Source organism: Callorhinus ursinus, unplaced genomic scaffold (genome assembly GCF_003265705.2).
Source record: "Callorhinus ursinus isolate GAN/ISIS: 27379988/994484 unplaced genomic scaffold, GSC_fseal_2.0 scaffold1, whole genome shotgun sequence".
NCBI classification, from domain to species: domain Eukaryota; kingdom Metazoa; phylum Chordata; class Mammalia; order Carnivora; family Otariidae; genus Callorhinus; species Callorhinus ursinus.
The window spans coordinates 97,535,258-97,607,346 of NW_027397063.1; the positions used below are offsets into that span (position 1 = coordinate 97,535,258).

Here is a 72,089-nt window from a genome sequence, read left to right on the forward strand (position 1 = left end):
TTTTCTGATGACAAGTAGCTGATTCTAGTGACCTAGAAGATACTTTGGGAAAAAAAACACACACACACAAACCAAAAACCTCCACACATTTCAACCGTATTTTCAAGTGAAAATTTCACTTTTAAAGAGAGAGAAATACTTGTGCATTTCACAAGAAACCTGTGAGAGAGCATTTTGAAAAAGAATATTTTGAAGTGTTTCCATTTTATGTTATTCTGCTTCTTTAAAAAAGGGTAAAGGTATCACATAAAAATTTTCACCTATGCATTCTCAGAAACAGAAGTAGAATTTTCTTGTTTAAACACCATCTAAATGAAGTTTCAATGGAATTTGAAGCTGTATGGTAAAAATATAGTTTATATAATATGTACAATATAAATAAAAATGTGGTATTTTTACATTAGTTTGCAAGAATAACTGATTGACATCTGGAAATAGGAATATTTACTAGCTGAAGTATAGTCAGTGATGGACTTCTATTAGCTATAAGTACCTTTGTGATACACTTTTTTCAGCTATTATTAGTAGTACTTTTTTAGTGAGAACAAAAACATTTGTGTACATTTAATAAATATAAAAACATTACATTTCTTGTTTTTAAATTTTTTATCTTTTGTTTTACATTATTTACTTCATCTTTTTATTGTTTTATTTCTATTTTCATGTCTATCTTGCAATATATATAATCTATTAGTGGAAAAGAAGATGTATATAATTTATGAATAAATAAATATACGTACAATAGGGTATGCTTCCCCCCAAGTTTTTAATGATAGGAATGTATCATCACAATGTTTGGAGACCACTGATTTTGACTGTAAATTTGGAATTTAGCAGACAGATTTAAATAAAGCTCCACCACTCACTGGCTACATTCTCTTGATCAAACTAATTTGTTATAGGCTTTATTTTCTCAATTGTAAATTGAGAGAAGGCCCATCAGGCACTTAAACACAGAGCCTAACATACAGCAAATGTTTAATAATTATCAAGTGTTCAATAAACCTGAGTAAATACATACTGTAACCTAAATATCTCCAAGTTCTCCAGCCTTCTTTAATATCCAAAAAAATTACTCAGTTCCTCCCACCGCACTTATTTATGGGAAGGCCAGTATATGCCCCTGAATTTCTACAGAGGGGACTTACATTTTTTTGGTAGTGCCAACCAGTAGTGGTTGCCCAGTGTCTCTCTCCAGGCTCAGTTGTCTGTCACCTGGAGGCTTCTGTCCTATTTACATGACTCCAAGAGCAGCTTCTTCTGAGCATTCCTTAAGACTCAGGGCTGTTGGAAGACTTTACTCACGGCTCGGAGAGAACACAAGGTAAATATAGTTCAGAACAGGAAACAACTCCGAATGTAGGTGTCACACTACACCCTTCCTAAGTTCATGGACTTCTGCCCACTGCTGGGAATGTCCTACTGATTCTGTCCAGGCTAAGGCCTGGCCTACCTCTCTGTTGTTGGCCCTATTTTTTTCTTTTTGAGAACGTTCTGCCTTCTTAGCTCTTCCTTCAGGGTGTAGCCCCAGTTCCTCGGCTCTCTGTTAGGCCAAGGCCTTAAGCATGGCTGCACTCTGGGCATTAAAGTCCTCCAGGAGTACGGGTCACACTGATGAGTGGATGCTCCCTGGAGTTGTACAGTAAGGCAGCCCTGATGCTTTCCATCAGCAGTGGAGGTGGATAAAAAAAAAAACACTTCATTTTCAAAATCAAGAAGCCCATTGAAATAGAAAACCATTCACCACAGGTCTCTATCTTTTGCTAAACAATCAACAGAAGCTTGTGAGTTTGCTGCTTTTCTTTCCTAACTCCAAAGTTATCAGACTGAGTTCTGAGGCAGGGATCAAGGTCAAAATTTGTGTACTTCCCTCTAGGAGTTTTTACAGTGGAGTTAGGCAATAAAAATATATTACCCCTACTTTCTTTTTTAGCTCAGGTCCTAGAGTTCTTGATTTCTCTCCCTTTCCACCACCACCAGGACAAAGAGCAACAATACTATCATCACCACCACCACCATCATGACCTACATGAGCACCTTGACCATGAACATCACCTTCACCATTACTACCATAACCATCACCACATTCCTTCTGTATCACCACTGTGTCACCATTGCTACCATCACCAGCATCACAGTCACCAACAGCATGAAGGACTGCCATCATTATCCCAATGATCATGATCACCACCACTGTAGCCATCACTATTTCCTTATTGGCTTTCATGAGGCCCTATGGTAATTCTGTGAAAAGTTGCCACAGCTTTCTAGAGTTCCTTTTTTTGGAAAGCCTATAGTCATGTCTGCCAGCTATCTTTTACCACTTTTTTTTGCTGATCAAATATGCCCCCGTTTCTGGGAAGGAGAGAACAAAACTCACGTCCCAGTCCTGATTTCTTGCTTCCATACAGCCCAACTGCAGGCTCTGATGTTGGCCTCTTCAGACTTGGGGCTGATCCTGAGTCTTGTCACACATATGGTTGCAGTTGAGTAATATTGTTTCTATCCTTTCCATCCTGTTGTGTCCCTGTGTCTCCAGAAAAACTCCCTGCTATATTTCCTGGCCCTGGGGGTGAGGGGTGGGGTGGGGTTCCACGATCCTGACAACACTAATTTGAAAAAGAGGGATGGGAATTACAAATGACCCCCTTGCCTTTAGGGGCTTCTTTATGCCCTTGGTCATCCTATGACAGAAAACCCCGAAGTCAGAAAAGTTTTCCAACCACTTGGCATCCCAATAAGAGACTGACTATCTGCTACTCTTGGAGCCAGTTGGTCTCTTGTCTACTCTGCCCTCTGATGGGAGGTTTCTATTAAACCAGAACAGCAAGGAGAAGATTGCCTTTCAACTGGTGGGTGTATCAGTGCAATGGTGGAACCCTTTGCCTAATGGCCTCATGATCTACCACTGCCCTCAGAGAAAATAGAAGCATTGTAGCATGCCTTCACAAATAATATCAGTACAAAGGCATAGCCTTCCTAAAGGCTCTCAGTTTTCTTTTTGAGTTGAATATGGCCTCATATAGGACAGGGAGGGAAAGGAAATCAGATTTTAGAAAGTAATAATAGACTTTAGGAGCACAATTACAGTAGGGACTAGAAGCAAATATTTGATAGAGTACCTGGACATCCCAAGTAACAAATCAAATAAACTAACTTTGGTTCAATTATTTAGATGGAATGAAAATGGTATATAGCACAGGTGGCCGCAGGCTAGAAGTAAGGTTCTACTGGAACAACTATGTCATTCACTTACACAGAGTCTATGGCTGCTTTTGTGCTATAGGGGCAGAGTTGAGTAGCTATGAGATTTTGTATGACCCACCAAGTCTATAATACTTATTGTCAACCTCTTTATACAAAAAGTTCATCAACCCTTGCTTTAAGTAAAGAATAATTTTCTTTTCCAGGAGCTGGCAGGAAAGTGAGTTGAACTGGTCTTTCTTTGTGTCATAGAAGTAAAGCCTGATACCCCAGTTAGAGCATCAGAAGTAGGGAAGAGTGGAGGCAAGTTTCCTACATAGCCTGCTGGATCTGAGGGCATTTAGTTCTGATTAATAGACAAAGTAGCCTTCCAACCTTCAGTCTAGTTTACTGTATTAGAGATTGGAGACAAGACCCCAACTAATAATAGTTTATTGGCTTTGCTTCCTTTGGACAAATACCTCCTCAAAGATATTGTGAGAAGGTGAAGTGACTGATCCAAGGCAGAACCAGGCATGCCCAGAATTGGGTTTTCCTGGGTTTCTATCAGAATACTGCCTGGTAAGGCCTTAATTCCATCAGATGTTTGCCTGCATTAATGGAGAAAGTTAGTTGAGTGTGCTTGCTGGTAATGATTTAAATTTCTCCTCTCCGAGTAGGCTTATCTCAACATCCATCACAAGCTCAAGCCTGTAATATCCCAGCAAAACTGAAGGATGAGTCCTTTTCTGATGCTGCCCATTGCCAATCCCCCTTCCCCTCCCAAATTCTGAGTGAGAACCCGACTTTCATAGGAGTTCCATAAAGCTAGGGGTTTGGCTTTGATGCTAAGAGGTAAAGTGGACAGTTAATTTATTGTTTTCATTATATTCTGCTTACCTGTATTTTATCTTTGTAGTTTACACTTTTAAAATTTTTTACTAGGGTTGTAATGAACACTGGGTATTATATAAGACTCATGAATCACAGACTTGTACCCCTGAAACAAATAATACATTATATATTAATTAATTGAATTTAATTATAAATAAATAAATAAAATGTGGAGAATTAAGAAAATTAAGAGAGAGGGGCAGGTGCCTGACCGCGTCAGTAGAGCATACGACACTTGATCTCGTGTTGTGAGCTCAAGCCCCACATTGGAAGCAGAGTTTACTTTAAAAAAAAGAAGAAAGAAAATTAAGAGAGTAATGTGAGATAACCTTGGAAAAAAGACAGGCCACACATGAAAAAAGAAAAAAGAAAAAGAAGAAAAAAAAAGTAAAACATACATCAGATTTTGAAGACTAATTTAAAAAAAAGAATGTAAATTATCTCAATAATTTTTATATTTATTACATATGTCAAATAAAATATATATTAAAATAAAAAACATTTTTTACTAAGAACTAGGAGTTTATGAGTCTAAAACCAAAGAAAATGTATGCTTTAACTTTGTAGGGTTTATCCCTACTCCCAAATATAGATCTTCAATTTGGCCTCATTTGAGTCCTTAACGCAAGTAAAAAGAAGTCAGTATTATTATCGTGGTATGTACTCTACATGAATTCTCCTTTAATCCTTATACAGACCATGAGGTTATTTATTATAAGGAAATGGAATCTTAAGAGATGCTAACCTGCTCAAGTTACCCCACATGGAGATAATGATGCTAGGATTCCAACCTAAGTAACATAATGGTTTTTGTTCCTGCCCCCCATGCTGCGTAGGCCTTCTTGTCAGTCCATTAGGAAGACCAAAGTTTCACATTAAAAATAGCTCCATTTAGAATCTGGAAGTTTCAAAGACCAGACAGTAGTAAATCCAGCTTTATGTCAGTTTGTAAGCTTTCTGAAACAATGGTTTTCCTTCGATAACCACTTGGTCTTTAAGGAAATGGATACCTAGGGTCTTTGTGAAATAGATCGGAAAACTTCCTAAGGAGTGCCCTTTAATGCAATCCCTCAACTTAACCTTGAAAATCAGTATGTGTGACAGATAATTACTGTTTTTTCTCCCCAATAGCCACCTTTCTTCTTCCTAACAAAATCCCAGTCTTGTTCAGGTATGGGTGACAGCTTGCTTAATGGATCACTCACTTGCCCTACCGTGTGAACATTGATTAGTTCTAATCATTAATAGTGATTCTGTCTTTTTTGCTAGGGAATGGTTTAGGCATGGACACATGATAAAACCTGGGACAATAATACAAAAATGGCAGACCACTGGGGTGCTTTTGTAAGGTTTTTCCAACTTTTGAAATTAAAAAAAAAAAAGGCCCTAGATGAAGCTCATCCTTTCCTATTTTTGGATGTTGCAAATGAAATATAGTGTTTGAGGCTAGAGCAATAACAGTGAGGGGAGAACCAAGGGAATTACACAGAATCCTTGGAAATGTTGCACTTTTGAAATAATCAGTGTTGAAATAACCTGTTCTGGATTTGTTATGATAAAGAATTCATTATATTCATTATGATGTAAAACACCCTTATGCATTTTTACCAAAACAATCTGATTACCCTGACCCTTTCCACAAGACTCCTCAGAAGAAGGTACAACAGAGAAAAGAAAAGCAAAGCTAAGTGGATGTCCCTTTCTTCAAAGCAAAGCTCAATGCAGTCTTTTTGTAAGAAGTTCCTGAATACAAGAAAATAAGACACTTTGGAGTGGAGTTATTCTTAATAAGATTTGAGACTTCAATGAAATCTTTACAAAGACAAGGGTTTCTGATATTCCTTAGCAAAAAGAGGCTGAAAAAAACAAAACAAAACCCTGTACCTTGCTAAGGCAAAGGAAGCTACTCTAGATCATGGAGCACAGTGCCCTTTCAAGGAGGAATTCCCAGGGTTCTAGAAGCTAGTCAACAAATGTTTTCTAAATAGCTGTGTACTCTTTCCTATATAAGAACAAAAGATCACCCAAAGGGGGCTTGAGTCTGTAAAAAAACCCACTCTTAGACAATCTTGGTACTAAAACTTGCCATCCCTACCTCTTTTTCACCAATTCTCTAAAGCAGTTTGCTTTCTCCCCATCTTTCACAAGGACCGGGCTATCTGACTCACTACAGTGCTATTCAGTAAATACCCCTTAGAAGAAGCCTTAAATGAGGTTTGTCTTTAGCATGGGTATATACCACTCTCAGAAAGCCACTGGTGGTTTACTCTCTTGGAATTTCACACGAACTTTTAAAATTTCCAGCAAGCATGGGAATTTTTATTTGTGGTGCTCTTTTCAGTTGCTAATTTATATGAGGTTCTTGATAATTCTTTAATAGGATTTCTTTTTTTTTTTTTAAAGATTTTATTTATTTATTCATGAGAGACAGAGGGAGAGAGAGAGAGAAGCAGAGGGAGAAGCAGGCTCCCAAGGAGCAGGGAGCCCGATGCGGGGCTCGATCCCAGGACCCTGGGACCATGACCTGAGCCGAAGGCAGACGCTTAACCATCTGAGCCACCCAGGCGCCCTCTTTAATAGGATTTCTATTATATTTACTACTTGTAATACCTTCTTATTGCTATTACAAATTACCACAAACTTGGTGGCTTAAAATTTATTATCTTACAGTTCTGGGGACTAGAAGTCCTAAAATCAAGATGTCAGCAGAGCTGCAGTACTTCTGGAGGCTCCAGGGAAGACAGTTTCCTTACCTTTTCTGGCTTCTAGAGACGACCAGCATTTCTTGGCTTATGGCCTCATCCTCCATCTTCAAAGTGAGCAGCATAGCATCTTCCAATCTCTGATCTTCTGCTTCCCTCTTATAAGAACCCTTGTGATTATATTGGGCTCCCTACGATAATCTCCCCATCTTAAAACCCTTAATTGAATCACAACTGCAAAGGCTTTTCTGCTATATAATGTAACATATTCACAGGTTCCTAGGGGGCCATTATTTAGCCTACCATACTACTACCACTGGCTAAAATTTTATTGTATACCATGAGCTAGGCACTGGGCTAACTGCTTTACATTTTTTAATCTCAATTAGTCCACAAGCCACATACTAAGATTGTGTAACTTTCTCAGGCTTGTGACTAAACCATTTCTTTCTGATAAATGACAGTAACTCATCACAAAATTGAGTAACAGTGATTCAGAAAATCTGCATTCCCACTCCTATCTAGCACTGACTTGTATATGTCTACAAAGTTAACTATAAAAATAAGATTACGAACTTGTATTTTTAGAAAAAAAAATGTAAGTCACGTGCGTAGAAACTTGCATTTAGAAATAAGGTACATTGGGGCGCCTGGGTGGCTCAGCCAGTTAAGCGTCTGCCTTTGGTTAAGCATCTACCTTCAGCTCAGGTCATGATCCCATCCCAGGGTCCTGGGATCGAGCTCTGTGGCAGGCTCCCTGCTCAGTGGGGAGCCTGCCTCTCCCTCTCCCCCTGCCTGCTGCTCTCCCTGCTTGTGCTCGCTCTCTCAAATAAATAAAATCTTGAAAAGAAAGAAAGAAATAAGTTACATTTATGAATGGTTGGAACTAAAGCTGTAGTTACTGGGTTCATTTAGCTTAGATCCTTGAGACCAATGCTAATTAGATTTGTGGTTGCTACTCCTGAGTGGGACATTTCATTCCACTCAGCTTAGAAATTATGACTTAAATTCTTGACGAAGATATTATGAAATACAGACCTTTAAGTAGGGCCTTCATTAGAAAAGGGTGGGTTAATGCCCCAAATCCATCACTGCTGCTCAAAAACCGATTTATAAACTGATGAGCATTGAAGAGTCCTTTATTATCATGAGAAGCATCTGTTTAGTGTATGTTTGCCACTCACATATATTAGATGCAGTCTTTACTGTACTGTGAAATACTATGAAGGGCAGCTGATGCATCTAAACAGAAGGCCTGCCAAATGATAATTTGGCACCTAAAACTTGCCAGGTATTAGAAGGGTTAGAGGCTCTTGAACACTAGTTTGTGCCCCTTAGTGGTCTGATTCAAGGCTTTTTAAAGATTGGATACAATTAAGGAGATATATAGTTATAAAATTTGAATATAGAAATAGTTTAGCCCAGTGGCTTCTAGCCTGTTGGCTATAAACTCTAGCAGCATATGGGAGTTATTGTAAGTAGCCCATTAATCCATTTGAGCACCAAATGTTGTCTGTAGACTAAGTATATCCCACATATCAAACGCAGATATGGCTATGATAAGTAAAACAAATTTTCATTAAAAGACCACTGAATTCATAGAAGTTTTTGATCATTTTTCCTTTTATTAATCATGTGCTTAAGAGCAATTAAGTCCATGAAATTCTGAAATTCTTAGAGTGGTTGGACACTTCTGCTCTAGTTTGGAAAATTTAGCAAAGTGTCCATGGAACACTTCTAACACACAAACACTTCCATTCATGTAAGATTTAAGCTTCAAAAGAGCTCCATCTGACAGGCTCCCAGAAGATAGGCTCAGTGAATTAAAACAATAACATATCAAATAAGACCAACTAATAATGCTGATGAAACCTTTCAATAGCAAATTTTTCTATCACGATAGCTTACGAGAAAAGTTAGCAAAAGGTAAAAAGTACTGTTTCATTTCTTTAACTTGCCTTCAGTAAGAGTCCCTAAATATAGGTCAGGTTTTAAAACCCAACACTATCTTCTCTAAAGAAAATATATCTGGGGTACCTGGATGGCTCAGTCAGTTAAGCATCTGCCTTTGGCTTAGGTCATGATCCCGGGATCCTGGGATTGAGCCCCATGTGGAGCCCTACTTTGGGCTCCCTGCTCAGTGGGGAGTTTGCTTCTCCCTCTCCCTCTGCCCCTCTCCCTGTCCACTCTCCCTCTAACAAAATCTTTTTTTTTTTTTTAAAGCCAAATACATTTTCTTTTATTTTAGAATTATTTGAGAGAGAGCACAAGCTGGGACGGGAGTGAGGAGGGACAGAGGGAAAGGGAGAAGCAGACTCCCCCCTGAGCAGGGAGCCTGACGCAGGGCACAGTCCCAGGACCCCGGGATCACAACCTGAGCCAAAGGCAGACGCTTAACTGACTGAGCCACCCAGGGACCCCCGTATCTGGCTTTTAATTTGTAGATAAACACTACCAGTTTGTACAGGACTTTACAAAACATTTTTGCATTATAGGATCTCAAAGTTGGATCATTCTTATTTGTAGTCTCTCAACAAAAACAAAAACAAAAAAGCCAAAACAAAACTCCACAAAACAAAAAAAAAACTTCTATTTTCAAATAGGAGAAAACTAACCATATGAAAGGTTAAGTGATTTTTCCAAAATTATAGTATAATGGAAGAGCTTACGTTATTTAAACACACACACACACACACACACACACACACACACACACACACACACAAATAGCAACAACATAAGCAATATGGATTAGATTTTAGAAGTGTTATACAGAATTTTCTGAATACATTTTGATTATTTGATCCCAAGTAAGGAAAACTAGGAACATTTTGTGGTCGTATTACCATCCTTAAATGAAGAAAAACCCCTCTGATTTAAACTGACTGTATAGCACTGTTTGGGTGTTGAATACATTCTTTTTCAGTCATTTTCAGACCTAGTATAATAAAAATTCCTCTTTAATGATCAGTATTTCAGGCCCTCATGATTCTCTTTAATATCTAAATAATCATTTACAAAAATAAACAGGTTTGTTGCAAAAAGCACAGAGTTGGGTTTTAGAATTTATAATTACAAAGGATCCAATATTTATAAACTTTGCACATATTAAAAAAGCCTTCCTAGGGCACCTGGGTGGCTCAGTCAGTTAAGCATCTGCCTTCGGCTCAGGTCATGATCCCGGGGTCCTGGGATCGAGTCCCACATCGGGCTCCCTGCTCAGCAGGAGGCCTGCTTCTCCCTCTCCCTCTGCCTGCCTCTCTGCCTACTTGTGCTCTGTCAAATAAATAAATAAAATCTTTAAAAAAAATAAAAAATAAAAAAGTCTTCCTGTCTATAGGACTGTATGACACTGTAATATCTTGAGTTTGCAGCCTCTCCCTGGAAATCTTAACCATAGTTTAAATTAAGAGTAAGTTCCAGCTTTCTGAAATGGTGTAAATTATAGTTGTGTCAGTAGGGAGAAAGATTTACTGAATGCTTTTCAGTATGTTTTAAAGCCATGGAACCATTACAAAATTTAGACTGACTCCACAGCTCTTGCTTAGTTAAAACAACATACAATACTACACAGGAATTTAAAAATTATTGCACTGGGGGGAAAGTACTGTCAGAGATGCTCACATTTACCAATCAATCACTTTAAGTTGGCTGAAAGCTAAGGTGCTTGACAGCTGACAAGATTTCTACAATTCCTTTTCATATTTCCTTCAGTACCTGTTGATGGGGACAACCTGCTCATATTTTTCACTATAGCTATTTGCTGATATACAATTTGTCCCTTTTCCTCAAATATTTACCTGCAAAATAAAATATTCAGTCTTCTTTTGTCACTTACAGTTGACTGATACCTAATATAGTTTCTGCTGATTCCTGGAGCACAGAAGTTTAAGCAGCAGGCTCTGACTGGGTCTGTTCATTGTCACTCAATCACACATTCATTCAACCAATCAACGAGCATTTACAGATAGATCATCCACTATGTGCTGAACTCAGTTATCTTAAATGGAACTAAAACAACAAAAGCTTTAAAGAATTACCGGAACTTTTATTTTTGCTTAGTTTTATTAAAAAAATAAATATGTCATAAAGCTTTATTTTCCTTTAAGGAGAAAAAAAGGAACAAGTTTCATAAAATCAAATAAGCAATGGTAGGGTGTCTTAACTTGAAAAAGATTGGGAATCACTGGTTTACAAGTTATAATTGAATGAAAGAACAACTGTAACAGCCACAGTTGGCTGTTTCATGCCAATGGCAGCAAACAACAAGATCAACTAGGGCAAAATAAATAATTGTGTGGAAGCCCTGATAAGTGCTTAAACAGACTGATTCACTGAGACATCAGGATAGATATATCTTGCTTTAAACAACACAGGAGTTCCTGAAAAGTTCTGTGTAAATGAAATAGCCACAAACATACTAGGAGAGTTCGGTATCTGAAAGAATTCCACAGTGAAAATTCTTTTGTGAACAACCACTTCCACTTTTGTAAATCCAGGTATTCACTTTGCTTAAGGCAAAGTATACCGAGCTGCTACCTGTCTGAACTGAGGCATTAGCATATACACCGAACATTGCTCCAGCTGGGCCAGTGGCACAATTTCCAAGTTTGTGTTTCTATTAAGTAGTGTAAAATAGAGAGTCAGCCAGGGAACCCAGCTGCATCTGGCAAAGCAGGCATGGGGTGGGATAACCACCTTTAACAATACTTCCACCAATCAACAAATACTTTTGAGAGTCTACTTTGTGCAAAGCACGGTAATAAACCTTATCAATTCAGTTATAGATGTACTTCCTTTCTCTAAAACCTTCAGTCAGGGCCTAGGTCTGGAACTCTAAAATAAAGTAATACTACTAATCCTCAAGACTGGCTTTAACCAAATTAGCTGCCCAACTCCTTCAGATTGGGGTAGACGATAATGGAAGAGACTGAGTTTTCTAAGGCTGAAGTTTAACAACACAAGAATCATGTTTCATATAACCAGTTAGTGAAAAATTTTGCTGGTGACAAAAATTTTTCAAATGGTTCTTTCTTTTTTTCTTTTCTTTCTTTTTTACTTCCTCTGAATCCTCAGGCAAATTCTGCAGAACACTTAAAGTTATTGATACTCTCTGATTGGGTGATACATTTCAGTTCGGGTGATACATTTCAGTTCTGCCAATAGAAATAAAAATTTCTTTCCACCCACCAGAATTTCATGAACTTATCCTACACCATAAGTGATGCTTTGGACAGGGAATAAGTATGGTAGTACTAGCTCCAGTCAGTTTTATCATTATAAATAAATAGAACCCTCACTTTGCTCACAGCCTCCATTTCATTTGGCCAAACTTCTACCAGGCTTAAGTCACATTTAATTAGTTAGGCTGTTCAGTTTCTTTTTAAAAATGCTTCCAATACCATTGCTGCCTATATGTACAAGTGTGAATAAAGAGTATGCAATCTGTAGTCTTTTCCACACTGACAACAGTTAGTAAATAATTAAAGAATAAGTGGTCATTTTAAAACTTGTATTTTTCTTTCAAAAAATTTCACTTTCTAGCACTTAAAATATGGGTCTTAAAAGTGCCCTATTAATGTCCAATGCTGTTCCTACTCTGTCCCACCCATCCAAAACCTGCTACAAATGCTGGATTGAGTTCATATCAAATAATTCAGCAGTACCAAGATTTTTCAAATGGAAACAGTGTTACTGACTTCTTCATATTGGATAACAAAATAAGGATAACTCTGATCATCATTAAAAATGACAAAAATCTGAGGCTCAAAGAAATTATCCACACAAGAGTCATACAGGTCGCTGGTGACACTGCCCGGATTGACAGGAGGGGGCCTTCTCATGCCATGACTGCCCATCGTGTATCTGCCAGTTAGCACTTTGGCCAGAAACATGAAATGGACTCCTTTGGAGGACTTCTTAGAAAAGTTATGAGAGTAGCTTGCCTTCTTTGCAAAATAACTGCCTTGTCCAAACATTGTAGCATGCTTTCCACAGACTCGAGGGTCAAAGTTGTGCTTGCAGATTCCATCTACCACATCCTGGGATGTTCCATGAAATAAATGTCTCTCATTGATTATCCTGTCACGGCCAAACATTTTCCTGTTCATATATTCCTTTTTCCTAATGCAAAGAGTGGACAGGAAATTCAGAAGAAGGAAGGTATAGATCAATTTAATAGGCAAGATGTGGTCACAATCTTCTCTTTACAGTTTCAATGAAGAGGAAATGTTAAAGTAGCTTTCAAGGGCAAAATGCCATCAAAGATCATATTAAAGTTTAAACTTATCTTTTCCACTGCAGACAAGAAAACCCCCTTTTTTTTTCCACCAACACCTGTTCACTTGCTCCCTCTTCCATTTCAAATCTAGTTCACAAACTTACTTTCTCAGGATAACTTCTTTGTCTAATTCCACCTACCTGAGAGTGTCTCTTCTGAGATTACTCAAACCTGCATGTATTCTTTTTGTACTGCATTTGTTTTTCTGCTGACTTGAGAGGCAGCATAGGAAAGTGATTAAGAGCAAAGCCTCTGGTGCTAGACGGCCAGGGTTCAAACTCCAGCATGTATCTTAGCTGTATGACTGGTGGCAAGTTACTGAACTTACATGGTATGTTTAATAAGAGTATATGGGAGTTAACATATGAAAAAATACAAACATACTAGGTTTTGTCAAAGTCTTTACTATTATGTTCTGCATTTGTCATTAGCTATATTAAGAAAAACTCTTAAACTTTACATACTGCTGACTTACCTTTTATATTTCTCCCAAAGAAACTGGTTTTGGACTCTCAGTATTTGCAAAATTCTATATTTAAACTCAGGCACAGTCTTATGAAAAAGATTATAAATGATTCGATAACTTTTGTCCTCTACAGAAACAGGCACTTGGATGAAGTCCTGAGATGGATGCATATAAACCCAAGTTTCAGGGTAAAAGTTTGCTGAGGTGACCCCATCAGGGCAGATGATTTGTGATGATGAGGTTGCTTCAAGAGGTGGAGGAGCCTGTGTGGGAACACCACCAAGTGTCCTAGAAGGGAGAGGAAGGAATGTCAATGTAAAACATTTAAGTACATCTCACATTATAGTGCTCTATAGCAGTATCTAAAACTATAATTTGTATAGCTTAAGTGCTTGTTTAAAAAACTATATAGAAAATGCTATATATTAAAAAAAAAATCTTAGGGGGGGCCTGGGTGGCTCAGTTGTTAAGCCTCTGCCTTCGGCTTGGGTCATGATCCCGGGGTCCTGGGATTGAGTCCCACATCGGGCTCCCTGCTCAGTGGGAAGCCTGCTTCTCCCTCTCCCACTCCCCTTGCTTGTGTTCCCTCTCTCGCTGTGTCTCTCTGTCAAATAAATAAAATCTTTAAAAAATAAATAAATAAAAATAAATTTTAAAAAATCTTAAAGTAACACTGCCTGTACATAGATAACCTATTATTAGCTTCTTCCTAGCCTCCTCCTTGTGGAGAAAACTCTGGAATGTACAAGGCAAGCACGCAAGCCAAGAGCCAATTTATAAATATCTTTACTTTGAACCCTAGACTCCTCTTTTGCCTATATAGTTAAGGAAACTCTGTTTCTAGAGAGCAATGATAATTTATATGTATTCTTCAAACTTTGCTGTACTAAGCAGAAAATTTACCATTACTAAACACTATGTAGGTGGGGGGAACAGATTGATGGGGAGACAAAGTAAGGTAGGCAGGAAAGAGGGAGCTTACAGAAAGATGACACAAAATATTAAAAATAAGCTTAGGGACGCCTGGGTGGCTCAGGCAGTTAAGTGTCCACCTCTTGGTTTAGGCTCAGATCGTGATCTCATGGGTTGTGGAATCAAGCCCTACATCAGGCTCCATGCTCAGGGGGCGTCTGAATCTGCTTGAAGATTCTCTCCCTCTGCCCTCTGCCCCCTACCCCTGCACATACACATGTGACTCTCTTTCTCTTTAAAATAAATTTTTCAAAAAATTAAAAAGCTTATACTTTTTGTATAAACACAAACAAAAATCACGGGAGTAGGCACTGAAAGCTGACACTTGGTATTTGCTTCATTTTTCAGTATCACAGGTAACAACAAAGTCATCAACTATATTCAAATTTTATAGCTTTAGGTGTGCTTAAGATGGAGCTAATACTTTAAGCTTTAGACACCAGAATGTATATCCTTGAGCCTTTAAATTCAGGTCTGTTACACTTTGACAGGTGAGTTTCTATTAAGTAGTAGCTGAATAGTTATTCCTGCCCAATTAAATGCTTAAATTTAAATTATATTTCTTGGCCATTTTCAAAACAGAACAAAAAGGAAGAATCAGAGAGAGAGGAAATCCTGGCCCTGTGACCCAGACTCAGGGCCAGGGTACTAGAACACTCTTCAGCATACAGCGGTCACAAGGAAGCATTAAGTCTGCCAAATGGATTAGGAAACTAAAATTTTCAAAAGAGCTTTGTGACACAGAGGTTACAACCATGAGTGAACGTGCATCTAATCTCCAAGAGCATATCTTATCATCACCCTCTTCATAATCATAGCCACCTTATAGTAAGCACATACTATGGACAAGCATTTTACATTTATCACTAATTGTCATAACAACCCTGCAAGATGGCTTGGTTATCTGTACTTTTCAAATAAAGAAACTGCTAGCATAGTAGCAAAGAACAGAGACAGGATTTGAACCCAAGCCTATCTACATAGTTTCTAGATGCATATTCTTTCCACTGCTACACACTTCACAATTCATATATATATATATATTTATATATAAATATAGGAGAAATAAATAAATATATATATATATATTCTTTTTTTTCTCAAGGCTTAAAAGTGATGGATGTATATCAGGGTTGCAATGCAGGTTTGCCTGACTCCCACTACCACCACCGCCATGTCACACAGTCTTTTGACTTTTAAGAGATGACTTGATAAGAAGCTAAAAAGCTATAGAAGCACAACTGCCTTCTCTAACACCTGCCCCCTTCAAGTGGTTGTGCCTATGATTTAGCATGCCTCAAGGTCCCTTGGGAGACACAGATAGAGTTCTGGGAGGAGCCAAGGCTTACAGAATCCCCCATGTACTTTTAAGTTCAGGGGTCAATTTAAAGGGGCACTGGCTTCTCTAACCTTCCTGACAGAGGCATAAAAGTTCTTGTCCTCTGGGGCGTTTTCATAAAGCCCTGACAGATTCCTCCAGAGCCTTCATTCACTGGCACATTTTTCTGAAGAGAGGCCCCACTGCTTTAGTAAGATTCTGAAAGGTAACTCCTTCAAAAGCCATCACTATTCTGGAGAAGTGGCAGGAAACACAGAATATAAGCTATTTTTAGCTGTTCCCTCTATTCCTGCTCTGCAAAAAGAGTAAGTTCCAGCCTACCAGATTTTCCAGTATTATTAGGGATTGAAGTACCAAAAGAGGTCTCTCTCTCTTTTTTTTTAAGATTTTATTTATTTATTTGTCAGCGAGAGCAAGAGAGAGAGAGAACACGAGCAGGGAGAGCAGCAGGCAGAGGGAGAAGCAGGCTCCCTGCTGAGCAGGGAGCCCGATATGGGGCTCAATTCCAGGACCCTGGGATCATGACCTGAACCCAAGGCAGACACTTAACCAAGTGAGCTACCCAGGCATTCCCCAAAAGAGGTTTCTGAATTGAGGGAGGAAGGTAAGATTCTCCCAACCACTCTGCCCAAAATAGGTTTTAGGTTGCTGTCACAGCCGTACTGAAATCCTGGCACTGACCAAAGAAGACTCACACATACTTGAAGATGAGCCTGTGTAAGTAAATCCTATCCATCCTAAAACATTAAATTAGATTTTATATTCATAATTATCATCCATTCCTATCTACAGACGCTTACTTTTAGTAAGCCAACATCCTAATTGGGCTAAAACATAAAAATGCACATAGACAGCTGTCTGATGGACTTCTACACTCCAGTTGCCATGAGTTAGAAATAGATATTCCAAGCACAGTTACAAATGTGGCTTTATTTTCTGAGGATGTTGAGTTTGTATTCAGCTCATGGGTATTCCAATGACATACCATGTGCTTCACAGCGCTGTACCAGCCTTCTTCAAAGAGGCAAAGTTGAAGGGTATGGAACTTCTAGTCAAGGACCTCTGAAGAATGGATTTTCAAAATTCAAGGTCATCTTTTACAGTCTCCTTCCCTCCCCTTGCAATTTCAAAAGATGTTTCCTGACTCACTTTCAGTGATGAAGTAAAAACTAATTCATTTTATCCTTTGGGGGAGGAGTCAAACTCTATCAGGCTTTCCCATGACCATAGGGTGACTGTACAGGACAGATGTCCTTTCAGCTAAAATGAACTCCTAAACCTCTAAATCTGAGATTTGTTTGCTTATGCAGCCTCAGCTCAAGTATTCCAAGATTATTAAAGAATAAGCTCCTTTTTATCAGCCTCATTAAAAAGCAGCAAACACAAGGAAAAACTATTTTCTTTGTAACTATGAGTGATGGATGTTAACTAAATTCTACTGTGGTAATCATTTTGCAATATATACGTATGTCAAATCATTATGCTGTATACCTTAAACTTAAACTGACAGAGTTGTATGTGAGTTATAGCTCAATGAAACTGGAAGGAATTAAAAGCACCAGGGAAACTCTCATTTATGAGGAGTCAAATTTGCAGGAAATTCATAGATTAAGTCAGCCAGGCCCTTCTCCTCACCTCCCCTGTTCTGGCATTCCCAATTCCTAGGCATCTCTGATTTCCTGACAACTGTGGCCTTTTTGACACTTATGTTTTAATCTGACCCTATGCATTTACTAACACTTAAAAACAAAACTTTCTTCCTGGCTAAGATTAAAATCATGGTCTTTCTGGAATCAGTTTTTGCTGTCTGCTTTTTGAAACTAATCCCTCTCAACTTTCTTCCAACTAGGCCAGTCTGAGTGCCTCATAGCCCCAGACTCTAGGGCACATAGGAACTGAAGGGCTGCGTTTACCCATTCCACCCTGGTGAACTTGCTGTTTGCTTCTTTGCTCTTTTCTCACTGAAATGTCTGCATGATCTCTTTGATTTGCTAAGCTCTTACTTTATACCTGATTATCACTGTTCCAGACAAGAAAACTAAAATAGGAGATTTAAGAAAGAAAAAGGAAGAGATAATAGAGTGACTTTCTTTGTTCTCTTGTTAAGACTATGTTACAAATGGTAAGGTGCCAAATTTGTGGCATTAATTCTACTACTGCTTATATTATTTTCAGAGTTCATACTTTTACAAAATAAGCCTAAATTTAAAAAGAGGGGGAGGGGTTATTCCATAATTATTTGTCTTAGGATTGAAACAATCAATGTTCACCATTCTGTAAAACTCCCCCAACAATGCAGCACTCGAATGAGCATTCTTACTCTCACTCAGAAGCTACATCTTGCTTGATTGGCTCAGCATGCCAAGCTGCTGGTCTCACTAATGAGTTCTACCATCTCACTAGGAGGACAATATGTTCCTAACTACTGGACGCTGACACTATCTCCAGCTGTGCTAGTGAAATCACAGAAATGGCATTTTTATTAGCTTCTAATAAAAAAAAACCTACAAGGTAAGATTTTTCACACTTGGACTAGGAAGAAAGCACACATTTACCCAAAGCCAACATATATTTCTAAAATCAGCCTTACTAAAAATTGCTTTTGGATACTGAGCATTTCAGGGATTTTTATTCATTTATATTTTGTTTTTAATGTTCCCTTTGCAATCTCATAATTAGAATCATTAAAATTCTGTCATTATGATCTGGGAAAAACACAGTTTGAGACTGAAATTAAAAAAAAAAAAAACTAGTACGAATATAAAAACAGCATCTCTAAGAGAAAAACCAGTATTACTCTAGACCTCCCCAGTCCATAAACCCAAGTAAACCTAGCATTATTTTAAAAATCAGGCTCTAAATATGGTATATCTGATGAAGAGTATATAACAATTTCCCTAGAGTTACTAACTTTCAAAGATGGCCATGCTATTGTTAACATGCTCTACCTTTTTGGCATCTATGGCTATCTGGGGGTGAGGAAGAAGAAATGGCACTTGGGAAAATGGAAGAAGAGCTCACCTACAATTCAGAAGGTTGAATTCAGTCTCAACCTAGAAGTATGACAGGTAATTTTAATGAGTATTACAGGAAGGTGGGCCTTACTTAGGAAATGAGAATGCAAATTCTTTGAAAAGAATCTTTCCCATGAAAATTTACTCAAGGAAGTAGAATTGGAGAATGCCACCTTGAAGGACGCTCTCTACTTGCCCTGGAAGTTTACCTGTACTGGGAAGCAGTCCCATTACATGGACAGTTATCATCAGGAAACTCAATCTTCCACATAGGAAGCAAATGCAAACTGCCTCATTCCAGATATAATTACTTTTTGTTGTACAAAAATGTTACTTCTTGCTTTCCATTCAAAAAAATCAGTTGGATAATCACTCTTTTAGTTAGGTTAATTGTAGCTTATCTGAACTCCACTCTTTGAAGAATTAAACCCATAGAATAACTCAAAATTTCACATTCTAGAAGTAATAACTAAGTTAGTCTCTTAATTTAAAATCTTTTACTCTTTGGTATTCAGTTGTACATTTACATAAAATGTACTCTCATTTTATGAGAGTAAAGATAAGGCTTTCCACTGACACTTACTGTAAATATGGAAGCAGTGTAAAACAGGAGCGGAAGAGGGGTCTCCTTTTTATTTCTCTCCTGAAGAATGAGTTGTGGAGGATGTAGTGGTTGTTCCACATCATAAATCGGACCTCTTTCAGACCTCGAGAGTTGGCTTCTTCAATCAATCGAATAACAGACTGGAGTAGAAAATAGAAGGTAAAGTACAAGAAGTTAGAAAAAAGCAATCACTATGAAATATGAAAAAATGTTACTATAACTAAAGACAAAAATAGTTAACCTTGCTGTTAACATCAGAAAAGTTTCAATAAAGTACACAGAGTCAAATTAATTCCCTTTACACAGGATTTTTGGGGAGGGAGGTATGGGGGCAAAGAAACAGAATAGAAAGATGTTCCTTCTTCAGAAGAGCATGGATTTTTGCCTTATGAAACATGTGAGGCCCCAGGAACTACTCTGTTCTATTTTGAGGCCTTAACAATGTCCTGGAGATTTTTTTGTTTATATTTCTTAAGGAAATTTTCAGAAGAGGATTAAAGATGGTACTATATACAGTTCAAATTAACTAGTTAAGTTCCAAATCCAAGAAGTCTTTCAGAGGAAAAACACAGGGACGTGTATTCTGAGAATACATTTTAAACAGCCTCTTATTCTCCTTGGAAGGTATTAGATACTAGTGATTACTTAAAAGAGTCTCAGAAATCTTAATTTCCTTGTGTATTATTAAGCAATTAACATACTAGGTAGTTTTCTTTTGCTATTGCCTTAAAAGAAAACCTAAGGGTAAATAAGTCAGTTCTCCCTTTTTGTAATGCTAGAAATGAATTTAATCAAATCAAAGAAGTCAAATCTTTGGGAATGTGAAATTAATCTCTAAAGTCCATTTCACTGTTTTTAAACTTGACTCAGAATTCTCATTCAGAGGCAAAGTAAACCCATCATCATTTTAAAATCTTACTTTGTGATTTATGAGCTATTCTTACCATCTCAGACTAAGGATACATGTACACATATGACAGAATTTTAAATGACTGCTTTGCCTGACCACAGCTCAATAAACATCTTCAAGTATTTCTTCCAGGGGCTTAAGAGTACTTGTTTCCCATTAGACTTCGGAAATGCTAAGTGTAACACATGATCCAATGAACATGAGCCCGGGAGCCAGAAATAGCCAGAATTACACCAGTGCTCATCTCATTAAAATTATTCCAAAGGGCCACTGGGTCTGAATACTTGGTTTCTACAGTATAAGATACTGGGGAAAGCATTTTACCTCTCTGATAACAATGGTCTTTATGGATTCCAGATTAATGGAAAGAAATACATCCTCAGAAAAATTGAGAATAATGTTAATTATATCGACACGACTCAATTTTACATTAGTAAGCTCTTTGATTTGTTGTTCTGTCTAGTTACTGTTGTAAAGGATTAGAAGGAAAGGACAGTGAAAGACAAGAAAATTTTAAATGCACTTTTTGGAAAAGAATCTGTAAATACCTCAGGATACTCTCTCCATCCAAAGTGGTCCCTACAGAAGAACTTCCAGATTGTGTGATAAATAGAGTTTACATTGCTAGAGGGTGGTGTGGACAGCCTTCGTAGTTGGTCAAATTCAGTTGTTTCATATACATTCATGGCATTCAAATCTGCCCAAAATTCTTGTCCTCTAAAAAGAACCCCCCAAAAGAACTGTTAATACATTTGCAAAATAGAAATATCTAAATATCTATCAGACATTAAAAATACGTAGTATAGCATGCTATAGAATTTTCAAAACTTATTTGGAATAAAAGGACATTACAGGTTGTTTCCTCATTTCCTACATGCCTTTTCTTAACAAGACCAAAGGTTCCAGGCCACGGAGTCATGATAGGACTGACTGATGCTTTCCCACCGTATCACAGACTTAAACCAATCAACATAATCCAACCCGCCCCCAAACCCTGGTGTTTCAGTCAATCAGGGAGTCAGTTTTAAGATGAAGCTGACATAGCAAGCAGATAGAGAAACAAAAGGAACTTCTCCTGAAGCTTGCCCCTTTTTTCAGAGGTATCAGTTTAACTAAGTCAATAGAGAATACACAGTATTGCCTGATGAAAGGGGGAAAAAAAGAAAAAACAAAAACAAAACACCCAGATGAGACCAGTATTGCTATTTTACCCAATATCAATACTATCTTTTATCCGGGGGGCTGGAGGGGGAGAAGTTGGTAAAACATGAAGAGAAAAATAGTTTGGATTACTATGAAGTTTAGCTATGAGAATATTTTAGTCATTTTGTTATCTGGTCTGCTGCTGCTGAATCAGCACTTCATAAATATCTCCATACTATTGGGGGTAAAATCCCACTATATGAATCAGTATCTTTTAAGATACTGAGGTGGTCCAATTAAAACCTTTGTCTTTCTTTTTTAATGGATCTTCATCTAGTGTTTGAAACATCTGAACCGTTATTTTAAATAACTGGAAAAATGTTCATTGTACTGTTCTTTTTGTGTATGTTTCAAAATGTCCTTAAGAACATATGAAAAATAAAATACATCATGAAGTAACATCATAGGTATCAGCAGAGTGACTAAGTTTCCAAACACATTCCTTCATCTTTCCACCCTTTCCACAATGAATTTCTAAATGGATGTCTATAATACACAGGATACTCCAGATCTAGTGGCACTCACAATGACTGGTTCATGTGAAATCCAGGTGTCTGAACACATTTTCCCAATAATTAACTTATTTCCTTGCTGTAAATTAGGATTTTGAAAAGGGTATTAATTTTGACCTATGGGTTTTGTTGGTTAGTACAACACTTTCCAAATTCTTCTCTTGGAACACTTGTTTCAAGGACTGTTAATAGGTATTCTGTGTAAAAAGCATTCTGTGGTCAAATGTTTGAAAAAAACTTGGTTACACAAAGTTAAACAATTTACTTACTGCAGCCACTCCTCAGTCCCTTTAATATGCTAAGGTAAATACTGAAGTACCATGATGAGGGCTATAAAGTATCCTTCCAAAATTGTGACAATGCTCTCTTCCTTTTTTTCCACGAATACCTATTAACATCTCTCAATAAACACCCTTGGCAAATGTCAGGGAAAGAAAATCTATTTCCCACCCTCTATCCTAATGTTCATAATTTCTGAAACAGATTCTCTTTGGGGAAAAAAAAACAAAAAAACAAACTCAAGTCATATATCCAAATAATGGTGCCATGAAGCACGTAACTTATAAAAAGCAGGATGTTCCTTTAAAAATTCCTAAGGAGCTCCCCCAAACCCTAATTTCCGGCTCAGAAAGAGACTGACAAAGAAAAAGAAAAAAGAAAGAAAGAGTACTGACTAGCAGGACATGATCTTTAAAGGAACATATACTTTAAGTGTGAAATGGAAATAAGACAAAAAATGTAGTTCCAAGTCACATTTGGACACTTGTTTAAAATTTTTATGTTAAATAAGGATATTTAATTCAAAAGGAAAAAAGTGTTTCTGGAAAATTCTTTAAAAAAAGAAGAAAAAAACGCTGAAAACTAGAACTCCTATACCTAAACTAAACTTCACATTAAGTTGCTTAAACAATTTTCACTTAATTTTAGGAGAATCTGATACTGAGCCGAGAGATATTAACCTGTTTCTCCTTCTTAACATAATTTCCAGTTCTAAATAGATTTTCTTGCTTTAAGTTCATTTTCTAGTAACTGTTCCCAACTATGAGTTAAATCCTCAGTATTTTCTTTAAGGAATTCTTAGAACAGCAGTTATTATGTTAATGTGCATTATAAACAACCAATGCTTTTTGCTGTTAAAGTACCAGATTTTATTCTGGACATCACTCTAGCAATTTCTGTTTAAGCCTGTATTATTAAGACTTCATAGATAATGATTTGCATGAGAAAGACATCTAAAACTGCAGCTTTTGCCACATCCTCTGTGCATTTCAGTCCATTGGGCATTATGAAATTTCTATGACAAATCCTAATTTACTACAATCAACTGTTCTTTGGATTGATGTATCAAAGTACTGTTTTAGCTCTATTTGATTTTCAATATGCTTTTCTAGACTTTGCAGAGACAAAACAACAAATTTGAAAAACATTAAATTATCTTTTTATAAGATTAATTTTACCACCTGCTCTCCCTTAAACAGGGAATGCTTAAAAAATCCAAAGCCAAGAGTTTCTTTTCTCCTCCATCTGCATCAGTAAAAAATGCATGCGATACCGATGCCAAATGTTCAACATACACCACTCTTCTTTATCAAACCATTGTTTCCTATTATGAGAAGGCAGTTATAAGTCATGTATGTGTGGTAATGGTGATGGTGGGCTGTATTAGGCAATACACAAAGAATTAAACAGATGTAGTTCCTGGCTTCCAGGGGCTTCAAGAGAGAAATAACTAACAAAACATAAAACCAGAGTCCACACATCTGCCTATCTAAACTCATCAGTGGCAAGTACATCCTGGGAATGAGAGGATAAAGAGTAGGCAAGCAGCATTATGGGACAGGAGGTGGTTAGAGGTGTCCAGGAATGCATAAAGATCAGGAAAAGTTAAGAGGCTTTATTTTATCAATCCAAGAGAGCTTTCTCTAAGAGAAAGAATTTTATGAACCGTTTAAATAATAGGAAATAATGCCAGTAAAGAAAGAAAGTAAAAATAGTACCAGGGTCGTATAGAAGAACAAGAAAAAAATAATTCTTCAAGAGTTTCACTTCTTGGAAGAAGGGTAGGGACAGGGAGGGACAGGAGCAGTGCAAATAGCTGGAAAAGGAAATCTTTTAAATAGGGGTACAAAACAGATAAGGAAATGTGAACCAGGGTAAAATAGGCAACATGAGAGATGTCAGTCAGGCCATGAACTGAGGAAGTAAGCCCAGGGTCTCAGACCCTCAAATTTAAGAGTATGAATTTAGAGTACTGAGCAGACGGTGATAAAGGGTTGAAGCAATAAATATAGGATGTGTGAAGACTGAGCAAGACAGACAATGCCAGAGATTCAGAGGTAGAGGGAGCCTCTATAAAAGCAGGGTGCAATAATCCTGGTAGATGAGAACCCAATCTGGCCTAAGGATGTACCCACAAGGGATGGCCAGAAAAGAGAGAGTATGGGAGATAGCCACTGTACAGGATTTAGATTTGACTAATATATCATGTGGCTAAATCAATCAGTACTGACTTACCCAAGATATAATCCTATCATGATGAATCAGGGAAAAAAATCTTGTAAAAAGATTGATGATTTTTGCTACAAAAGAATGAACTAGAATTGCTAAAATATGAACAATTCTGTTTCCACGTTTCACCAACAAACACACCACCACACATACCAATATAAGAATCCAGATACAAAACGAATTTAAAATTCTGAAAAGAACACCCATTCTCATAATTTAGATGCTTTATAACAATGATTCTCCTCCTATTCAACAAATATCTTGACATACCAAGTAAGACATTTCCCAATATTTATTATCTATGCATAGAGCATCAACACCAACATTAAGTCAGAAAGAATGTCCCACAACCATTTCTTCTATGTATATTTCAAATACAAAAGAACGTAAACAAGGCCCATGATGTAAATAATAAACAGAGCTATAATGAAAACCAAAACTATTTAAAAAAAGTTGGGGCGCCTGGGTGGCTCAGTTGTTAAGCGTCTGCCTTCGGCTCAGGTCATGATCCCAGGATCCTGGGATCAAGCCCCGCATCAAGCTCCCTGCTCAGTGGGAAACCTGCTTCTCCCTCTCCCACTGCCCCTGCTTGTGTTCCCTCTCTCGCTGTGTCTCTCTCTGTCAAATAAATAAAATCTTAAAAAAAAAAAAGAAAGTTGAATGAAACAGAAATTAGTAAGAACATGATCTCTTTGTTAGATAAATGGTTCTTGGAATTATGCATTTGGGAGCTCAGTAAGGAATGTAACCATTTTAGACAATTTCTCTGTATTTATAAGTTGTTTGAAACCAAGAAAGAAATGTGAAAAACAAAAAAATCTTAGGTAGACACATTGATTAAGCACTGGGCTATGTGCTGGGGATAAGATGAAAAGGGCCAGAGTCAGTAAGGAGAGAAAAGAGATACAAGCAAACCCAGTGGTATGGTGTGAAATGTGGCACAAAGGTGCTCTGGGAACAATTCAGAGGCAGAGGGCCTACCTCTGCTGGAAAAGGGGTCAGGAAAGGTATTCATTGGAGGTATCCTAGAGTAGATGAATGAGAGCCAAGTATGGCTGGCCACCAAGCAGACAATGGGAGGTAGGACATCACATGCAGAGTGACTGACATGTGAAGAAGCCAACCAAAGAAGGCAGGAGAGAGCCAAGAGCATGCAGTACATATAGTTCATGTGGGAGGTCAGGGTGTATGTGTGTGTGAAGGGGATGATAAGAGATAAGACTGGACTGGATAGGTTGGGCTGGGGCCAGATAATGAAAAGCTTTGTATGCTGGGTTAAGAGGTCAGGACTTGATTCTGTGGGCAGTAAGAATCACTGGTGTATTTTCAACAAACTTGAAACTTCAGACTTGCCTTTTAAAAAACAACTCCAACAGTGGTGGCATGGAGGACTGATTTCTTTATCTTTAGTAGGAGAGGGTGGGGAATGGGGGGGGAAGGGTGGAGACAGGCACTTATTTGCTGAATATTTATTAGCATGTTTATTATTAATAATTACTCTTATGCTTAGCCATCTGTAACTATTAGAACTGCACGAGATAAAAGATGATAGAGACCTAAGGAGGAAACAGTAGGGAGGCTTTGAAAGGTATTTAAGAGTCAAAATCTAACTGCATAAGATAGGATTACATGTGAGGCTGAAGGGAATGTAGAGTCTAGGATGTGTCTCATGTTTCTGATCTGGATGACTGGGTAAGGTGCCATTACATGAGACAGGAATTGTAAGAGGTGGAACACGTTTAAGTGGGAAGATGATGCAACTAAAATACAGATCTCAGACTTTAGCAACAGTCAATTAAATATAAATTTTCTGGACCCTACTCTGAACAGTTTTAACCAGAGGGGCTAGATTTCAGAAATTTGTCTTCCATCCTCTAAGACTGAACTGGTTTCTACAAGGATAAACCTGTGATCTCAAAATAATTAACACCTGCCCTAATCAGCCGACTAACTAGACACAATTAATAGGTCCTCTTATTTTATTACTGTGATGTAGAGTGAAAATTTCTCCCAAAACTGAGGGTCATAACAACCGAATGATAAAGATCAAATGAAGTATAGAGACTATTTAAGCTCTTCTGCTATGGACCTGAGACAGGCATGACAGATGGGACATGTGTGCTGCTGCTAAAGAAATTTCACAGGCACACAAAATATAGCTGGCTTTTGATACCTGGCTTTGATGTTTCCAGAACTCATTTAGCAATGCTGGAATATCTAGCAGCTTACATATCCCTTCAAATATGTTACAAGGTGATGAGAATCAAAGCCATGGCATATACAATACCAACGTATTTTGTGAGAGCAGCGTAGTTATTAAATTTCAGAGGACTACGTATTCTAACTTTATGGTTCAGAAGCATAGTAAACTGCCATTTATTCTGTTACTAATTAAGATTTTTGCTAATACTGACTCAAATAGCACGGAGTTATTGGGGCAATAAAAAATTTTCTATAAATGCTTACATACAAGGCAACATCATCCAATATTTAGCAGAGGTTAAAATTCTATATTTAACTTCTACACTATGACATGGGTCTTAGTACCAACTGATTTTCTCCCGTGTATCCAGAAGTAGCTATAGACACAGACATGCCTACAAATCAAAATTAGAAGCTTACATTATTATGCATATGGCCCTCAGTAGTTATGAGTGGGCTAAGAATCAAATGTTGACAATTAAATCTGTCCACCTCTAAGGAGACTAACTAAATCAAGACAGGATTGCTGAGACTTAGCTCACTCTGTAAAACAATTAACATCAAACTTGGATCACGGATTTAGCTTATGGTTCTAAATACCTCAAATGATTTTGGGTAGGTAAAAATATTCTTCACTTTAAGATACAATGAGTTTCGGGGCGCCTGGGTGGCTCAGTCATTAAGTGTCTGCCTTCGGCTCAGGTCCTGATCCCAGGGTCCTGGGATCGAGCCTCACATCAGGCTCCCTGCTCCACAGGGAAGCCTGCTTCTCCCTCTCCAACTCCCCCTGCTTGTGTTCCCTCTCCCGCTATCTCTCTGTCAAATAAATAAATAAAATCTTTAAAAAAAAAAAAAGATACAATGAGTTTCTAGGAATCAATTCTTAAAATGGTGATCATTTTAAGGCAAAATTCTGACTGCATGCACTGCTCCCTGGTGCCTCCTGAGACATCTTCAAAACAGGTGAATGAGAAGGCAGAAAGTTAGTGAGTGGATGCTGTCTAGAATCACATTGATCTGTGTTGTGTGTTAAACACCATGTCTGATTTACAAATTGTGAGAACCTAACTGTGGTCTTAAAGTCATTAGAGAAATGAACACTGTGAAATAAAAATGACAGGATAAATAAGAGGAGAAAAAAGGCAAATTTCCTACATGAAAGAATACCATTTTTAAGCTTCTGTAATTCTATATTCTCCAAAAGCATGTAGGGAACTAAATAAACACTAACATAGTTTATTCTCAAAAACCTTTGTACTAAGACACATATGAGTACACCTAAGTGCTTCCTAAACCCTAAAAAATACCATACACTGAAGTCCCCTCTGTCCCACTAAAAGCACATTATAATATCCACTTGAGGAAAAGAACCTGCTAAATTTTGTTATGTTGGGCTTTTTGTTTGTTATTACAAAACTATCAGATCAAAGGAAAGAACACAAAAGAACTTTCTAGTAAGATGTGGATAAGCCTAAAATCTTTAATAAATAAAAATTACACCTATGAAATCAGAAGATCTCACTGCTATCTATTTACAGAGGCATGGGATTAAATTTTGCACTCTGAAGACATCAGAAATGTCATACAGCCTTAACTTTTAGCCAAGTTCAGTCACATGTCCTGAGGCTCCTAGAAGGCAACTTAAGTGAGACATACTTCTCAACCATGGCCAGAAGAGGAAGTGAAACTTAATTTCTACAAAACAGCTGGGATAGAAAGCACACAACAGATTTTTTAAAAATGTGTATCATACCTTATACTACCTTAAATTATGCAGTTACTGCTTTTTATGAAGATGAGTAAATATCCCATTTGTAAAATGAAACATTTTTCCATCTTACCTCAAAATAGACAATGAAAATTGTTTGCCATGTACTCAGGGCACCACACTGATTAATTCAATTTTGTGAATACAGAATTTGACAGCATTGGAAGAGGGCTAAAATATATTTGCTTATACAATTTTTCTACTTGATTATAAAATCAATTGTATGTAAATGCTAAAATTACTTTAAAATAATTGCTTTCGGGCACCTGGGTGGCTCAGATGGTTAAGCTTCTTTCTGCCTTCAGCTCAAGTCATGATCGTAGGGTCCTGGGATCGAGTCCTGCATCAGGCTCCCTGCTCAGCGGGGAGCCTGCTTCTCCCTCTGCCTCTCTCTCTCTGTCTCTCATGAATAAATAAATAAAATCTTTAAAAAAAATAAATAATTGCTTTCAAATAACCTCAAATACCTCATAACTCATTTACACGTAAATGAAATAATTATAATTATCATAAAATATATCCTCTAATAATCACCAGTAAAAAATACAATCTATTAGCTTAATTTATAGATCATCTTTTAAAATTACAAACTCCTTAAAAACGGGTTTTATTCAGAATTTTCTCAACTTAGCCTTGTCTTTTTTCCCCACTTAGTACAGATAAACTAAATGACAAATGAGCAAATTAAAAATATACAGTTTGATGGCTTATTATGAGAACCCAGAGATGACTAAGAAGCTCTCAAAACTAGAGATTTGAATGTATGCAAACTAACCATACAGAGAATTCATCATTTCCTGAGTTTTTTTAAGCAAATTTCTAAAAGAAAAAAAAGACTTTCTACAGAAAACATATTAGGAGATACTTTTTTTATTATCTACATTTCATAAACTATGACCACAAAACCTTTCAATAGGGCTTTAAATCAGTAACTTTTTCTAGGGGAGAGGATTCTATGAAACCAAGTTTCTCTGACAGATTCAATTTTATCAATAGTTAAGATAGCCTAAATTATTTTTTGGTAACAAATTAATTGTAGAACACTTTATACAATGCTTCTGATGTGTGGCAGCATTTGGACAATCGAAACGTCAGAAAGCAAGCAAGCAAAGGGCCTTCTGTTTCATATATTCTACCCCCATTCAAGGATGTCTTTCTTTTATTACCTCAGAAGGCAAATCTACTATTTCTCCTGTGCTTATTTTTATTCTCTCAATGCCTGGAAATGAAAGAGCAAAGCCAGGTGACAGTCAGAAACCAAAGACCAACCGCAGCAGGAAATTATTTAGAGTATTTTGTGCCATTTGCCCTCTCTACGCCCTGATCAGCTGCAGGAGCTGTGAAGATCACAAGGTGCAGGCAAGATTCTGAAAGCATACACACTACCGCAAGCAAAATCACCCTTGGGCCTCTATCCCTGCCATTCTTTCCTGACTATTCAGTGCTGGTAAAAATTTCAAGCAAAGAAGGTCACCCAAACTCTATGGCTATATGTCAAAGGAGAAGGGGCAGTTAAAAAAAAAAATCTCAATCCAAAAAGAAAAAAAAAATTTTTAATTTTAATTTATTGACACAGAGAGAGAGAGAACAAGCAGGGGGAGTAGCAGAGGGCGAGGGAAGAGCATGCTCCCCGCTGAGCAGGGAGCCGGATGTGCGGCTTGATCCCAGGACCCTGAGATCATGACCTGAGCCTAAGGCAAACACTTAACCCACTGAGCCACCCAGGCGCTCTCAAAAAGAAAAAAAATTGTAACAAAGAGAAATTCCTATAAGTATGGCCTAAACATATTTTCCAGTCATATGAGAAGTGCTATGTTTCACATAAAGAGTATTCACAAATCCTTCCTTATGCTCAGAAGCAAGAGCCAAAATAAAGGACATCCATTTGCATAAAGAATACAAATTTCCTGAACTCCTTCTCAAATAACTTAGTCATGGGAGATTCTAATACACTCCTGACACATTTTGTGGCACACATACTTGCAAATCACTGGTTTCTGTAAAATGTAAAAGGGAATAGTCACTGACATTCTCACTAAGAGCTTACCCTTTCACTGTGATGACCATGCAAAGGTTCTTTACTGGCCAAGTGGGCGTTACCAGTAAGTAAACAGCACATAGCAGAGAAAGATCAAGGAGACAGACACATTTTGTAGTGTGGACACAGCAAATAGGAATGCTTAGTTAACTCCCTTCTGTGCTTGTCTTAGCAACAGAACAGGTTAGTTCAGCAAGGAAAATTGTAAGTTTCACAATTAGAAGTTTAATATCATCAACTTCTAATATTTAAGTTACTGATCACAGAATTTGTTATAGTTAGCACAAGACTGCAATACCTTAATTTTGCACAAATCAAGTATAAACCTTATAAACTACCAAGTTGAATAAATGGAATTTATTATACATAAAATCCTTTTTTCACCCACTGATTTCAAAATGTATTTCAGAACTTACCCCTTGCAATTTCAAATTTCCTTATTAATAAGGAATTAATCTGTATTAGAATTTCAAGGCTTTTAGTTCATGTGTCAGGGACTGGGCTGGATTAGGTTTAACACAGGGATTTTAAATAGAGGCAAGTCTGTGCAGTATAATTCCTGGTCCCTAGAAAGCACTACCATAAATAATCTATAAATATAAGAATAATACATTTGGTTTTGTTAAAGAAGTTCTTCATATCTAAAATGTAACTTGTTTGCTTCTAGAAATGGTGAACTTTAGAAATATTTTATTCTTTTGTATAGTTTGTGCTTATGGTGTTGCAAAGTACAGTTCAACCCAAGATCTTAAGCTAATACTTAAAAATTTCAAACCCAGAATGAAACAGAACATAGCTCAACCCTCTGCACTCAGGTATCTTCCAAAAAGATACAAAATCACTCATATTCACTTCACTTCAGTTTAAGACTCCCAGTTTTATTTTAAAAAAGAAATTCTGCTGCTTTTATGAAGGGAATTTCTTGCAAAACTTACCGGTATTTAATTATCAGAACCAGCCTTATAAAGTTGTGCTAGAATAAACAAGAATCATCTTATAGTTCAAAACATGTTTTTTCCTTTGCAAAAATGATACACACAAATACTTAAGTTTTCCTTCCACAAAAAGACAAATGCAACTCTCAAACAGGACACTTAGTAGTTATTAAAGGTTGCTGATCTACATTAAGAGGACCTCAGGTCCTAATGTAATCAAAATTATTACAATCAGACAAAGGATGCAAAATCTGGTGGTCTCAAGTCAGAGGATAAGAAATAAAAGAGGTCAGAGGAAACTAGTCATAATCTCAAATGGCTGGATTTTAGTAGCACTTCTTGAGTAGCCCAGGTTTGTATGAGCTACATACTGTTTCACCCTTTAGAAAGAGCCCCCAAACCCAATATAAAACTAAGGATCACCAACTAAGATCAGAGATGCACAGATAGAATTTATAAATTTACTTGCTTTATGGTAGAATGCAAATCCAGAATCTAGAAATTCTAGTGTAACAGGAGGAAATAGATTTACAGGAACATAGTAGAGTTAATCAGTCAAATTGCAGTTTTTGCATGTCCACATGTACAGAATGAAATCTCAAATGATGAATGGAGCACACTTATTTTTTCCCATTTATTTACAATAAAACATAAAAGCTCTAGAGTCAACTCAAGAAAATGCATACTGTATCATGCAATTATTTTTAGGGACTGCCAGATAACCTTATAAGCTATTTCCTTCAACTCTCTGACTTAAAAGTTATAATTTTTGGCTTTTGCAAGGTTCATTTTCATTACTGTAAATACTTCAGGAACAGACTGACCCTAACCTGAAGCCAGGTGACAGCTGCTTCAAAAAGTCTAATCTGCTTATTAACAAAAACCCAGAAAGGGAATAAATGGATGATTGCTATTGATTCCCATGATAGCTCTACACAGACCCAGTAACTTCTCTGGATTAGTATAGATAGAAGCCAATTAGTTTTATTTCATATGTAAATAGAGCATAAGGAGGTACAGAAAATAATTCACTGGATTGCTTTATCCTAAAGCAGAAGGCACACATTTTGAAAGTCACTTCAAACACAGTTCTTGCTTATGGAGCTCTCTCTTTCTCTTAGGCAGGAATTTTTAAAATAAATTCAAACTCATCCAGCTGTGTATATTCAAGAAATACCAAAAAGTCACAAGGCATAGTAAGTTTCAGCTGTTCTACTCTCTCCAGTGTTATCAATAACACATAATGAGTTAGTTCCTATATCATCACAGCTGTGCAGGCCAGAGCTAACTTGGCTAATTTAACTATTCCAGTATAGTTCAGTCAGGAGCTTGCTCTACTTTAGATAATCCACTCTGCAAGTCAAATAGAAAATAGCAGCATATGCCCTATATTATCATTAATAGCACTTCTCCCTGTCTTCTTTCACGGAGTTCCTGTGAAGTCATCTAATGGAATTGTCCCTTAGAGTGGAAAAAAAAAAACTTCTAAGAGCAATTAACAATCAAAATCACTCAAAAGTAAGACTGAAACACCACTCTAGGCTTAAACCATAAACTAGTAAAACTCCCTCTCATATCAATAAGCTTTAATTCCAAAAGAGGAGAAAAAGAACACTGGCCTCTGAGAAAAATTAACCATGGAGTCTAGGTTTGTACTTTCTTCTTCACCCTCCTCTTTCAGGAATTCAGGATCAGAAATAATCACTTAACTTGGGACTTATTTTCACCTACAGATTACCTACAAATAAAGTTTGCAGAGTGCCTTTCCTTCATGGATGGTAATAACTAGAAGACTATTATTCTGTATTCTGGCACACTTTAACATGAATATAATATGAAAAACAGTGGTGATCTCAGTTGCTAAAGAGAAATTTGCACATCCTTCACAATTTCAATTATCCACAACAATATTCTATACAGTTAGTAAAGAAAGCTCTTTCAAAACTGCTTAGTCCTGCCATTTAGTATCATTTTCTACTAAGGATGAGTGCCTAAATTGTCAGAGACTGTGTTTTCTTAATCGAAAACACAACATTCAATGTTGTTTTCTTAACTGTGTATTTGGAATTTGGAAATTCTCCAAAGCCCATCCCATGTGCAAAAGAAGCCTTGGCCTCTAAATATGGGGAGTACATACATACAACTAGCTACCAGTTGATGTCAGCAATAAATATCTGGAGATATAAAAGGGCAGAGTGAGAAAGCAAAGTGGGATTGTATCATACTTTGGGATAAAGACAAAATTGGAAAAGAATAATTAAAATAATTTCATTATAATGAACCAAATAAGCATTAACTATTGAAATCCTCTTTTTTTAAAGAAGTGTTTTTAGTACCTAGGGATCTTGACTAAAGAGTTGGAAGGGACCTGTGACCTTACCTAACTAAACTTCCTTTCCAATTTCCTTCTTGAGAATAAAATGAACACTGCACATCTAATTTGGATTAATTTAGATCTTAAATCCAATACATTTGCAAAACAAAGAATTTTATCTCTACAGTTTGAAACTATGAACTTTTGCCTCTGCTAGAGACCCAGAACTATGAACTCTCCCCAAGTTCCATACATGAAGTAACAGGGATATGGTATATAATAATGATTTTCCAAGTCATATAAACTGCTGGAAACAAGTGGGATAAACAGTTGTCATTCATTATTTCTGTAACCAAAGACTGCTGGGCCAGACTTGGGTATATACACAGCTGAACACACACTTCCTGGTTATGTGCAATCTGTACAGATAGACCAGCTTTACAGGCCTGACCACAGAGATTAATAGCTTTAGCCAAATAATGTGGTAACCATGTGAACCTGGGCTGCTCCAGCTTGTTTGTGAATCTCTCAGCAAGGCTCAACATGCCGTTATCTGCATCTTGTTGCCAGGAAACACAACATCGCTTTGGAATACAAGGAAAACCAGGTTGCAATGACCACAGGTCAACTTCCCAAAAGCCTAATTTTTGACACTTAGCTATCTACAATCTTATATTTCTTACTGGTGTCTATGGAGAACTTCACTTTACTAGTAATTAACTGTTAATACTTTTTGCTATTTTTATCAGAGCAGGACCATTTACATTTACAGCAGCAGGACCATTACAATTACAGCAGCATTAGTAATTACAAAAATTCACTCATACTTTTCCTCTCAAGTGTCAAATGAATGTTAGTTTCATTAAAACAGATGTGGAAATCAAGCACTCACTCCAACTACTTTATAACTGATACAACAATGTATACTTATGGGTCCATATCTAATTCTTTAGCCAAATAATTTTACCAAAGAATATAATACCCAATAAGCACTGACCTAAGAGTTCTTGGATTTTTTGAGATCAAAATATCTTTCTTGCCTTGCTCATGGTAACAGAATGTAATGTGTTGGACAATAATCCTGCTAGTTTCTTCCTGACCAATTCAAACAGATAGAAACTTAATGTACCAAGATGCTGAAGTACTCAGCAGACTGGAAATTTGCTTCCTAAGAGTGAAGTGGGAGGCCACTATTCTGCAGTTTTGCAATCTGGAGATGGAAGGATTATAGTGGCTTTGAGAGTATATAAAATTAATTACCTTGACATACCAATTAGAATTGCTAGCTCAAGGGCAACACAGATTTTGGACAATACCTTATTAAAAGATTTTTGAGATAAAATGGACAACATTTTTCTTTCCTCCAATGCTTGCTTTAAAAAAAAAAAATGAAAAGTACTTAGCTTTATTACAGTATCTAAGAATTTTGCTGCCCAAGCAAGACAGAATCTTGAATATCTAATATTATCAAGATAATACATTGATTAGAAAGCTACATTCTTTTTTTTTTAAGATTTTATTTATTTATTTATTTATTTGAGAAAGAGAGGGGAAGAGGGGGGGAGAGGGAGGGGGGGGGGGGGACAGAGAATCTGAAGCTGACTCCACCCTGAGCGCGGAGCCCAATGCGGGGCTCAATCCCACAACCGTGAGAGCATGACCTGAGCCAAAACCAAGAGGTGGATGCTTAACTGACTGAGCCACCCATGATTTAAGCTACATTCTTGCTATTATCTTACTTTTATCCCAAGGGGCTCCTATATAATAATGCCTTAAACTTAGTCTTATATTGTTTCTTATCTTGTTCCATGCATCCCTTTTGAAACACAAGATGCAAAGTTCTAGTCTCATGATAATTAAGTTGCTAAAAAGACACAGATCTGTGTACTATACAACTGAAATAATGCACTATTAAGAGAAAACCACTTACTTAATATTAGAAGGGAGCAAGTTTAAACAAAACAAAAACCTGGTTTCTACAATGTCAACAATGCCCTGGCACTACGTTGAACACAGGTTAACATCAAGACTAACAAAATTAGACAACTTAGAAATGGTTTACTGATACCATTTGATTGCTGACTCTCCAGACACTTGGGTTAGTGTAACCCAAGTTATCTGTAAACAATGAACAAAGATGACTCTTAAGAAAGTGTTTCTTTGGGGGGCATCTGGATGGCACAGTTGGTTAAGTGCTCTACTCTCGGTTTAGGCTCAGGTTGTGATTGTGAGGTCATGAGATCCAGCCCCCCACCCGCTCAGCACGGAGTCTGCTTAAAACTGTCTCCCTCTGTCCCGCCCCAGACTCCCCACACCCGTGCATGTGCGCGTGCTCGCTCTCTCTAAAATAAATAAATCTAAAAGGAAAAAAAAAGGGTTTCTCTTGGATTTGTGGATTAGGATACTCAGCATATTTTTCCTTCCTAAGGGTCATGCCTTTCCATACTACATCAGGCCATTCATCATCTGTGAAGCTGTCAGGTTGCCCTCACTGTCTCCTAAGTCAGGTAGCATGGACAGATGTATTCTTCTCCCCTCATATAATTTTAATCCTTTCTCTTGGTCATAGACAAATAGCTATTAATATCACATATTTTAATTCCTATACTACACGAGAAACAACTAGAAACATAAAGATTAATGTTTACTATACCACCATTATTACACTAGCAACTTCACAAGTGGCAACTATCATTTTCCTCCTCATTTTTATGTTAATTAGATAGGAATTCAGATGTGGAAGTTTCAATTCCCTATGAGTGACTATTGCTTGGGCATCCACACTTAAAAGAACTGAATTATTTATGTACATGCCTTGCATACAAAAACTTGAGGATAATTTTTTATGTAAATGATAAACATATCTATTAACATAAATTTTCCCTTCAATTCATTATTCAGGTCTAAGAAAACAGCCTGAATTGTAGAACAATCTTATCTGTAAGATAAACAGAATAATAAACTTAATGGTAACAAGCTTTAAGGAAACTGAAAGAAATTTAACATGTTTGGGCATGATTCAGAAGTTTGGGAAGAAGTACACAGAAAAACTGTACCATTCAAAATGGAAAGAGGGCCACAAAAATCTCCAAACAATACTATTTCCCTTTAAAAAACAGCAGCTACTCAATATGCAAAACTTCAAAATAGATAAATTTGGTATTCATTATTTATGCTATTATAAGATTAACCTTGGATTTTCTTTCAAAAGCAAGATCTCTTCTGTGATTAAAACAGTATCTGATTCCGGCACCTGGGTGGCTCAGTTGGTTAAGCGACTGCCTTCGGCTCAGGTCATGATCCTGGAGTCCCGGGGTCGAGTCCCGCATCGGGCTCCCTGCTCAGCAGGGAGTCTGCTTCTCCCTCTGACCCTCTCCCCTCTCATGTGCTCTCTCTCTCTCTCAAATAAATAAATAAAATCTTTAAAAAAAAAAAAAAACAGTATCTGATTCACAGCATTCAATGTATATGCAACTTCTCAGGCACACACATAGTGCACAGAGTGACATCTGAATTGCTCAAATCATAAAACCTTCATTGTCTGGTTAGGTAAACAGTCTGCATTCAACCAATATGAAATATCAGGATATAGCATACAGTCAAAAGAATAAAACCTGTTAGGTTACTACTGAAAGAAACCACCCTAGTAAGCATTTAGCCTCTTGACCTCTATAGGATTTAACAACAGCTTTAAAGGAGTTATAAATACATACCCATACTTCATTCTCATTCTATCATTCTCTGGATTACAGTAAAATCTTTCCAAGTGCTCCTGGGAATCAGTGGATACACTCTGCCACTTCTGAGTAGTTGTCCTCTTGATCTGCCAATGATATGGCAAGACCGTGTGGTGCTTCAAACAATCCCTGCCATAAATACAAGTGCCTTGCAAAAAGTCCATGCAAATTTCAATTCCGTTCTCTTGGTGAGTATGGTACTGTAGCTGGTTCACCAGCTCAAACACAAGGTCAAGGGAAGCCTCTTCACTTTTGTCCTGAAAGAGCTCAGTACTCAACTTATCACTGGTGTCCAAAATGTACTGAATTGTAAAACTGTTGTCCTGGAAAACCCCTGGAATGTAATCCATGACTTTGTCTATGCAGTCAGGACTAGCAGGAACATCACTTGAAACTGAATGCAAAAGGTCAGTCTGGAAGTGCCCTGCTGTAGAATCTGCCACTGTCCCCCTGAGAGTTTCAGGTGGAAAGCTGTGATCCTGGATTGGAACCACTTGTTCTGGAGCATCAGCGGAAGGATGGGCTTCTGGTATTTGGCCCCCAACACTTGTCCCATCAGGAATCAGGACAGACATACTATTTTCTGCTGGTGGACATGACGGACTGATTTCCAGGGGTTTTTTCACTATAGGTTCATGTAAGCTGCTCTCATCTGCACTCTGGTTTCTAGATCTGAAAACACCATCAAGTGAGCCAGATTCTAGCAAAGTATTTAAAATTGGCCTCAAAGACCTCAGGGTTCCGGTTCCCAATCTCTTCTGCTCCTTTTTCTTAAAACAAGTCTTCAATGGAGTGATCTTCTCAGACAGTCTCATTTGGCATGAAAAATCATCAGGAGGAGAGGGAGGCTGCACTACACAGTCTGGCTCAGGTTCGGTGGTTTCCATTTCCATGGTGTGGATTAGCTCCAATTGCTCCTCAGAGTCTAAAAATCCTACCAGGAAAGGAAAGAAGATGATCATTTACAAGCTGACAACAACTGGTTCCCATTCATTCATCAAAATGTTTTGTTTTAGTCTAAGTCCCTGAAGTCACTCCTCTTATACCATATTTTATCTTTATTGGTCAATTTTAAATTTTATTGAGAAATTAAGGCTCCAAAGCAGCCAAGGCTATTCAAAAGCCCACAGCAGGTAAAGGTAAAGAGATAGTACTTTCCAATAGGCTCTTGATATTTATTTATGGACAATATACAATTGGTTATTCTGCTGGGGTATGAATTTTTACTGTAAGTCTAGGGTGTGTTGGGGGTGAGGAGTAGAAATAAGTGTGGCTAATAGATGACAACAGGGAAACCACATCTCTGCTTTGTGGTTCTCTTCAGAGTTGTTTATCACCTATCCCACGAGGTGATAAAACCTGTTTGTTAAAAAAAAAAAAAAAAAGTTCACCAAATGAAGGATAAACTTCCAAGTTAAAAAGTGAGTGAATTTAAAGCATGAAGATATATTCAAGAAACAGGGGCTCTCAAATGAAATGTTATATGAGAGAAAGCCAGGAGCATGTTGAAGCATTCCTAAATTCCAATATATTCCCCAAGGATGTTAAGGGTCTATTTTTACAATCCCCAAAACATTACTACTATTGGAGGAAGTATACCAGTTGATTGTTTAGCAACAGAAGCTACCTATCAGCAGCAAACACTATACGCTGTCTTAGAAACCAAACACAACTTCATAATTCAGAAAGGGCCTCGTTATCCTTGCTTTCAGAAAAGTTACATATATGATTTTATCTATTAAAACAAATGAAGGCATATTATAGAAAAATAATACAAGAATATAAAACACACACTAAATGTTAGATTCCTAATGAACTACTGAGACCAAAAAAAAAGTGCTCTCTTCAAAGAATCAGACCCCTTGAAAAAAACTAAAACTTAAAGTAAAAAGCAAACTTTGTAAAATGACAAATGGTGTGTCCTCCACAAGCTAACATTCATTAACCAATTCTGAAAATATTTACTAAGCATTGTACGAGGTGGAAGAGCTGGTAATGAGCAGTTAATCTTCTCTCTTGGCCAACTGACTAAAAGAAAAAGAGATCATTGATGCAAGGGCCCATGACTTCATCATTTGATGAAGATTATGCCTAGCACAATGCACATGGTGGGTGCTCTATAATATTTTTTAACTGAATCACTGAAGAAAAAGCACCTGTTATATGACTAGTTCTGTTAGCCTTTATAGGTCAACAACAAAACAATAAAACTGACTCCCCAGAAAAGTGAATATTCAAGATCTCATTGGAGAGATTCATGAATCTACATATAAAAAGTTCATAATGATCAAACTCAGAAATAAAACAGTACAGCTAACCCTTGAACAAGGCCAGAGTGGGGATGGTTCAGGGAACCCACCCCTGGAAAAATCCGTTTGTAACTTTTTGACTCTTGCAAAACTTAACTACTACTAGCCTACTGTTGACCAGAATTAACAGTTGATTAACATATGTTTTGTGTTATATGTATTATACACTGTATTCTTACAACAAAGTAAGCTAAAGAAAACATTGAGAAAATGGCAGTAAAGATAAAATATGTTTATAGTACTGTCCAAAATCCGCATATAGGCGACCCTGCAAAGTTCAAACCCGTTTTTCAATGCTCAACTGTATATAACCAGGTGTTAGTGCACACGGTAAGTACAAAAGAAAAACGCAGAAAAAGAGTTCAGTGTGAGCTGGCATTGTTAGGGAAAGCTTCACAAGGAGGGACTTGACATAAGACATAAATCAACTGGAAAGCAGCCAAGCCAGGCGTTATTATTCATCACTCGGTGCTCTTGCCTCAAGGCACAATTGGCACAGATTGTGGTATTCCCTCTCCACCACCCTAAACCCGCTTGTGTCTTCCGTGGCGCGCGCGCGCACGCACGCACACACACACACACACACACACGCCACGCCACTCCTATCACATCCAATCAAGGGAAAACAGACACTGAACCAATTTTATTTCTAGGGGTGTGTGTACACACACACACAAACACACACACTGTAACTTTTCCTGTTATTGCGCTCCGTCAGGCTCGGAAATAAAACTGAGGAAGAGGCAGAGAACTGAGGAGGGGCTGGAGTGGGGAAGTCACTAGAACCTAGTTCCTCAATTAGTCTGCATAACAGAAAAATAAAGATTGCACGGACACTTCCTCCGGTCCCCCGCTGCAGGCGACCTACCGCTCCACCCTTCGCCTCGTGATATCCCCCGTCCTCCCGCACTCCCGGTCCCTGGCACCGGGCACAGAATTCACCCGCAGCAAACTCAGGGCTCTCGCCCACCAGCCGCGGCGCGACTGCCGGACGCCGAGCCCGGGTCCGAGAGACGCCTCCTGCCGGCCGCGGCGGTTTTCGCAGCTCCGCCCCCCAGGCCGCGCCAACTCCGCGCAGCACAGCCGAGGCGCCGCCCGGCTCGGCCAATTCCCGGCGTTCCGAAGCATCCCACCTCCTCCTTCCCCCTCAGCAGGCACCGGAGCGCCCCCGAACCCTCGCTGCAGCCTCGTCCCAACGAGGGACGCCCGCCCAGGCTTCCCTCCATCCCAGAAGCCCCTCACGGCGCCTTCCCCAGTTAATTTCTTCCTCGCCTCCTCAACCGACCTTCCTGAGAGGATCTTCCTGCGAGTCTCGGAGGCTCGCAGAAATAAGCCGTGAAGCGCAGGGGGAAACGCGGTCGGCGCCTCTCGGGGTGCGGCGAGGAAGGCGAAGTCTTCTGCGCCTTCAAAGTTGATCTGAAAACAGCCTGCAAACTTCTGGGCTGCAGCCGGAATGCGGGTCTGCCGGAAGGCTCCCCTCAGCTGCCGTGCCCGGCCCCTCGATCTGCGAAGTGCTCCTCCGCCTCAGAGCGCTCGGGGTCCGCCCGGCGGGGGAGGCCGCAGAGACGCGCCCCCCGCGCCCACCCAGACCAAGTGGGATCGCGGAGACGCCAGCGACCCCGACTAAACCCTTCAGTTTAGTGTCTTTCTCCAATTTATACACCTGCCCGAGGCCGTAAGTGATTAAGAAGTGTAAACCAATCCCATCCCGGTACTGACGGGATCCGAGTAAATTCGGTAGAAAAAAAACGCAAAGTCTAAATATCAATCACCCTAGATCCCTGAGAGGCTGCGAGGCCGGCGCCCCCGTCCGCGCCCGCCATCCCAGCTAGGGTCTCTTGTCCGCCCCTCAGAGCCCACCCGGAGCCCTTTACCTGATCGCGCAGCCTGAGAGAACGGACCGCAGGAGCCGAGTCGCCGCACCGCCGGCAGCGTCCGCGCGGGAGGATTGGCGCGGAGAGCGGGCTTGGGCGTCTAAGGGTCGCAGGCCGGAGACGCGACAAGCAGCGCACGGGCCATTCCGCCGCCGGAGTGCAGAAAGCCGCGACCGCACTCCCGATCCAGCTCGCTCGCCTGTCACCCCGAGCTCTGCTTTAAAGTGGCTTCCGGTCGCCTCCTCTCGGCTGCCCCGTCGCGGAGGCGGAGCCTGGGCAGCGGGGGAGAGGGGTGGGGTGAGAGGGCCGGGCGCTCAGTGGGTGCCGGGAAGGAGGCCCGCCCCACGTGCGCGTGCGCGCTCGCTCTCAGGGAGGCGCGCGAAGTGTGCGAGCGGCGGCCGCGTGCTCCCGCGAGGGGGGCGTGTCCTTCCGCGCGCCGGCTGGGTACCGGCGGGTCCAGGTGTACGCGCGTTGGGGAGCGCGCGGCTGTGAGGAGGGGTAGTGTGTGACGTGTGGGGCAGGCTCTACCTGTCTGCAGACACATGGAGGGTCACTGTGTTCCGAGGACACCCAGGCACCCGAGAGGATGTGAAACGGAACGAGCCGTTTCTGTGCGGTTGGCTTTATTTGCCTCCTCACAAGACGCCTCCTGCCCTTGACGCCGCGGAACCCCGAGAGGAGGGAAACGGCTGCTACCGCCGCTGCGGCCAGACGGGGTCGCCCGCCCCATGCCTGACGGGTCGGCCAGCAGCGCACCCGGGTCGCCAGCCTACCCGACGCGGTCGCAGGCGCGCCTGTTAGGACAGGAAACGTAGCCTAACAGAAGGGAAACCTAGCTTTGGGGCTTTGACAGTAAAAGCGCGAATATGTCCTGGAAAGCCCTTAAGTACCGTAGTGACTAATTTATTCATTTAACAAATATTTGAGTGTCTGTTGTGTGCCAGGCATGCAGCTAGGTTTAGGCTACGGCCCCGATCAGCTCAGACGCCATGCCTGCCTTCATGGAACTTGCAGAGCACCTTGTACTCATCTTTAAAATATACACCGCACGTGAATTTGCTATAGTTTCTGGACTGCAAAATGTCTTGGTTGGTAAGCCCTTCCTATACTGAATAGCCTTTCAGTGGTGGAGGAAGAACCACCTCGTTAAATTCATATAATCACTATATTTCGGAGGAGAAAGACCCTTTTGCTCAAAGTTAATTATGGCCATGTCCCCAACAGCTGGCAGAAAGGGAGAAGGGACCACAGCTTGCAAAGAGATGCTCTCTGCCGGTGGTCTGAAATCTAAACTGAATTCCACAATTCCGAGACTTTCTGGGTTGAAAAACCCAACTATTACCTTACAAAACATGAAAGCCTGTAAAAATAGCTAAGCAGCAGTAATAATAGAGATAATGGTTTCAAGCTTTCTTAAACTCTTCTAAACCAGACTGGGTGACACGCCAGCAAAAAATAGATTAAGGGTAGTACCTCCCCAGCAGGCTTATTTCAAATTGCATCAAGTCATGGCCATTCAACTAAGATAGGAATGATATGGACAGAATTCAGACACTAATAGGTAAAACAGAATTTTCAGGCTTAAAAACTGTATTAAGACAGTATCTTGGTCTGTGCCTACTCCTACATGGAGTTACCTAGAAACAAGTATCTAAGTTTAAATCTACCATTTTACTCTTTGCTCTTTGTCTCATCTGTTCTATGGTCCTTACATTTCATGCCTTCTTCTTTCTTCTTTTTTTTTTTTTTTAGATTTTATTTATTTGACAGCGACACAGGGAACACAAGCAGGGGAGTGGGAGAGGGAGAAGCAGGCTTCCTGCTGAGCAGGGAGCCGGAAGCAGGGCTCAATCCCAGGACCCTGGGATCATGACCTGAGCAGAAGTCAGATGCTTAACAACTGAGCCCCTCATGCCTTCTTTTGGATTAAATATTTTTAATTCTATTCTTTTCCACCAATTAAAATACTACGTTCTTTATTCTTTTAGTAGTGATTCAGTTATTTATTGCTGTGTACAAACCACCCCCCCAAATTAGTGACTTAAAACATCAATTCTTATTTGCTTATGATTCTGGATTCTCTGGCTTAGGAATTCAGCCAGGGCATAGTACATGTGGCTCATCTCTGCTTGGTGATGCCTACGGTTTCAACTGGAGTGGCTCAAACGGCTGGGCCTGGCTCAACTAGGGCCATATGTCTTGGGCCTCTCTTCCGGCTATTGGCTGGGTTCCCTAGTTTTATTCTACAAGGCTTCTCCTCAGGACTCATTTGGGCTTCCTCACAGCATGATAATCTCAGGGTTCCAAGAGGGAGCAGTCCAAGAGGACAAGCCTCAATATGCAAGCCTTTGCTTGCATCATGCTTTTTAATGTGTCTTTCACCAAAACAAGGCACATGACCAAGCTCAGTGTCTATGTGGGAGGGGCCCACCAGAGACCATGAATACAAATATGAGAAGGTGTGGTTCATTGGTGGTCCCTTGGATTAAGGGCAGATCACCTTAGTCCAGGGATTAATAGTTAAAAGTTACTAGTTAAAAGTTACTTCCAGGCTGTAGCCCTTTGAATTCCAATTTAAAGTCTTTCTTCCTCAGGCCCTGAACACAAATCTTTCACCTTCAATTCCCTCCCCACTTCCCTTGAGGCAGTTGAAAACTCTAGCTAGTTTTCAGCCTTTCCACTACGACTTTCAGAATGTCAGTTGCCCCAAAGAGATAAATGGCGCCAGGTTCTGGGCTCACCACTCTTGGATCTAGGCTGCTCAGACTGTTAAAATTTTACTACTCCAGAGAAGGTATTTTCTACAAGGTCCACCTCAAATATGACCCCTGGAAGAAATGGAATTGGAAGGTCCTCCTACAGAACAGAATCAGGAACTGACAGATTAACTGACCAAGGGCATAGATTTCTTGCTATAGATATCCAACAGGATTGGAGATGTTCTATGGACCAGTGATCACTGTGTGTTTCCCATTTTCCCCTTTCCTGAGTGGGACTTTTACCAACATCCTGTACTTTGTCTATCTACCATTACTTATTTTAGGAGTATTGAGACAAATAACTTTTCTTTAAAAGTTGGTTGCTAGAACACAGTTGATTGGGAGTACTCCATATCATTGGAACTTCTGGATCCTGGACTCTGAGCTCATTATAGTAACTTGATGTGAGACTTTGAGATTGTTTCTCTTAGGGAGGGGAGGAATATTCCTTATATCAGAAGGGGGAGCAGACACTACTTACTGCCCCTTTCTTCTCAGAAAGAGCCTGTTACTTTTGGGGTGGGGGTGGGGTAGCTAGCCAAAAAACTCATTTCCCAAGATCCCATACACTTATGAGTGGCCATGGCATATAGTTCTAGACATATAATGAAAATTTCTAGAAAAGCATTTCTTTTCCTTAACATATATAGACACACCTTCCATTTCTTCTTCTTCCTCCTAGAATACTATCATAGAATGGAGATGGAGCCTCATGATGAAAACAAAAGTGAACATGATCTGGGAAATATAAAGGTGGGATCCACAAGCCAGGGATTCTGGAGCAGAAAGGTAGGAGTCTGTGTCATTCATGACATCTTGAAGCTGCTACAGCAGTCCTAGACTGGCTATCCCTGAACTCACTGTAACCCCAGTTTGGTTAGACTGTTTTCTGTTATGTGTAGCTAAACATGTTCTTAGCTAATACATAAACTATGGTAGTTATTTTCTAACTAGTCTTCTTGCTTGCCAATTTTACCAGTTAGATAGCAACATGACCATATGTCAGAAATATAAGAGCTGTCACAAAGTAATACATCAATTCCTATAACATTTCCTGCCAATTTCACAGGCATACCAAATTATATGATTAAGAAATGTATGTCTATTAAAGAAAAAAATAGGAAGTACAGAGGAGACATAAGAATACCCATAGGTGAACCTTCTGAAGTCCCAGTTTAACATTTTGCTACAGTTGTGTTGCTCTTATTTTATTCGAAGGTTTTTTCCCCCTTATCATTATAACATTACTGTATATTCATATTTTGTTTAACACCATATTATCAACAGCTTTCCATGTTAGCATGATATTTTAAGAAAATAGTCATCTAATATTCCAAGTAACTATGACAAGTTTTACTTCACTGGTTCCTTGTCATAGAACTTGTCAATTCACTTTTTTAAAAAAATATTTATGTAGTATCTACTACATTCAAGTCCCTGGATTAAATATTGTAAGTAAACATACATGAATAAGTGGCTCCTCTCTGAATACTCCTTAAAACTACAAAAGGCACAAACCTATACCTGCAACATATATGGCATATGTAGGTGTGCACTTTCTATATATGGCCCTAAGACATTTAATTCTTTTTAAATATATTTACAGGATTAAAACATTCTGATTTCCTTCCCATGTATTCCTTTTATCACTAATTTCTGTTATCCTTGTCTGCTGGATTTGCCTTGGCATGGCTGATCAGTTCAGTAGAGTACTTTCAATGAACAATTTATTCATATAAAAGCTAAAACTACTCACTTGAAATTTCAATTGACCTAAGACCTACCATTTTCATTAGCATAATACATGCTATAAAGTGTAAGTATCAATATGTTGCTTTCTGTTATTAGTATAGAACTATTAGTATAGTATAGAACTATTAGTATAGAACTATTAGTAATCATTAATTCCCCAACATCCTTCTGGTAGAAAGATAATCATTTCTGGTTACCACATCAAGAAGGAAACAGTGACTAATGTGACTCAGCACAATGAAAGACCCGAGATTTGAAAACAGAGACCTTAGCTCTTAGCAATGCTATACTGAGGTTACATGGAGAACACAACCAACTTGCATAAATGGCAGACTGAGAATTCCTTATCTATGAGTGCTAAGTCCAGGCTATAATGTTTTCTGTCTATGTTTATATAAACACAACTTTGTTCTTTAATTCAAAGGAAGTTCATATGTGCATGTATCTATTATATTCAAAGTGAAAGAAAAGTCAAACTTATTATCTAGGCAACTGAATTACTATTGTTTTTAAACATAAAATCTATTATTGAAAATTTTGTGTTGATGTCCTTATTAATGGGTCAACCTTTGGAACTTACCTAAAGAAAGATTTCCTATTTTCCTTTGAGGGAGTGCTGCACTCTTGGGATTCTAGAGTAAGAAAAAATTTTGGCTGAAATTTATTTACCTCAAGTGGATTTTAAATATGGTGTTGATGGGAAAAGATTAGAAAATGCTGCTAGAGAATACGTCAGAGCAACTAAAAGTAGGGAATTTAATCAGCACAAATTAAGGGTGAATTAATTCAAAGCTCAGAGGTAGGTTGGTTCAGAGTCAGACATGAACATGCCGTGATAAATGTGAACTTAAGATTCATATTTTCATAAAGTGATAGAATATTCACAGTAAGGACCATTTTCCAGTTTTACAAATTCTTCTCCTTTGTAATCTCCTCTTTCTTGAAACTCATTTTTCTCCACCTCTGATGAAACAGTAAGGTACCTCTGTCTGGGAAAGATGAGGCTATAAGGCCTAGCAGAAAATTAAATAGATAAAATATGAATAGCATGAGTTCTAAAATGTTTATGCCAGATCACAAACTATTCTGTTTATCTAAGATTTGCATTTGTCAACTGCCTAATCATCTGCTGGACTGTTCTCCTCACAGGATGCATGACAATCAAGTATGCTCTTCAATTCCCCTTCAGTTTTGGACCTGTTGAGTAATTCCTACAGTATATAATCAAAGTGCTGTTTGATGTAACTGGTTTTGTGTCTATACAAAATGATTCCCTCAGAGAAGTCCTCAGATGTTGTCTGGATCATTCATTCAGTTGATTTAGTACACATTTATTGGGTATGTGTGTGTCAGGCCCTAGTTATGCAATGATGTCTAAGATAGTTCCTATTCTCTGTCAGTTTCTTATAGTGAAGTCTGTGAACTGACCACCCAGATGACCTGCAAAAGTCTGCTGCAGGTTCTCCAGCCCCATCCATATCTGAATCCAAATCTCAGAGGCCAAGGGATTCTCCAATTTGAAGATGTTCCCTAGGTATGTTTTAAGAGTTCATAGTCTTTTAAAACACTTGAGATGGGCTGAAAGACTGGGAGGGGAAGGAGACTTAGGGGGTATGGCCAAATAGAAAAACAAACAAATACACTATGGTGTGGTAAGTGCTGAAATAGAGGTGTATAGGCAAAGTGCTAAAAATGTATAATGAGGAGGATTTAAGCCTAACTACATATTGTCAGAGGAGAGAATTACCAGCAGCAGATTTCTTGATGTATCTAAAGTTACTATTCTTTAGCATGTTAAGAAACTCAGTTTTTTCTATTTGGAGTATACTTACATTTAATAAGGAAAAAAAAGCCATTTACTTTTTGAAAAAGGGAATTCCCAATTAATTAAAGACGATGAAAATTATGTTCAGAGATCCATCTGAGTTAGCAGCACTTCTGCTTGTGTGTGAGTTTATCTTAAGGATAGAATTAGAGTATATGCACAGGTTTGGTTACAAAGCTGTTCCTTGCAAATAAATTGTGTCCAAATGCTCATTTTCATCAAGTCCCAGAGTCAGTCCTCTGTGGGACAACTTCCCTGTCCTCACTTATACTATCGTGAGACATTCTAGGCCATAATAGTTTCTCTTTTTGCTATTCAGGCTCTGCAAAGCCAATAGTCAAGACTTTTCTCAGTAACAAAAATGGAATTTAGAATTTAACTCATCAGTAGTCCTGGCCAGCCACACTGCGACGTATCATGTACATAGTATAAGGTTTCATGTTGATGTCTAAACTTAAAATGGTAATTTTGGCATACTGGACTACCCTAGCCATTCACTGAAGAGGGGTAGTTTTGATGCCTCCCTGTCTTTCATTTGACTCCTCCACTAGGCAGATAACTCCTGGACCATAGATTTTCAGGTTGACTTACACATGAGAATTACTTGAGCCACTTTAAAAATAAACATTTCTAGTCTCTACATAAGACCAGTCAAATCAGAATCTCTCAGGTGGAGCTTGTGCTTTGAATAGGAACTATGTCTCATTTATCTTTTCCTCCCTAGTTCCCAAGAGCACTTAACATAATCAGGTAGTTAATGACCCCAGTTCATTCATTCATTTGTTCATTTATTCATTTACCGCATATTTGAATATGTGTTCTAGGCACTTCTAAGTGCTAGGGATAGAGCAGAGAATAAAATGGTCAACTCTTATCAACATTCTAATTGGAAGAGATAGAAGAGGTATCAAGTGATGATGAAAACTGCAAAAATAAGACATAGTAAGGGTATACAACCACATAATTTATCAAATAAGAACACTTGGAGAATAATTATCATCTATAATTATGTCAAGACAATGCAGATGAAACCAGGACTGCCCTGGATAAACTGAGATATATAGTCACTCTGGCAAAGGTGTTAAAAAGCTGTGAATAAGGGAATGAGATACTTTTTTAAAATGACGTGCTGTGCAGGAAAGGCATTTCCTAAATGGAAATATTTAAGCAGAACTCTGAGGAACCTACAGCAGCTAGCCATGAGGATATTAGGGGAAGAACATTCCAGGTAAACAGAACAGCATACGCAGAGGCTCTGAGGTAGAGGTAAATTTGGCATGTTAGAGGAAAATCACAAAAGCCAGTTTGATTGGAGCGGAATGAATAAGAGTCCTGCTGAAGAGGTCAAAGGAACGGCTAGATTTCATACCTTTTAGGCCCATGGTAAGGACTTTGGATTCTACCTTGACACAGAAATCTATATAATTTGCATTTTAAAAGAATAATTCTGGCTGCTATGTGTAGAAGAACCTTGTAGGATGGCAAGAGTGAAAGCAGGAAGATCAGTTAATAGTCTAGGGAATGAACAACTGTGGTAACCATGGCAGTGGTGAGATGTGATTAGATTCTGGACACATGTTGAGGGTAGAGCTGAGAGGATTTGCTGTTGAGTTGGATTTGGGGTATGAGGGAAACAGAAGAGCCAGGAATGTTCCCTTACTTTGTAGCTTGAGCAGTTAGAAGAATGTAGTTGTCAGTCATTGAGATGATGCAGATTGTGGGAAGCAGGCTTTTGGTAGCAAGGGGAAACTGTAGTTTTGGACATGTTTAAACTGAGATATAATAGATATCCAAATGGAGATGATTAGTTGGCAGTTGGATAACGAAGACTAGAGGTAAGAGGAGAAGCCAGCACTGCTTGCTGCTGTATCTAAGGATATCCCCATTTCTAAAACTATAGAGCAAACACATTTATTCCTTCATTTGACATGAAGATTAAATAGGAGGGCTTAAAAATATCTTTTTTAAAAAGTACTGGACTGTATTCTGCATTTGCAGAAGAGGGAGATTTATTTTCACAAAGCTTGGAAGTAAGGTATTGTCCAGTGGTGGTGTGTCCACTCATTTCTTCAGCAGAGGTAAACTGTAATTCCTTCAAACCTAAGCTAACTTACAGTTCCCATTACTTTGTCAGTGAAGATTCCATTCAGGGAAGTTGACTGAATAAGAAATTACTTTGAGGCTAAAGAAAGGAAACAGTAGACATTGTATGTTCTATGGGTTTAGAGGGGAAAAAAAAATAGCCAACTCCAAGTCAAGCATAGTAAAATATGAAAATAAAAAATCACTGAAGGCTCTTATAAATTTCTAGTAATATAATCATAAATCTGGTTTTATTTATTTTTTAAAAGATTTTTTATTTATTTATTGAGAGAGATAATGATAGAGAGAGAGCATGAGAAGGGGGGAGAGTCAGCATGAGAAGGGGGGAGAGTCAGAGGGAGAAGCGGACTCCCCGCTGAGCAGGGAGCCCGATGTGGGACTCTATCCCAGGACCCCAGGATCATGACCTGAGCCGAAGGCAATCGCTTAAACAACTGAGCCACCCAGGCGCCCCATAAATCTGGTTTTAAAACAAAATCCTCTATTATTAATTAGAATTCCCATTATTTATTGACTTCTTGCCTACAGGCTCTAAAGAAGCAACTGTCTTTTATTTTCAAATGCAAAACAGATGGAAATTTACTCTACCAGGAAAATCTATATTAAGCAAAAGAAAATATTTACAATATTATTTGCTATATTGTTTTGACTTCATCACCTGCTTGAAACTCTTATTTTTCACTTTCTGAAGAGTTAGCTAAATTGGAAATCAAGAATCTGAATGACTTGTTCTCAAGGATAAGTATGTTTACACCAAAACTAAGGTAACCTCTTGGTTTTAAAGTTTTGTGAAGTCACCAAAAAACAGTGTTTCTTTGGTTAAAAATGATGCTCTTTTGACATGAAATCAATGAGACCACAAGAAAAATAGAAACTGAAACTTTTTTAAAAATCAGACTTCAAAGTTAAAAGCCAGGAAATTTTAGCTGCATCACCAAAACCCTAGGTGCAGTCCTGGTGATGGAAATAAATGGGCTAATAGTATAGATAAGGGGCCAAGAAAAGGACTTGTTGATGAATGATCATTTTTATTCATTCCTTTATTTTATTGAGTACTCTAAGTAGTTCCTGGGCATGCAATGGTTAGCAAAATGGACAGGATCCCTGCCTGCATTTAGTATATAGAAGAAAACAAATTTTACTAAATATCAACATATAATTATAAACTTCAGTAAATGCTTTGATGAAGAAGAGCAGGGTGCCATGACAGAGACCAACCTAGGCTGGGGGAGCCAGGAAGAGCTTCTTTGGTGAAGAAACATTTGGCTGAGCTCTGATGATTAAGCATTAACTAGATCAGAGGGAGATGGGTGGGAGCAGTTAACAACGGTCAGGGGATGGGAACCGTGTGTGCAAAGCCAGAATTGTTAAAGTGTGGCATGCAGAAGAGAGCTAGTGGGTCTGGAAAGTAGAAAGCAAGAGGCAGAGTGACTGGAGATGATTTGGGGATGTAGACCTTCAGGCCCAATTAAGGATTCTGAAGAAAAATAGGCAGGGGGCACCTGACTGGCTCAGTTGGTGGAGTATGTGACTCTTGATCTTGGGATTGTGAGTCTAAAGAAAAAAAGAAAAGAAAAATAGGCAGTCATTGAAATGTTTTAATTAGGAAAATGACATGACAATATTTTTATTTTTAAAAGTCAAATCTAAAGTAAGGGGAACTTTCACTTCCAGTAATAGATTTGGTAATTCAGGCTTACATTCTTACTGAGAAAACCCACAAGAGTTGGACAAACTATTTTAAAAATCATTCTAGGAGCTAAAATGAAGAATGAAGGTAATAAGATCTGAGAGAACGAAACCCAGAGAGATGAGCAGAACAATTAGAGGCACTTTTCCCAAAGAGGTGGCTAAGAAGCTGAACAGAACTTTTGACAGACTAACAGGGGAGGGGTATAAAAGTTGAAGTTTGAGGAAGGTCAAGGGGAATGACGACAGGCTTTAAGTTGGGACCCAAAGGACTGCATTGGGAGTAATGGTAAACCAGAAATAGACCAGCCCTCCCAGCTTCAAATCCTCTCAAGTCCTCCAATTGGATTAAGGTGATCTAGGATTGCTAGGGGCCTTAACCTCTTGCCAGAAGCAAATATAAATCCTCTTTGGAGAAAGATAATATTATTCTAGGGCTCAAACTATCTTTATAATTATCTAAATGCAATATCTGACACTCAATTAAAAATAACCAGATAAGCATTCACAGATTGATGGGAAATGTCAAAGGACACAGAAGCCAGATTAAAGGTTCTCCTGCAGGCCGAATAGGGCAATTTGAATGATAAAAATAGGATGGCAATTCATTATAACATATTTAATGAGAAAGAATCTGTGAGTTGATAAAAAATACTCAAAGGGCAAGGGTACAATGAGCAGAGGGAAAACTCATCTTTACAGAGGAATGCCAGTAAATAAATGTAGATGGATTGATAGCATCAATGATCAAAACATCATTTTGTGGGGCACCTGAGTGGCTCAGTCGATTAAGCGTCCAAATCTTGATTTCAGCTTGGGTCATGATCTCAGGGTCCTAAGATGGAGCCCTACATCAGGCTCTGTGCTCAGTGGGGAGTCTACTTCAGATCCTCTCTCTCCCTCTGCCCATGCCCCCCGACACTCATGCACTCTTTTTCTCTAAAATAAATAAATCTTTAAAAAAATAATTTTGTAACCACCAAAATAATAATTGATAAGGAAATAATTATTAATGGATATTAACACCAATGGGTCAATGATTAGAAAATAGGATATTCACATAATCTCCAAATATTTCCTTATACAATATTAATAACAAAAGGAACGAGGTGATTTGACAATAGAGAAACCTGACACACACCACCTTAACCAAATGATCACACTTAAAATGACCATTAACAGGCATTATATGCCTTCTGATATGGTGAACAGAGGAGGACAAACCATTATCCATGCAGTATTCTTGTAAAATAAATATACATATATATGTTTTTGAATTTAGCAAGCTTCTACTGAAGTCTGATTGCAGATAAGGCATGTTTTAGGAGCTGTGGAGAATAAGACCTTAAGCTGTGTAATAATGTCTTTTTTGAATTCAAGTTTATAAACTGGTTGGTGAGATAAGCCATCCCTGATAATTATATTACAAGAGTTATTTTATTGGCCAAGATTAAAACAACAGTATTTCAAAGATTTTTTTCAAATGCCTACCTGGTCATCCAAGACTCTAGCACTCTCCTGTATAAACTATTATCAATAGAAACAGTCATAAGTCTGAAAGCAGTGCTTTAATTAAGACAGTTTGATTTGGAAATCTTTTGGAAATTTTGCCCACTGTGCTATATATAGGTCAATTCACTTCAACAAAATGTCAGCATGTATTATGCCTTGGAAATTGGATGGGCACTGGGCACACATCTTCACAGAACTTTGCTAAAAGACAAATCATCCCCTGGGAGATGTGTCCCTTTAAACTGATGGTAGTCATTTCAATTTTAGTTTAAGGATTTTCAGTCTTGAGAGTAGATTTTGATTGGGATAGAGAACATGTGGGCATTTGAGCACCCAAGGGATAAAAAGAGGGACTCTCCTTGAAACAATTGAGTGAAGAAATGGATGATGAATTTCAGTCATTCTCAAGAAAGTATGGGAGGGTTGAGGGATTTGGTTGTGGAGTTATTGGTTTCGTTTTTTTTGCAGAGAAGAGGATTGGTTGGTTACTTGTTGGTTAGTTAAGAAGAGAGAGAAAAGAATAAGATGGAAAGAAGAGCACTACAGAAATTTCACAATACCTTAGCATAGCTACCTAGTCCCTGTGTGGGGAGTAGCAGTAGGGCAGGTGGAAGAAACAAGTTCTAGAACATCAATTTTTAATCTAAGCATGAGAGAACAATCAGACAAATCCAAATAGTGGGATATTTTACAGAATCAGTGTCATGAGAGGAAAAGAAAAAAAAGCAGAACTATTCTAGATTAGAGGAAATTAAAGGCTATATCTGATCTTTATGTAGATGCTAGATATTAAGAAAATGCTATAAAAGATATCATTCAGATAATTGGGGAAATTTGAATATGTACTGAATATTAGATATATTATGGTGTCATGTTTAATTTTTTTTCAAGATTTTGTTTATTTATTTGACAAACAGAGAGAGAGAGAGCACAAGCAGAGGGAGTGGCAGACAGAGGGAGACAGAGAAGCAGGCTCCTGCTGAGCAGGGAGTCCGATGCAGGACTCGATCCCAGGACCCTGGGATCATGACCTGAGCCAAAGGCAAACGTTTAACTGACTGAGGCACCCAGGAGTCCCACAATGTTTAAGTTTTTGAGAGTGATAAGAGGTATTGTGATTATGTAGAAGAATGTCCCTGCTCTTAAGAGAAAGATACATGTTGAACTATTTAGAGGGTGAAGCATCATGATATCTGTAGAGTCCTTTCAAATGGTTCAGGAAAAAAAATATTTATACATATATGCAGTCCTCACTTTCATAGTAGTGCAGCATTCAAATGACCATGTAAAGTGAAATTGTGCAAAATTATTTTCATAATCAGTGGGAAAAATTACCATTGTTCTGTGGCCTTTAAATATTTTTGTCAAAACATTATGATGGTCAATTATAAATGTAGGAAAATTAAAAAACTAGTAAAGCTAATTTGTATTTGGCAGGCTAGAATTTAAAACATTAGAAACATTGAGGATTGAAGTATTGTATTTCTTTGTGAAAAAATTAGAGTAGTTTGAACAGTTCTTCTGATCACATAACTCTTTGGATCAAGTATCTTCTCTGTACCTTTGTAAATTGTCATACTCGTAAGTATGGATCAGCTTGAATCATTTTATCATTTGCATTTACGATGTTGTGAAATCTTCAAAGTTCTTTTAATGTGAAGTTTTTGCCAATGTCACTTCCTCTGAGACATTTTTAAACTTTTCATCACAATCACTTTCCTCCTTAATCTTGATAACTCTGCATTCAGTAAGTTCCTCTGACTGCATATTTAGAGTGTTTCTAATGGTAGCGGTGTCAATATTCCCAATGTTATCTCTTCTATAATTCCATTTGTGCTTGATTCAAATTTCACGTTCAGTGTTATCACTTTCCTTTCTTGCACTTTCATCTTTTTTGGCCAATTTCCTCTTTCAAATATTATTTTATAAAGTGTCATGTGAGATCAGTCAGTTAAGCATCTGACTCTTGATTTCAGCTCAGGTCATGATCTTGTGGTCATGAGACCGAGCCCTGCATCGGACTCTGAACTCAGTGCAGAGTCTGCTTGAGATTCTCTCCCTCTCTCCGCATGCCCCCCCCGCCACTTGCACTCTCTCTCTCTCTCTCTCTTTCTAAAATAAATAAATAAATCTTTTTAAAAAAGTGTCATGTGAATTTATCACTGGGAGAAAAGGAGGCAACACAATTGCATGTTTTGCTGTCTGTGCTTGAATTGACTAACAGATGTGCAGTGACCAATCATTGACAAATTTTGAAAGAAATGTTGTGATTAGACACTGTCACTGATCATGATGGACATCTGTTAATTATAGGGTGATTTGGACACTGAAGCTCTGGCAGTGAAGTTGTACTTAATGCAATTATAGTTGGTATACTGTGGTAACAGAAATTTGAATCGTGCCATGTGTAACTGCCTATGTATGTGTTTGTATACATAGATATGTGTGTGAATCTCCATAAAGGATATAGAGGTGCTCATTCTTGCAGCTTTTCTGTAAATTTTATTTTATTTTTTTAAAGATTATATTTATTCATTTGAGAGAGAGAGAGACAGAAAGCACACAAACAGGGGGAGAGGCAGAGGTAGAGGGAGAAGCAGACTCCCCACTGAGCCAGCTGGGAGCCCAACATGGGGCTCGATCTCAGGACCTGGAAATCATGACCTGAGCTGAAGGCAGACACCCAACCATCTGACCCAGGGGTCCCTTTTCTGTAAATTTTAAACTTACCATAGGTCATGAGGAGACAAGACAATGCAATAAAAAACCTAGAGAAACAATAGGCAATAAAAACAGACCAACAGGGTATGCAGTGAATAAAAAAGGCTGTGGAAACAAACTGCCTGGGTTTGAATCCCATTTTATCCATCAGCTGTATGATCTTGGGCAAGTTATGTAATCTCTCTGAATCTGTTTCCTCTTAAAAAAATGGAGATAAAAATACTACCTATGTCATAGGACAATGTGATGATTAAATAATTTGCTTATATGAAATACTTAGATCAATAGTGGTATATAGTTAATTACTTTGTAGTATAAGCTGTGACAGGTTTGTTAAGATGGTGTAGACTTTAATGTTTAGATATTGATAAGAATCCAGAAGAGGGAGGTTGAAGTTGTAGGAAGGGATTAATTAATGGTGTATAGTTCCAAAAAAGGTAGGAGGAGATAAGGTCCAAAGGAACAGAGGAGTTGTTCTTGTACTAAAGAGTATCTCTATTTTAACAGGAGGGGAAGAGAATAAGATGGGTACAGGTGTAGGTTGGGTAGTAAATTTGCTAGGGAGAAGGTGTTCTAAGATAATGACTTCTGTATTCTCCAGGATCTAAAAGGTGAGTTATTTTCTGAATGAGCACTAGGGTAGGGGATTAGAGGTTGAGAATTGTGGGGAACACATGAAGTGACCCTTCCTGAGACCAAGAGAGCCAGTTGGCCAAAGAAATATAATAGAACTGTTGGCAGTGTTGAGTTGAGGGCCCAGAGCTAGTGACCTGAAAATTATAGTCATATCAACTTGCCCTTTTGTGTTTCTCAGGTGTGGTGCACAGTTGCCTGGATGCAGGCATAGAGGCTATGAGCTGTTGAGTTCATCCAAGATTGAAGTTTTTCCAGACTGATGTTATGAAACGATAAAGAGACAAAGGAAATTATGGTATTGGCAAGAAAAGTACTGAAAGTATGGACTATGAAATTTAACTTGGCAGTGAGGGAAGTAGGAGACGGCTAGTGATGAGAGAAAGTAAAGGGGACCATGAATCAGAGAAGGGTCCCCTTGAGGTCAAGTAATGGTCCTAGTGAGAATTGTTTAACAAGCAAACTAGCCATTTTCTAAATTAGGGAGCAGTGTTCTGTGTAAACAGGATGTTTAATTGGAGCTCTTTCTGTTTTAGTTTTGGCTAAGGCTCTAAAGCCTGAGAAGAAAGCAAAAGGTGCTATAATGAGGCATTATATCGCCTATAGGAGACCTGCAAAGAGATGGTCAAACTAGTCTTGTGACCCTTAATCCATCACCCACCTGGAGTGTGTGCAAGCATTGGAATTGAAAAATTGAAAGACAAGTGTTTTTTGGAGAATTTTTGGAGTACCTTGGCTTTTTCTTCCGCTCTCTCCTAGGTGAAGGGAATGGTGCTCCTCTCTCAAGTGACATGAGAAAGATACTTTAAGGAAACCATCTGAAGAGCTTCAAATGTGCATCCTTGAGTTTGAAGAGTGTGAGGGCTGGTAAGAGAAGCTCTGACCAAATTAAGTATATGTGAGGGGAATGGGGTGAGGGTCATGTTAAGGCTGCATTGGGAACAGGCTATATATCCACCAGCAGCTAGGCAAGGGTGGGTGAGTATTTCTCCTGGCCCATGGAGGCCTATGGCAGGAACCAGTCTGGAGTTATCCCAGATTCCATGACTAGCTTGAGGGAGTGGGCACCAGATGGCCAGGGACTCAGGAAGAAATTGTGGGAAGCCAGTAGGAGGTGAGAGACATTGCCTCCATTATGGGAGCTTACTGAAGTGTTCCAAGTAGGAAATATCTCCTCAAAACTCACAAAAATGGCCATCGAAGGAAAGAGTAAGCAATGGACTTCTGCCATCCCAAAGGCTGCCATGGTGGATTGTGTCCATGACAACCAAGTGAAATTTTGACAACCTCTTTTCTCTCCTCTTGATCCAATCCTGGAGGATACAGAGGCAGCTGAACTCCAGAGTAGGATGCAGAGGAAAGAGAACCAAACATAGGTACTCCTTTCTCCCTCCACAGGCTTTCCAGCGAGCAGCAGTAACAAGATGAGGGAGGAGAGGAGCTTTAGCTTTGAATGTGGCTCAAATTCTGTTGAACATTTTAATGATTGCACTGAGACTATTGTGACTGAGAGTTCCAAGAAGAATTTTTATGACCTGAAAGCCAGAAAAGTTAGTGGTCTGCTCTAATAACAAAGAAAACAAAACAAGAACTAGCTTAGAGAGGGAGTTGAAAGGGCAAATGGGAGCAAAAAGAGAACTTACCCTATAATTCCGCCCTCAAGAATTGCGCTCATTCCCTATAATACTGATTACTCCAGATTAGTGAGATAATGCTGACAAGGTCCAGAGTGTGGCTGTGGGAGTGGCAGGCTGTGATGGAGTGGAATAGAAAGTCATTGAAGGTGAATAGCTCAAGAAATGAGAGACCTGGTGTTGGATGAGTCACTTTGTGGATGGCAAATGTTGGGGTAGAAAGACTACAAGCCATGTGCCCAAGGCCAGTGGTTCTCAAACTTTAAAGTATGTTAGAATCACCTAGAGAGCCAGACACAGGCTTGTTGAAGTAGGATAGGGTCTGGGCTTCTATATATTTTTACCAAGTTCCCAGGTGATCTGGAACATGCAACAAAGTTTGAGAACCACTGCCCAGTATTTAGTGTAGAGAAGTAATTGGTCAGTATATAACAGTATCTACCAGAAAAAAGGAAGAGAGTGTAGTTTAGCCAAATACCAGGGGTCCCTAGGATGCAATTTTTTGTTATAAAAGAGTAAGGAAGTAGTGGTCTGGAAACAGTAATGGGGACAAGTAGCCGCCTAACCCATTATCCATAACTACCACTTTTCCTTCCTCTCTCCTTCTTTCCTTCCCTCCCACTCTCTTGTGAAAAGTTAAGAGTGTTAAGTGTTGACTTGTGTCTCCTCAAAAAAAGGTATGTTGCAGTCCTAATCTCTAGTACCTTAGAATGTAAACTTATTTGGAAATAATGTCACAAAAATTTGGAAATAGATGTAATTAGTTAAGATAAAGTCATACTAGGGTAGGGTAGGTCCCTAATCCAATATAATTTGTGTCTTAAAAAAAAAAAGATGGCCATGTGCAGACACAGAGAATGCCATGTAAGGATGAAAGCAGCGATTGGTGTTACACAGCTGTAAACCAAGGAATGCCAAATGTTTCTGGCCAACCACCAGGAGCTAGAAAGAGGCAAAGAAGGACTCCCTTACAAGTTTTAGAAGAAGCAAGGCCATGGTGATACCTTGATTTTGGGCTCCTGACCTCCAGAACTGAGAGACAATACATTTCTGTTGTTTTAAACCACCTGTTTATGACACTCTGTTATGGCAGCCCTAGGAAGCTAATATAACGAGATATTCCTTTTTTGGTATACTATAAATCATCTCTTACATTCTGCCCGTGTTGTGTCCCTGTCCCCTTTCCATTAAACTTACAGTCTCAGGACACAGAGAAACCATATGTGAGTCAATGGATGTCACTAGAACAAGAGTAAGTTCACTGTTTCTCCACATACTTAAGCTGAAACACAATACACTTTGTGTTCTTGTTGGAGTAGTGAGCCCACACACTGGTTTCTGCAATTATTATTGACAAATGAATCAGTTCATATAAGAGGGTAACTTATTTGAGTAGGTGTATGTTAAAGTTATTTTGGAAAAAGGAAAAGAAGCCTATAAAATATACCTGTATGCTACTCTCACAAGAAAGCATTCCCATGAGGAATCTTAAAAGTCTTCATCGAAGTGCTGAACAAACTTCTTGGCAATCATATGTAATGGGTTCCACTTCCAAAATCCCTCTTTCTCCTCTGATTTTCATAGCTCTTCTCTTTTTCCCAATATTGAAAGAATGGCCCAGATATCACAATAACTGACCCCAGGAGGGACAAAGTTCCTGATTTATTTAACAAAGCCTGCAGAAATCAGCAGAAGGAACGTGCCACTCACAGCAGGAACAAAGAGAGGCAGCATATCTCATTAAGCTTTCTACAACTTCCCATAGTCCCTAACAGGGTACAGCTGCCCTCTGACATGTTGGTTCAAGACATACCTTGAGCCCAGAAATGCTACCTCTAGGAATTTAGTTTACAGAAAAATCCTGAAGGGCCAAGTAAAGGACTAAGGTGGCTTTGTAGATTCTAGAGAGAATTTAGAGTAATTACTAGCTGAGCTGAGTAGTCCAAGATGAATGTCTGGAAGAGGGATTATGTGTTAATTTTTTCTATCAGAACTTGAACATTGACAGGGTTCATTAAAAAGGCATCTGGGCCAGAGATTCTTGTCCCAGCTTTGCACATGGATGGTTCCAAAACTCTATCTCAAGTCATAATCCTGCCTTCTGCAAGACATTTTCACTTGGATGCTCTGCAGCTACCTGAAGCTCACTATACCTAAAAATTTAGTTCATCTCAGCCACATCTGCCTCCCCCAAATCTGTCTCTCTTGAATTTCCTTTTTATATGCTCTCCTAAACTCCCCAAAATAGTTATTTGCTTATACTGTCTCACGCTCACTTGTTCCATTTCACCTGCTCTTCAGTCTGTCTTCAGTATCCTTTACATTCCTGAAACTGCCTGCTTAAGGCCTCCAGTGGCCCTGGTGGCATCCTGTCTAATAGTTACTTTATACCCTCCTCCTGCTCACCTCTCAGTAGCATCAAGCTGCATACTTTTCAGCTGACCATTCTCCTCTCCTGACCTCTGGTACATTACACATTCTGGTTTCCTTTCTACTTCCTTTCCCTGTTCCTCTCTGTCTCCTTACATTTTCCTCTTCAATCTCTGAAATATGGAGTTCCTCTAATATTTCTCTAAATACCATCAATATATGCTGATCAACAATATATCTAATAGGCTCCAGACTTGTAAATGTAACTACTAACTTGACCTCTCGCTCAATGTCTCTCAGGCATTTCAAACATAACATAGCCCCCTGCCAAACTCTTGATTCCCTTTCAAGGCCTCCCAGCTTAACCTGTTCTTTCCCAGACTTCCAACTCAGTAAATGGTGCTCCATTTCATGCAATTGCCCAAGCCAGAAACTTCCCCCTTTCCCTCATCTCCCACATCTGATCCATCTGTAAACCCTATGTTCCTACCTTCACAATAAATCTCAAATGTACTTCTCTTCATCCCCCTTCTACCACTTTGGTCTAAGCCAAACCTGGTCTCCAGACTGATTTGTCCGACACACTTCTTACCACCCTTGCACCAGCCCTGGTCTCTTCACCCAGGACAGTCAGAGAGTAAACTCATGACCTACAAGGCCATGCGTGATTTGGCTTCCTAGCCTCTCCAAGCTCATCTCATTCTGTGCTCTCCTGCACCCCCAGAACTTAAACCTTCTGTCCTTTCAGTTCCCTAGACCAGCCCAGCTCTTTCTTGCCTCATGCCTTTTGTGTAAACTGTTCCTTTGCCTTGAACACTCTACCTACTCCTTTAATGTGTATTACCCTCACCTAATTACACTTGACATTAGGTACAGGGGTTGACACACAATAAGCTCTCAGTATTTGCTGAAATAGGGCAATGAATGGATCTGACCAGAAAATTCCTCCAACAACCCATTGGTCAGTGAGCAGGGCAAGGTGAAACCACCTACTCTGTGCCAGAAAAATGCCTGTTAGAAAAACAGAATGAAGTTCAGAGAGACATCTAAGAGTGGTCCTCCTTTTCCTTAGGGATTCTACCATCTCATTGGGCAAGCAAGAAAGTAACCAAAATATTGAAAGAATATTTAGCTAGCATGAGACAATTTAAATGTTTTCAGAAAATGATAAGGTATAAATCACAAATAATAAATACTTAGGCAGCAGCAGTATGGAAAGATGACTACTTATCAAATAATTAGCATAGGCTCCTGGTTCCCATCATTTTCATCACCAAGGATTTGTTTTATTATCCTTTTCCTATGAGGACCTCATATTTTAAAAAAACATCTGTCTAGTAAACAAACTACATTTATCCTGTAATAACCTACTCTTCCATTCCTAATTAGACATATATAACCCCTAATTAGAGCATTTAATCAGCATGCTATGAAAATTAGAAGCCAAAAGTTGGGCCAGGTAGCTTTGTCTTAGTATTGATAGAATTTTTATTGGGCTTTTTGAAATATTTAATATATCTTGCAAACTCCCACCCCTATTCTATTCAAAGCCTTAACCTATGTAAAGAAAATAATACACGTGGTTCATTTAGCTCTTTTCTTAAAAAAAAAAAACTCCCTGTGGCTCTTTGCTGATTAGTAACTGTAAAGTGAATTAGATTCCTTGGGGGAAGAGAACTTCTACCATTGTGGTATTTTGATAATAAGGTAATGGAAGTTTAGATAGTCTACCAGAGCCAAACTACACAGCAGGAGGCAGAGCACTGCTCTACGTCAGTGCAGATGCCACTGTGGAATCTAACACGCCTCTTCTTTTCTCCAGTGGTTGCCATGCAGCAGTAGAGAGAGAAGTGGGGAGGAAAGAAATGAATAAAACTTTCCTTTTGAGTGGAACTATTGAGTATATATTTTTTTTCTGGCTTTATGATAGGAAGTATAACTACATACTAGTCAAAACTTAATTTAACCACTAAAAAGTCTTTTTCCTCTGCGCTTATGTGCTTCTAATCGTATTAGACACCATTAGTTCTTAAGTAATTTCCATGAAGGGAAGGAGGAACAGGTAAATATATTATAGCCATAAAATGAACTCGTTCAAGTGCTTGAAGTATCTGAAATAAACTAATGATGCTTTTCAAGCTGTCAGTTGGAGAACATTTCCTAAATACTGACCATATCAACAAAATTGGTATTTTTATTTTTATAGAAGTATTCAAGATATGCAAGCAAATCATGTTACATAAGTTTGAAATAAGAAGAGTGTTAATCATATAGTTATTGAACAACGTAACACCGGAACTCAAGATATTTCAATTCATAATTTTACGAATAGGTGCTGAATCTCTTATATTTTTATAGCTTTAGTGTGGGAAGTAAGCTGTAGTTTAGTTGGTGGAAATTTTAATCTTACTAGACAAATGCTTGATAGATCAAGCTTTTTTGATTATTAATGCACCCCATGGTAGATCCAAATTTTCACTTTTTCCGTCAAGATGTTCACAATATCCCCATCTTAAGACCTTAAAAGACACTACAAATGAACATCTTCCTCCACATTTAAGCCACAGACAAAAGAATTATAATGACTCTTCTGAGGTTATATATCGCCTCTGCAGAGCTGAAATGCAAAGCTGTAGGTTTTTTCATTAGGTATATATACATTTTTTTCTTTTATTGTGGTAAAATAGATATAATATAAAGTATGCCATTTTAACCGTATATTTCAGTGGCATTAACTGCACTCACAATGTTGTACAACCATCATCAAAACTTTTCTGTCACCCCAAACAGAAACTCTCTATCACTATATATTTTATGCAACGTGTACAATAAGTGTTTATTCATTAAACAGTTCATCCACTAAAAAAATATATTTATCAAATACCCATTATGTCTATCATCCTGTGCTTGATACTGGAGATGAACAATGAATAAGATGTGATGAAGAAGAGTGAACAACACAGAGTGGGCCATTTTCAAATATTTGGGCCTTTCTGTGAATGGCCAGGTGACAAATAAAAATTACAGTAATAATGTTAATATTTGTCATTTGATCTAAGAGCTTTATGTGTGTAATTCATTTAATCCTTATAACAATCCTGTGAAGTAGGTACTGTTATTATCCTACTGCCACAGGTGCTAAAACTGAGGCAAAGGGAGTTTAAGTAATTTGTCCAAGGTCGCACAACTAGTAAGAGTGGGAATTGGTTTCCAACCCAAGCTGATAGGTTCAGTGTGTGTGCCCTTAAACTACTATCTGTAACTTTTTTAAGGAGATAAATTTTATTGAGGTATAATTTCCATAAAATACACCCAATTTAAGTTATGGTTTAATGAGTTTTATCAAGTAAATAACAACCATTCTAAAACCACAGTCAAGAAACCACAAATTTTCATCACCTTAAGATGTTCCCTTGTACCTGTTTTCAGTTCAGGCTCCCTGACCCACAACTCCCAGTCTTAGGCAAATAATGTGCTTTCTGTAACTATAGAGTTCGCCTTTCTAGAATTCCATATAGAAAGAATCATATATATGTACTCTTTTATGTCTAATTTCTTTTGACCGTTGATACTGTTACATGTGTTAGTAGTTCCTTTAAATAGCTGAGTAATGGGTGCCTGGGTGGCTTAGTTGGTTAAGCAACTGCCTTCGGCTCAGGTCATGATCCTGGAGTCCCGGGATCAAGTCCCACATCGAGTCCCACATCGGGCTCCCTGCTCATCAGGGAGTCTGCTTCTCCCTCTGACCCTCTTCCCTCTCGTGCTCTCTATCTCTCATTCTCTCTCTCTCAAATAAATAAATAAAATCTTTAAAAAAATAAATAAATAGCTGAGTAATATTCTCTGAGTATCTCATAATTTATTAATTCATCTGTTGATAGACACTTGGGTTGTTTGCACCTTTGAATTCTATGAGTAAAGCTGCTGCAAACATTCATGTATAGGCATATAGTGATACAAATTTTCATCTGTCTTGGATAAATAACTGTGAATGGGATTCGTAGGTTATATGATAAGTGTATGTTTAACTTTTTAAGAAAATGCCCAATTATTTTTCAAAGCATTTGTAGCATTTTTTTTCCTACCAGCAATGTATGACAGCTCTAATTGCTCCATGTCCTTGCCAGTGGTTGGTATTTTAGTCTTTTTAATTTTAGCCTTTCTAATGGATATGTAGTGGTGATCCATTGTGGTATTACTTTGCACTTCCCTGAAGACTAATGATATGGAGCATCTTTTCATGTGTTTACTGACCATTTATATATCTTCATTTGTCAAGTATCTGTTCATTTCATTGGATTGTTTTATCTTCATACTATTGAATTTAGGAGTTCTTTATATATTTTGGATACCAGTCTTTTGTGAAATGTGCATTTTGCAAATATTGTCTTCCAATTTTTAGCTTGTCTGTTTATTTCTTTAATATTATCTCAGAACAGAGGTTTTTATATTTCAGTGAAGTTCAGTTTATCACTTTCTTTATGATTTTCCCTTGTTTTTAAGAAATTTTGCCTATCCCAGGTTTAAAGATTTTCTCCCATGTTTTCTCATGCAGTCTCTTACAATTAAATATGATGTTAATTGCAGGCTTTTGTAGATGTCCTCATCTACAGCTTTAGGAAGTTCTGTTCTCCTGAATTGCTGACAGATTTTATTACAAATGAAACATTTATCAAATGCTTTTTATCTATTGAGATGATCACATTGTATTTTCCTTTATTCTGTTAATATGGTGAATAACATTGACTGATTTTTGTGGTTGATTTGAAATTCATTTCCTAGGAATAAACTTACTGGATCATGGTATAGTATAATTTTTAATACTGTTGGATTCAATTTGCTGATATCTTGCTAAGGATCTTTGCATGTACATTACTGAATGATATTGGTCAGTGGTTTTCTTAGATCTTTAACAAGTTTTGATATTAGTAATGCTGGCTTCGTGAAATGAGTTGGGACATATTCCTTCCTCCCCTCTATGTTTTTTTAAAGATCTTATTTATTTATTAATGAGACACAGAGAGAGAGAGAAAGAGGGAGAAGCAGGCTACCTGCTGAGCAGGGAGCCCGATGCAGGACTCGATCCCAGGACCCTGGGATCATGACCTGATCCGAAGGCAGACACCTGACCATCTGAGCCACCCAGGCACCCTCCTCCCCTCTATTTTTTGGAGGACTTTATGTAGAACTGATGATATTTTTCCTTAAATTTTTGATGAAATTAACTAGTAGAGCTCTCTGGGTCTAGACTTGGGCTCAGATTAGGACTTCAATTTTTAAAATAGATACTAGGAATTTAATTTAATAGATATGAAGCTAAGCAGGTTTTCTGTTTCTTTTTGAATCAATGTTGTGTCTTTTAAGAAATTTGTTCAAGTTGTCAAATTTATTGATAAATTTATTATACTTTTAATATTTATAGAATCTGTAGTGATGTCTTTTCTTTGATTTATAATATTGGTGTCTTCTTTCTTCTTGTCTCTTGATTTTATTGATCTTGTCAAAGAACCAGCTTTTGGTTTCATTCATTTTCTCTTTTGTCTGTGTTTATTTTATTGATTTTTGCTCTTATTATTTGTTTCCTTCTGCTTACTTTAGTTTAAAGTCTCTTCTTTTCACAGCGTCTTAAGTTGAAAGCTTTGATTCTTGATCTTGGAACTTTCTTCTTTTTTAATATAAGATTTTAAGGTATAACTTCTCTAAGCATGGCTTTTGCTGCACCCCACAAATTTTGCTGCATTGTGCTTTCATTTTCATACTGTTTGAGATGTTTTCTAGTTTTCCTGTTTCTTCATTCGTACACAGGTATAGAATTGTGTAGTGTAATTTCCAAATATTTAGGGATTTTCCAGATATCTTTCTCTTACTGATTTCTAATTCCTTTGTAGTCAGAGAATGTACTCTGAATGATTTCAGTTAAGACTTATTAAATGGCCCAGAATATAGTTTATCTTGATGATTGCTTTGTATGCACTTGAAAAGAATGTGTGTTTTGCTATTGTCGGATGGAATAGTCTATAAATGTCAAATAGATCAAATTGGTTGTTCAAATATTCTATGTCCTTATTGATTTTCTATTTGTTCAGTCGATTGTTGGGATAGAAGTATTGAAATCTCTGACTATAATTGTGGGTTTGCCTGTTTTTCCTTGCAGTTCTGTTAGTTCTAACTTCATGTATTTTGAAGTGTTACCATGTGTGATCAAGGATGTTCTGTTCTGGCTGGTCAGAACTCAAATGTTTTTTACGCCTATCTGAGCGCTGGACCTTGGCTAACAGCTCACCAGTCATTATATAAGTTAAATATGCCAGATACTGTGTTTATAAATCAATATAGGCTAGGTTATGCTGTGATAACAAACAACCCCCAAAGCTCAGTGGCTTATAACTTGTAACAAAGGTTTTTTTTTTTCCTTGCCCATGCTAAATGCCCACTGTGTGTTGACTGTGACTATTCTACATCCTCTTCACTTTGAGACTCAGAGTGATAGAACAGTTTCTGGCTGGAACATTGTTGGTCATTATGGCAGAGGGAAAAGAAAACATGGCAAACTGTGTACTGGCTCTTAAATTTTCTGCCTCGAAGTGTCATATGTCACCTCTATTCATATTTCATTGACTAAATCAAGACTAATGGCCAGGGCTGACATCAGTAGGATTGGAAAATCTAATCCTCCTCCAGGTAGGAGCATCAAATATTTGTGAATAAAGTAGTCTACCATACTGTGTTAATCATTTAAACACTTTCTTCTTTAATCTTCATTAAAGATTAAAGCCTTCTAGAAATAGGGACTATTATTGTCTCCATTTTACAGATGAGGAAACTGAGACTCAAAAAGTAACCTGGCGAAAGTCAAGTAATAATCAAATGGTAGTGGGGAGCCTGGGTGGCTCAGTCAGTTAAGCATCCGACTCTTGATTTCTGTTCAAGTCATTATCTCAGGGTCTTGAAATGGAGCCCCACGTTGGGCTCCACGCTCAGTGTGGAGTCTGCTTGATATTCTCTTTCCCTCTGTCCCTCTCTCTCAAATAAATAAATCTTAAAAAAAAATCAAATGATAGGGCCTTGATCCAGATTGTCTGACTCCACTGTCCTGCCATAAGAAAAGTAAAAGGAGTAAGGGAGTTTGGGAAGAGAGGAAGGGAGAAAGGAAATGAAGGGAGACACTAAAACTATTTGTAAACTACTTCCTATGGAAATCTGATCTGGTGATCAGAAAAGGGTTGGAGAAGAGAATGTAGAAAGACAGAAAAGAGAAACTCCTCTTAACTCAGTTCTTTCCAGTCCACATGTCATCTGTCCATCCCAAACCACATGACCTTATCTCATGTCATCCCAAGAAGGCCCAGATCCTGTCTCTCCACATTCCCAAGCCCCAACCCCATGACCTACATTGAGGTTCCCTCAAGTTCCAGCCTATATTAATTGATTATTCTGTTTATATGGTACAAAAAAAAAAAAGAGTTACTACCTAAATTTAGCATTGACCAAAGATATTTCCATCATTTAATCCTGGTTTGTAAAAATCCCAACACTTGACAATTTTGTGTAATTGTCTATGGAAACATGTATGTTAGTGATTTACACAGATTAATTGCCCTTTGAACCAAAGTCTATATCCAAAGCTTTCTGAAGCAATACTATGAGAATTGGAGGTGGATATAGCTTATTAACATGATGTTAGAATTATATTAAAAAATAAACTGGAAAATATTAGCACATATTTAAAAGGCCTAAAATCTTTATTATATAAAATGTTTATACAAAAATAGTAGATTCTTACAAGTAAATGAGCTGGGGAAAGAGAGACATTTCATTCAAGAAGAAATAACTAGTAAATATATGAAAACTAGTTCAATCTCACTAATATAAAAGAAATGCAAATTTTACATTTATTGATGGGGCATACAACTTTCTAAATGTCACTCTTTGGTCACTTTTATTTTTCAGCAAAATTATTTTCATCTGAAAGTGCTGGTGTTACTTTTTGTTGAGAATCATGTGGTAGCAACATATAGCAAGCTTATATGGGTTAAAGGTCATAATATTTAAGCCTACATTTTTCTGAAATTGACTCTGAGATTGTCCTAGCATTCTAGTAGGGGACTGCAGCCACTTGATAAACCTCTGATAGAGGATTGTCTGTCTCTGATGGAAAAGGTGGGAGGCCATGTGCAAAGCCCTCAAACCCGTTGGTCACTGAGTGAAATAAAAACCTCTTCACATCTAGGCCCTTGATCTTTATTTAATCCTACTTCCTAGAAGGTTCTAAAGAAATAATTCATAAGGGCCACAGTGTTAATTATTATGGAAAAGATCATAAAATAAATGCCCAACAACTGGGGAATAATTAAAAATATGGTATAGGTATTGAAATTCAAATTACAAAGACTACATAGCTACATGGAACACACTTCTGAGATAGTATAAATTGAAAATGGGAGAATGTATTCATTGCAGTGACTCACCAGAGCTAGAAGTGTCAAACGAAAAGTTAGCTCTGCTGAGGTGACAAGATTCTGAGCACAAGTTCTCTCTCACTTATTTAGATTTATTGTGTAATACAGATAGAATATTTATGTAAAAGGAATTCTATTTTTAGAGAAAAATAGAAATAGGACACTATGACCCTTTTCTACTTGGCTTCTCATTGGGGTCTCTAGGATTTTATTAAAATGCAAAATTCAAAATCATCTTTATTTTTGGTATATTCTGATAAATATATTATAAGCTTATTCTGAATTTGAATTGTTCATCCTCATGGGAGGATTTATGTGTAGATAAATATCTCTTATGTTAATCCATTTAGCTCCAAAGACTATATGGGGAATGTGTACTAATCGTATTGTCCACTTGTTAAGTTTTTTTAATCACATGGAAATATGCAGGGTGTTTGTAATGTCAGACAGCACAGGAGAAACTTATATTTCTGTTTTCAGTTACAACTACTTTTCAGGTGAGGAATCGCTCCATTTAAAATAGTGGGCTTAATTGTTAATCTAAACAAGTACCATGAATACACAATTTTATCTATGTTTCCAGATTTTTGGATACTCTCATAGTGGTTTTTTTTTGTCACCACCATATCAAATTTATTATTCTAATGGCACTAATACAGCTGGAGATGCTCATGGTGACAGCGCACAAAGTTTCCTGCCTTCTAGCTTCTGTCCAAAGAGAAAGGTCTACCCGCTTGTTCCTTCCCCCTTTCTGAGAAAAAATCCACTATGGGCCATTTACCCAAAATAAACCTCTTAGTGCATTAATATTTCTTTTTCTTTCATTTCTTTCTTTCTTTTCTTTTTTTTTTTTGGACATTTGAGTTTCTGAAATGAAAAAAAAAAGTGTTGAGTGTCTCATCCCACTTCCCCACCGGCCAAATAAGTCCCTGCTGTCAGGGCATTTCTGTTGCTTCTGAAATCTTGAAATAAATATCAAAAGAAATGGCATCAAGAGTTCATGTTGAGTGATGGCACTGAGTGTGACCCAGCACCTGTCAGGTGGAGCATCACCAGACAGTCTCAAGGTGTCATGGAGAATGTGGGGGCTTGTTGCTATGGTCAGTTGTCAGCTGTGTGCAGGGGCTGTGTTGAGTCCCACCCAGGGTGGTGGGCTGCAGGGGAGGGCTGCCTACAAATTGTCCAGGAAGTTATCCAGGGCCGGGATGCCTTCCTTCAGGCCTTCTCACTTCTGTGTTTTGGCCACCACCTGGCTGGGGTGGCTGCTGTTGTGGAAGGGATCCCTGGGCAGGACCTGCCAGTGGTCAAAAATGCACTGGGGGGAGGTCTTACCACTAGTGTTGGACATCAGGTCAGCAGTGAAGCCAAAGGATTCATTCACAGGTAGGTAGGCCTTCACAACAAAGATGGGGGTGCCAGCCACCTGGGACTTCTCAAAGACATGACCTCATTTCCTGTTCAGGACTTCATAGATGACACCAATTTCACTTGTTGCAGATACTGAGTCTCCACAAGGTAGATAGGCTCCATAAGCCAGGGCTGGGTGGTCAGCTTCCTACTGTAAAAGCAGCACCAGGCAGTGGGGATGATCTGGTCACTCCCACAGTGGACGGCGTCCGCATGCAGGGTCACATGGACATCAAAGTACACGTCATGCATGTTTTCCTCACACAGAGCCTGCTCTTTGGTGGCCCACTGAAAGCCAGCTACCACACTATCCTTGATCTTGTTGAGATACTGCATACCCTTGGTAATGTCAATGAGGACATTGGGGCCAGTGCCGTCGGGCCAAAGCACCAGATCTTGTGGGCCTCGGCCATATCCCACTTCTACTTCTTGGCCAGATAGTGGGCCCGCTGCTTGAGCTCCTGGCCCTGGCCCCGGATACCTCACCCTTGTCAATGTCTGGCCATCAGGGAAGGGCCGTGCCTTCATGTACAGCTGGTTGTGCTTGTTGGAGAACTTGAACAGAGTTCTCCAGACAGTCAGAGCATATTCAACTCCAGACAGTCTCATGGTATGAGACTACGGGGTCAGCTTTCTTGATGGGAATGCTTGTGTGATCCTCCTCCAGGTCCTTCAGACAGATCTCCAGGTGCAGCTCCTCAGTGCCTGCAATGGTATGCTCCCCTGACTCCTCAGCGACACACTGCACCATAGGGTCTAACTTGGCCAGCTGTTTGAGCCCCTCCACTAGCTTGGGAAGGTCGGCCAGATTCTTGGCCTCCACAGCAACCTGGACAATGGGGTTCAGGCTGAACTTCATCACCTGCATGTTTTGGGCATGCTCAAAGGTAGAGATGGTGCCAGTCTTCACCAGGAACTGTTCTACACCCACCAGACCCACCATGTTCCCACAAGGCACATCTTCAATCAGCTCCATGTAACAGCACATGATCAAGATTGTCCTCTGGATGGGCGTCAGGTACACGTCCTCCTTCTTCCCAGAGGTGTAGTTGCGCCCCATGATCCTGACCTTCAGGCCAGTGGACACCAGACCTAAGAACACATGGCTGAAGGCATAGCTTTGCTGTCTCCTCTTTCTTGAAATTCATGAACCTCATCAAACACCTTGAAAATAGGACCTAACATGAGCTGGCAGGATATCTGTGGTAGTTCTTGCTATCAGGGTTGGTGGCTGACTTGCTGAATTTACTGTTGGCTAGATCAAAATACAGGTCAGCCCGCAGCTTCTTCATCATGTCGTCCACTCTCTTGGCCTGCTCAGCAGGCCCCAGCTGGCCCTTGCCCTTGGCAGCAAATTTGGCCACATACATCTTTGCAAACTCCTTCAAGGTGAAGACCCAACTGTGGAGTCCAGACCCAAAGCTGACAGTCCTAAGTACAGGGTCGATCATGATGTTGCCC

General features: G+C 38.6%; 1 protein-coding gene and 1 pseudogene across 1 annotated transcript; both read right to left on the bottom strand.

The window, feature by feature from the left end:
- Positions 1 to 10,806: 10,806 nt before the first annotated feature.
- Positions 10,807 to 42,001, bottom strand: TIPARP (TCDD inducible poly(ADP-ribose) polymerase). Its single transcript, XM_025879945.2, has 6 exons — positions 41,765 to 42,001; positions 37,558 to 38,515; positions 20,913 to 21,081; positions 19,434 to 19,594; positions 13,535 to 13,813; positions 10,807 to 12,902 (listed from the first exon to the last, which is right to left on the bottom strand). The coding sequence occupies exons 2-6, from the start codon at positions 38,472 to 38,474 to the stop codon at positions 12,455 to 12,457; spliced, it is 1,974 nt and encodes a 657-aa protein (XP_025735730.1). The 5' UTR covers positions 38,475 to 38,515; positions 41,765 to 42,001; the 3' UTR covers positions 10,807 to 12,454.
- Positions 42,002 to 70,137: 28,136 nt separating this feature from the next.
- Positions 70,138 to 72,089, bottom strand: part of LOC112819988 (elongation factor 2-like) — a 2,593-nt pseudogene continuing 641 nt past the window's right edge.

What these genes read in the sequence shown, in the direction of transcription:
- TIPARP (XM_025879945.2), bottom strand. Translation starts at nt 38,474, where the DNA reads ATGGAAATGGAAACCACCGAACCTGAGCCAGACTGTGTAGTGCAGCCT. An exon ending in ACACTGCTTCCATATTTACA is followed by an intron (nt 13,814 to 19,433) that starts GTAAGTGTCAGT and finishes TCTCCCTTCTAG; the next exon opens with GACACTTGGTGGTGTTCCCA. An exon ending in CTTTGGGAGAAATATAAAAG is followed by an intron (nt 12,903 to 13,534) that starts GTAAGTCAGCAG and finishes TCTTTGCATTAG; the next exon opens with GAAAAAGGAATATATGAACA.